Below are 72089 nucleotides of genomic sequence, written 5' to 3'. Positions count from 1 at the left end.
TGGAGGCTGTACGACAGGCCATAACACATGAGGCGGGGATGGAGGCTGTACGACAGGTCATAACACATAAGGGGATGGAGGCTGTACGACAGGCCACAACACATGAGGCGGGGATGGAGGCTGTACAACAGGCCATAACACATCAGGCGGGGATGGAGGCTGTACGACAGGCCATCCCACATGAGGTGAGATGGAGGCTGTACGACAGGCCATAACACATGAGGCGGGGATGGAGGCTGTACGACAGGCCATCCCACATGAGGTGGGGATGGAGGCTGTACGACAGGCCATAATACATGAGGCGAGGATGGAGGCTGTAGGACAGGCCATAACACATGAGGCGGGGATGGAGGCTGTATGACAGGCCATAACACATGAGGTGGGGATGGAGGCTGTACGACAGGCCATAACACATGAGGCGGGGATGGAGGCTGTATGACAGGCCATAACACATGAGGGGAGGATGGAGGCTTTACGACAGGCCATAACACATGAGGCGGGGATGGAGGCTGTACAACAGGCCATAACACATGAGGCGGGGATGGAGGCTGTACGACAGGCCATCCCACATGAGGCGGGGATGGAGGCTGTACGACAGGTCATAACACATAAGGAGATGGAGGCTGTACGACAGGCCACAACACATGAGGCGGGGATGGAGGCTGTACAACAGGCCATAACACATCAGGCGGGGATGGAGGCTGTACGACAGGCCATCCCACATGAGGTGAGATGGAGGCTGTACGACAGGCCATAACACATGAGGCGGGGATGGAGGCTGTACGACAGGCCATAACACATCAGGCGGGGATGGAGGCTGTACGAAAGGCCATAACACATGAGGCGAGGATGGAGGCTGTAGGACAGGCCATAACACATGAGGCGGGGATGGAGGCTGTATGACAGGCCATCCCACATGAGGTGGGGATGGAGGCTGTACGACAGGCCATAGCACATGAGGCGGGGATGGAGGCTGTACGACAAGCCATAACACATGAGGCGGGGATGGAGGCTGTATGACAGGCCATCCCACATAGAGGTGGGGATGGAGGCTGTACGACAGGCCATAGCACATGAGGCGGGGATGGAGGCTGTACGACAAGCCATAACACATGAGGCAGGGATGTAGGCTGTACGACAGGCCATAACACATGAGGCGGGGATAGAGGCTGTATGACAGGCCATAACACATGAGGTGGGGATGGAGGCTGTACGACAGGCCATCCCACATGAGGTGGGGATGGAGGCTGTACGACAGGCCATAGCACATGAGGCGGGGATGGAGGCTGTACGACAAGCCATAACACATGAGGCGGGGATGGAGGCTGTACGACAGGGCATAACACATGAGGCGGGGATGGAGGCTGTATGACAGGCCATAACACATGAGGTGGGGATGGAAGCTGTACGACAGGCATAACACATGAGGCGGGGATAGAGGCTGTACGACAGGCCATCCCACATGAGGCAGGGATGGAGGCTGTACGACAGGCCATAACACATGAGGCGGGGATGGAGGCTGTACGACAGGCCATAACAGATGAGGCGGGGATGGAGGCTGTACGACAGGCCATAACACATGAGGTGGAGATGGAGGCTGTACGACAGGCCATAACACATGAGGCGGGGATGGAGGCTGTACGACAGGCCATAACACATGAGGGGGAGATGGAGGCTGTACGACAGGCCATAACACATGAGGCGGGGATGGAGGCTGTACGACAGGCCACAACACATGAGGCGGGGATGGAGGCTGTACGACAGGCCATAACATATCAGGCGGGGATGGAGGCTGTACGACAGGCCATCCCACATGAGGTGAGATGGAGGCTGTACGACAGGCCATAACACATGAGGTGGGGATGGAGGCTGTACGACAGGCCATCCCACATGAGGTGGGGATGGAGGCTGTACGACAGGCCATAGCACATGAGGCGGGGATGGAGGCTGTTTGACAAGCCATAACACATGAGGCGGGGATGGAGGCTGTATGACAGGCCATCCCACATGAGGTGGGGATGGAGGCTGTATGACAGGCCATAGCACATGAGGCGGGGATGGAGGCTGTACGACAGGCCATAGCACATGAGACGGGGATGGAGGCTGTACGACAGGCCATAACACATGAGGCGGGGGTAGAGGCTGTACGACAGGCCATAGCACATGAGGCGGGGATGGAGGCTGTACGACAGGCCATAACACATGAGGCGGGGATGGAGGCTGTATGACAGGCCATAACACATGAGGTGGGGATGGAGGCTGTACGACAGGCCATCCCACATGAGGTGGGGATGGAGGCTGTACGACAGGCCATAGCACATGAGGCGGGGATGGAGGCTGTACGACAGGCCATAACACATGAGGCGGGGATGGAGGCTGTATGACAGGCCAAAACACATGAGGTGGGGATGGAGGCTGTACGACAGGCCATAACACATGAGGCGGGGATAGAGGCTGTACGACAGGCCATCCCACATGAGGCAGGGATGGAGGCTGTACGACAGGCCATAACACATGAGGCGGGGATGGAGGCTGTACGACAGGCCATAACAGATGAGGCGGGGATGGAGGCTGTACGACAGGCCATCCCACATGAGGCGGGGATGGAGGCTGTACGACAAGCCATAACACATGAGGGGGGGATGGACGCTGTACGACAGGCCATCCCACATGAGGCGGAGATGGAGGCTGTACGACAGGCCATAACACATGAGGTGGGGATGGAGGCTGTACGACAGGCCATCCCACTTGAGGCGGGGATGGAGGCTGTACGATAGGCCATCCCACATGAGGCGGGGATGGAGGCTGTAGGACAGACCATCCCACATGAGGCGGGGATGGAGGCTGTACAACAGGCCATAACACATGAGGCGGGGATGGAGGCTGTACGACAGGCCATAACACATGAGGCGGGGATGGAGGCTGTACGACAGGCCATAACACATGAGGCGGGGATGGAGGCTGTACGACAGGCCATAACACATGAGGCGGGGATGGAGGCTGTACGACAGGCCATAGCACCTGATCATACACCGGAAAAATGCTCATTTATCATGTCTCTGTTGGAAATCGTATTGAAAAACAATTATTTCTTATTTAACAAATTGAATTTACAGTTATTGGGGACCGCCATGGGAACAAACATGTCACCTACCTATGGCAATGTGTTCTTGGCGGCCCTGGAGGAGACGTTCGTCTATCTGTGCCACCACTTCAGCCATGTGCTCGGGTGGTGACACTATATAGACAATGTCTTCCTCATTTGGACGGGTACCTAGACCCAACTATCTGATTTTCTGATATTTTTGAACGACACGAATGATCATATCTCTTTCACTCTCACATCGTCACCTGAATCGGTACAGTTTTTCGATACATTGGTAATGGTTAAAGACAATTGGTTAATTACTGATCTGTTCATTGAGCCCACAGACAGTAATTCAGTACTGAGATACGAGAGTCACCATCCGCAGCCTATGGTGAGATCTCTCCCAACCAGTCAGATGATGCGGGCATGCCGCATCGTCGAACTGGAAGGAAGAATCGAACCGTCTTTAGAAAAAATGTCACGTTATTTTGCAAGAAGAGGTTATCCTCTGAGCCTACTAAAACAAAGCAAAGACAAGGTTTTGGCCATAGATCGCGATACCCTTATCCATCACACAGGCAGAAAAGATATACCACTGCGCATTGCTTTTATATCAACATATAATGAGAAGGCCGACGCGATAGCTGGAGCTGTTCGCAAACATTGGCCGATCTTAACCTCTTAAGGACGTAGGGCGTACCTGTACGCCCTACGCCCGGTCCCGGTGTTTAAAACGGGGTCACACCTTGACCCCGCATCACACCGGGTCGGTCCCGGCTGCTAATCATAGCCGTGACCCTGGGCTAATCGTTGTGCCCTGCGCTGTTAACCCTTCAGACGCGGCGATCAAAGTTGACCGCCGCGTCTGAAAGCAAAAGTAATCGCTTCCCGGCAGCTCAGTTAGGCTGATCGGGACATCGCCATAAAATCGCGATGTTCCGATCAGCTGGGACACAGGCGGAGGTCCCCTTACCTGTCTCCGCGGCGTCCGATCGTCGATTGATTGCTCCAAGCCTGAGCTACAGGCTTGAGCAATCAAGCCCCTATCTGACTGATCTGTGCAAAGCTATTGCTCTGCAGGTATCAGCATAGGAGATCAGTGTGTGCAGTGTTATAGGTCCCTATGGGATAACAATGATCAATATAAGAGATCAGTGTGTGCAGTGCTATAGGTCCCTATGGGATAACAATGATCAGTATAAGAGATCAGTGTGTGCAGTGTTATAGGTCCCTATGGGATAACAATGATCAGTATAAGAGATCAGTGTGTGCAGTGTTATAGGTCCCTATGGGATAACAATGAACAGTATAAGAGATCAGTGTGTGCAGTGTTATAGGTCCCATGTATACAATCTAGACTCCTACATGAGAAGTATACAATGCAGAGTATATAAAATGTATATAATCTAGACTCCTTCATGAGAAGTATACAATGTGGAGTATATAATATGTATACAGTCTAGACTCCTACATGAAAAGTATACAATTCAGTGTATATTTTATATATATATATATATATATATATATATATATATGTATATATATATATATAATGTAGACTCCTATATGAGAAGTATACAGGGCGGAGTATGTAATATGTATATAATCTAGACTCCTACATGAGAAGTATACAATGTGGTGTATATAATATGCATATAATCTAGACTCCTACATGAGAAGTATATATATTTGGTGTCCCAGCACCAAAGGCTGCCCTGTGGCTTCGGACTTCCTCGGGCAGACCTGCGGCACCTGGGCCCACTGAGGGACTGATTATTGTTTCTGTTCTGTTCCAGCACTTTACCAAAAGTATCATGATATGTTATTTCTATACATGTTATTTATATATGTTTTGTACATTTTAAGAGAGGAGCAGTGCAAACACATGTGACCCTGCCTGCCAATGGGAACTCCTAAATTCTTGCCTATATAGTGTAGTGGAGGGAGGAGTTACCCCAGTTTCTACTGAGCACCGGTGTGGTAAAGGTGTGAGGTGTATATGGAGAAGCTCTAAGAGGAGGTCCAGATCAAATCTACTTTACCCGGTAATTCTGCAAGGATCAGCCGCACGGTGGAAGTTCATGCCCTGGCGGAGAAAGCTACAGGACCTTGACAGAACCCTACCTACCTGGATCAATCTACAATCCTCTCTCTAGTCTCCAACCTCGGACTGTGTGTAGGATAACAGTGTCCTGGCGTCACGAAGTGATAAGGTATTTCCTATCACCCCTGTGGCTACCACATACAATGTGTTGTATATAATATGTATACTCCCATTCACACAGATTCCGCACAGATTCTTCATGGAATCCATGTTGATTTTGGATAATAAAAAAAAATGTACACAAGCCGGAAACTCCCCCAAAGGATTGCGGACGTGGAATTGGTGCGGTTGTGCGGAAATTCTGCCGTGTGAATATAAACTAAGACTATGTTCACACATCAGGGATTTCCGTGCGGAATTCCGCATGAGAATCCGGAGCAGTGGAGTCTCATTGCATTCTGGGATTTCCGAATTCGTCTTTCGGATGCGGAAATTCCGCATAAAGAAAGGTCATGTCCTAAATTTGTGCGGAATTCGGATGCGAAATCCTATTGAAGTCAATGAGGTTTTGTTTTTTTCTCCGCAAAATGCGGAATTGCTGCGGATTCCGCACAAGATAAAAAAAAAAAAGCAATAATTTGAAATCCCCTTTTTCCATGCATAGAGAATTCATGCAGAATATATTCATGTATTCATCCGCATGTATATGCAGAAAGATGCGGAATTCCCCGTCCGCATCATTTGGCCGGAATTCTCCATCTTTCTGCGGAAATTCCTGATGTGTGAACATAACCTTACAGTTCAATAATACAAAGAGACTAGAGATGAGCGAACTTACAGTAAATTCGATTCGTCACGAGCTTCTCGGCTCGGCAGTTGATGACTTTTCCTGCATAAATTAGTTCAGCTTTCCGGTGCTCCGGTGGGCTGGAAAAGGTGGATACAGTCCTAGGAGACTCTTTCCTAGGACTGTATCCACCTTTTCCAGCCCACCGGAGCACCGGAAAGCTGAACTAATTCATGCAGGAAAAGCCATCAACTGCCGAGCCGAGAAGTTCGTGACGAATCGAATTTACTGTAAGTTCGCTCATCTCTAAAAGAGACTATAGAGGAGATTTATCAAAATCTGTCCAGAGGAAAAGTTGCCGAGTTGCCCATAGCAACCAATCAGATCGGTTCTTTCATTTCTGAAAAGGCCTATGGAAAATGAAAGCAGCGATCTGATTGGTTGCTATGGGCAACTCAGCAACTTTTCTTCTGGACGGGTTTTGATAACTTTCCCGCTATGCGCGCGCTATACTGATATACTACGGCAGTGGTCTCCAACCTGCAGACCTCCAGATGTTGCAAAACTACAACTCCCAGCATGCCCGGACAGCCGTTGGCTGTCCGGGCATGCTGGGAGTTGTAGTTTTGCAACATCTGGAGGTCCGCAGGTTGGAGACCACTGTATTATGGTATCATTTCATCGCACCTCAGCGCTGTAGGTCATAGGCGCAGTTTGTAGTCGTCTGTTGTGTCTGTGACACGGAGGGGGCGCTGTGGCGCTTTCCTGACTACCATCATGGATGTTCTATGTTTCTGACCGCGCAGATTGTCCGTCATGTTAGTTTAGATCCAGGAGATGGCGCTCTTCGCCCCTCACAGACCGGACATCAGCCCTCTGACAAGTCTTTCGGTTGTCATGGTAACGGTTTTGACAGCGTTCCAGATAATGGGAGAAATTCCTCTCCCCGCTAGGTCGCTTTTTTTTTTGGCAGCTGAATAAAATTTTAACTCTTCGTGAGCTGGAGGAACGTGACGGGACCTGTGAACGTATCGGGTGGTGTAGTCCTGAGGAGGAGCGTTCAGTAACCAACCGGATGACGCCTTATGGGTCTCTTCACGCTGAGGAACCGACAAGGAATCATTTCAGTCAGGAAATTTTTTTCATATCCGCCATCTTCTGCTTGGCGTGAAATTGGGGTGGAAATGGCGCAGAATTTGACACTGAATTTAAAGAGGAAATCAGGAGGAGGAGAACCGATGGAGCTGAACAGCCATTTTAAAGGGGTACTACGCCCCGCCCCTCCCATGGACTTGAATTGAGGGGGCGGGGCATGACGTCACACGGGGGCGGAGTCGTGATGGCACGATACTCCGTCCCCGTGGTCGGGAGGCATAACACTGAGAGCTTCCAGCGCTTCCTGCAGTGCTTACAGGTGGGTGCTGCATGCTAGATTGTGGGGGTCCCCAGCGGCAGGACCCCCCGGGATCAGACATCTTATCCCCCCCCATCCTTTGGATAAGGGATAAGATGTCTTGGGGCCGGAGTACCCCTTTAAGGCCACGTTCACACGGCAGAATTTCTGCACCGAATTATGGGGGAGTTTTATCAAAACCCGTCCGGAGGAAAAGATGCTGAGTTGCCCATAGCAACCAATCATTTTTCAAAGACATTGTTAAAAATGAAAGCAGCGATCTGATTGGTTGCTATGGACAACTCAGCATCTTTTCCTCTGGACGGGTTTTGATAAATCTCCCCCTATATTCAGTACTCAAATTCTACCGGGTTCACACAGCAGAATTTTTGCACTGAATTCTGTATGGATTTAGGGGGAGATTTATCAAAACCTGTTGTAGAGGAAGAGTGGTGCAGTTGCCTATAGCAACCAATCAGATAGCTGCTTTCATTTTTCACAGGTCTCTTTAAAAATGAAAGAAGCGATCTGATTGGTTGCCATGGGCAACTGCACCGCTCTTCCTCTGCACAGTTTTTTTTTTATAAATCTCCCCCTTATAGCCAATTCACTTCAATGGGATTCCTGCTGCAGAAATTCTGCTGTGTGAACGGGACAGCGGGATCCCATTGATGTGTATTGGCTATAAATGTATGCAGAATTTTCATGCAGAATTCAGTGCAGTAATTCTGCAGTGTGGATGTGGCCTAATTTATTTATTTATTTAAATTTTTTTTAATCATTTGCCCAATTGGGGCAAAATGTATGCAGAATTTCCGCACGGATTCTGCACAGATTCCGCAGCTCAGTAAAAGATATTTTATTTAATTAAAATGTCAAATTCAGCAGAAAGTCAGCCCCATTAACTTCAAAAGGAATTCCGCAGCAAAAGTCCGGAAAAGTATAAGACCAGCCTTATATTTTTCCGGACCGCAGAAAACTGAATTTTAGCAGCGGAATTTCGCATGTGGACATTCTGCTGTGTGAATGACAGCGCAGAATTTAATTAAGGTTTATGGGCATTAAATTCATGCGGAATTCTGTGCAGAAAATTCATGCAGATTTCCGTGCGGATTTTCTGCTGTATGAACGCGGCCTTAGAGTTTGATCCGCGCATAAATTCTGCATCACTTCCACATCAATTCCTCTCCAAACTAATTTTGTCAGGAAAAATAAAGTCCCATTGACTTCACTGGGCTTTAATCCGCGGATTCCTCCAGAAGAAAGAACATACTCAATGGGTCGGAAAACCATTCTGCGTCGGAATTTTGTCTGGGGAAATTCCATAGTGTGAACAGAGCGGCGGAAACACCATCAGGGCTCATTCACTACAACCGGCGCTAGGACCGCTCTGACACGTTCATTTTGGAGTCTGGTGTGTGGATTTTCGGCAGTGGAAAGTCTGCCGTGGTATATCCGTTGCATAAATGGCACAGCGGAATCCCCTTAAAAACAATGGGAGGCTGCTGCACTGTATTTCCCAAACGGAATTCCGTTTGGAAAATCCATAGTGTGAATGGGCCCTAAAGTCAGTGGAACTTTAAATCTAGGCGGAATTGGAGCAGAATATCGGCACGGAATTTACGCAAGTAAATGTCTTGTCAGTTCCTCAGTGTGAACATACCCTTATAATAAAATAATCTCTCTGTGGAATCGGTATCAGGGACAGAGTTATCAATGTTATAACACCGCTTCACCAAGAGGCCTAGAAAGGGTTAAAAAAATAAGTTGAGTATTAGGACAACATGGATGCTCTCCTTCTGTAACAGCACCACCCCTGTTTACAGGTTGTATCTGGTATTGCAGTTTAACTCCATTCACTACGATGGAATTAAGCTGCACTACCACATACAACCTGTAGACAGGGGTGGCGCTGTTTTTGGTAGAAAGCATCCATGTTGTCTCATCTTGGGAACCCCCTTTATTTTCATGGACCCCTGTTATGCAGTCACCCCATAAATCACCTCTGGAGCCCTATATTGTGAGCCATTCCAACAATGCTGTTCTCCAGTCACATCCAGAGCTGCATTCACAATTCTGCTGATTCACCTGACACCTACACCAATAGGAGTGAGGACCTCCAAGAACCCCGCACCATCCTCATCCTTCTCATCCTATGGTTCTGGACAAGTCAGATTTCTGGGTGCACAACTGCGATTTGGGGGAAAATTGGCGCAGTTCTCATACTTTTTGGGGAGGATCCTGTTAATAAACAGGACATTTGGGAAGTATGTGCAATGACTTGACTTCCCACAATGCACCACAGCACAGAATGTCCTGGAGGAACCAATGGAGACGCCGGCTCAGCATGGCGCAGGACAGACTCCATTCACAGCCAAGATAAAACGTACGACTCTTAATCCCAAGATGCAACGCGTTTCGCTGCGCTTGCTGTGCAAGTCAATGGGACTTTATTTTTCCTGACAACTAGTTTGGAGAGGAATTGATGTGGAAGCGATGCAGAATTTTGGCGCGGATGAAACTCTAAGGGTACGTTCACACGCGCGGATTTTTTTGTGGGTTTTCCGCTGCGTATTTGAAAGTGGGCGGGCTCTTCTCGGCTGTTTGCAGACGATTTTCCGCGGCGGAATGTACATTGCAGAAAATCCGCCGCAAGCCCCATTGAAGTCAGTAGGGACTGTGGCGGATTTTCCGCAACGTAAATTCCGCCACGAAAAGTCTGCTGCGGACAGCCGAGAAGAGCCCGCCCACTTTCAAATACGCAGCGGAAAACCCGCTAAAAAATCTGCATTCATACAGCAGAAAATCCGCATGAATTTTCAGCACAGAATTCCGCATGAATTTAATGCCCATAAACGCTAATTAAATACCGCACTGTCATTCACACAGCAGAATTTCCGTGAAATTTCGCTGCTAAAATTCAAAAGTTTTGTGGTCCGGAAAAATATAAGACTGGTTTTATACTTTTCCGGACTTTGGCTGCGGAATCCCTTTGAAGTTAATGGGGCCGACTTTCTGCCGAATCTGACATTTTAATTAAATAAAATATATCTTTTACTGAGCTGCGGTATCCGTGCGGAAATTCTGCATACATTCCGCATGAATTTCGCACCAATTCTGCAAATGATAAAAATAAAAAAATTAAAAAACCTGCAGAATTAGGCCACGTTCACACTGCAGAATTACTGCACTGAATTCTGCATGGGATTCTGCATGAAAATTCTGCATGCATTTATAGCCAATGCACATCAGTGAGATCCCGCGGTCCCATTTTCACACAGCAGAATTGCAGAATTTTAATCCCAAAATGCAACTCGTTTCACTGCGCTTGCTGTGCAAGCGCAGTGAAACGCGTTGCATTTTGGGATTAAAATCTTTACGTTTTATCTTGGCTGTGCGTCGAGTCTGTCCCTCGCCATGCTGAGCCGGCGTCTCCACTGAAGTCCACCCTATTTTTATATGGTTCCTCCAGGACATTCAGTGCTGTGGTGCATTGTGGGAAGTCGAGTCATTGCACATACTGCCCAAAATGTTCACACAGTAGAATTTCCGCATGCAAAATTTTGCTGCTAAAATCCTGTTTTCTGCGGTCTGGAAAAAAATAAGACTGGTTTTATACTTTTCTGGACTTTGGCTGCGGAATCCCTTTGAAGTTAATGGGGCTGACTTTCTGCTGAATCTGACATTTTAATTAAATAAAATATATCTTTGACTGAGCTGCGGAATCCGTGCGGAAATTCTGCATACATTCCGCATGAATTTCGCACCGATTCTGCAAATGAAATTTATTTATTTTTATTTTTTTAATTTGTGTAATTAGTAGAGATGAGCGAACTTACAGTAAATTCGATTCGTCACGAACTTCTCAGCTCGGCAGTTGATGCGTTTCCAGCATAAATGAGTTCAGCTTTCCGGTGCTCCAGTGGGCTGGAAAAGGGGGATACAGTCCTAGGAAAGAGTCTCCTAGGACTGTATCCACCTTTTCCAGCCCACCAGAGCACCGGAAAGCTGAACTAATTTATGCAGGATAAGGCATCAACTGCCGAGCCGAGAAGTTCGTGACGAATCGAATTTACTGTAAGTTCGCTCATCTCTAGTAATTAGGCCACGCTCACACGGCAGAATTACTGCACTGAATTCTGCATGAAAATTCTGCATGCATTTATAGCCAATACACATCAGTGAGATCCGGCTGTCCCGTTCACACAGCAGAATTGCAGAATTTTAATCCCGAGATGCAACGTGTTTCACAGCGCTTGCTGTGCAAGCGCTGTGAAACACGTTACATCTTGGGATTAATTAAAAGTTGCGTGTTTTATCTTGACCGTGAACCGAGTCCGTCCTGCGCCATGCTGAGCCGTACCACCTGTCAATACTCTTTGAACTACACTAGGGAGCGCTCTCACCTTTTTTTTTTTTTTCCTAGACTAGACAGGTAAGAACCAGCAGAGACTCTCACGTGACGCCAGCAGAATAGTGAGTGCAGCTCTGGAGTACAGGAGAACGAAAAGGCCACTAAGAAATAAAAAATAATCACCACGTTATTACATAAGAATAAATCTTTAATATTTCTATGGTGAGCAGAAATATCAGAAGGTGGCGCCACCTCCACCCCCCCCCCCAACCCCCCAGTGCCAGCCGCCTGCCCGTCACGTACCGCTTCATCCTCTCGTCTACACGGAGCACAGTCATCTCCGACGAACGCAATGACGTATAAGATACAACTGGAACATGACATTCGGATAAAACGTAGGCGGACACTGCCCACTTCTGGAGGCTCGTTACAGTGTTACAGGGTGACGAGATGTCATGGTGATGATCATGTGACCGGTTCGGCGCCCTCATCATCATCGTCTGCTCTCTCCCGGTGAAGTAGTCATTGACACAAAAGGAACAAGATACAATACAACCTATCACCTTTGTACTCGGTATAAAAAAAAATTAATTCTTCCCCCTTTAAAACCTACTACCCCTCCCCCACCTGGTCATTCTCCATTCACTCTACATCCGTAAAGTTGGGGCCATCAGGGTCCCCCCATAATGGTATAAGAGTCTGGTGAGGGTCCGCGGGGTCAGTTGACGCTGTCCTCGTCGCTGCCGTCCCCCCGGTCATCCTTGGTCTCTGCCACCGAGCTCTCGTCTATGTTCTCCAGGGAGTCGGCGTGCTGGACGGACACCTCCGAGAGGCTGATGGGGGGGAGGACGCTCTGCTCGGGGTACAGCCAGGGTTTATGTTGGGGGTTATGCTTCTTCTTCCAGTCTGGATACTTCACGCAGGCCTTATACATCTTCTTCATGGCCTAAAGACGATGAGAGCAGTGAATAAGGCACCACGACAGTGACACCCCCCAATACCCTATACCAGAGTTTCCCAACCAGGGTGCCTCCAGCTGTTGCAAAACTACAACTCCCAGCATGCCCGGACAGCCTTCGGCTGTCCGGGCATGCTGGGAGTTGTAGTTTTGCAACAGCTGGAGGTACTCTGGTTGGTAAAGGCTGCCCTACTAATCCTCCCAATCACCTTTCTCCTAGCTATGTACAATGTATCAGTCTGGAGTCCGGGATGTTTAGCTCACAGAGCATTGTCTAGACTGGATACAATTGTATCACTTCTCAGCTGAGAGCAGGACGAGCTATGTACAATGTATCAGTCTGGAGTCCAGGATGTTTAGCTCACAGAGTATTGTCTAGACTGGATACAGCTGAGAGCAGGACGAGCTATGTACAATGTATCAGTCTGGAGTCCGGGATGTTTAGCTCACAGAGCATTGTCTAGACTGGATACAATTGTTTCACTTCTCAGCTGAGAGCAGGACTAGCTATGTACAATGTATCAGTCTGGAGTCCAGGATGTTTAGCTCACAGAGCATTGTCTAGACTGGATACAGCTGAGAGCAGGATGAGCTATGTACAATGTATCAGTCTGGAGTCCGGGATGTTTAGCTCACAGAGCATTGTCTAGACTGGATACAATTGTATCACTTCTCAGCTGGGAGCAGGACGATCTATGTACAATGTATCAGTCTGGGGTCCAGGATGTTTAGCTCACAGAGCATTGTGTAGACTGGATACAATTGTATCACTTCTCAGCTGAGAGCAGGACTAGCTATGTACAATGTATTAGTCTGGGGTCCAGGATGTTTAGTTCACAGAGCATTGTCTAGACTGGATACAATTGTATCACTTCTCAGCTGAGAGCAGGACTAGCTATATACAATGTATCAGTCTGGGGTCTAGGATGTTTAGCTCACAGAGCATTGTGTAGACTGGATACAATTGTATCACTTCTCAGCTGAGAGCAGGACTAGCTATATACAATGTATCAGTCTGGGGTCCAGGATGTTTAGCTCACAGAGCATTGTGTAGACTGGATACAATTGTATCACTTCTCAGCTGAGAGCAGGACTAGCTATGTACAATGTATTAGTCTGGGGTCCAGGATGTTTAGCTCACAGAGCATTGTCTAGACTGGATATAATTGTATCACTTCATAGCTGGGAGCAGGACGAGCTATGTACAATGTATCAGTCTGGAGTCCTGGATGTTTAGCTCACAGAGCATTGTCTAGACTGGATACAATTGTATCACTTCTCAGCTGAGATCAGGACTAGCTATATACAATGTATCAGTCTGGGGTCCAGGATGTTTAGCTCACAGAGCATTGTGTAGACTGGATACAATTGTATCACTTCTCAGCTGAGAGCAGGACTAGCTATGTACAATGTATCAGTCTGGGGTCCAGGATGTTTAGCTCACAGAGCATTGTCTAGACTGGATACAATTGTATCACTTCTCAGCTGAGAGCAGGACTAGCTATGTACAATGTATTAGTCTGGGGTCCAGGATGTTTAGCTCACAGAGCATTGTCTAGACTGGATATAATTGTATCACTTCATAGCTGGGAGCAGGACTAGCTACAGTAGGTTACTGAATGTGTACAGGACAAGCACTGATCTTCTACTTCTACAACTAAAAGAGTTGAGAACCTTTCATTATCTACTGATTGAACTTTATTGACATAAAATCAGAAGACCCCTTTATGCCCACTCATTCAGCCTGGTCTTTTACTTACCTTTGGTGCCAGAAATTGTGAAGACTTGTTCACCACCCACTTAGGCAAGGAACCTACAGAATGAGAGAATACAGAGGTAAGGATACAGTCCTGAGGGGACTACAGTCCTGGTCTCCACATCCAGTATCGGGGACACATTTTCCTTGTTTCCAATGAGCGGACTACTACTCCTATCGTCCCCAGCTATACGTGTCACTCACCTCTAGGGTCCACCTGGGCCAGATAGATTAGGGTGCAGTTGGTGGGGCCCCCTCCCTGGATGAGGTAGCCAGTCTGTATGGACACCGCTCTCACCAGGTCCTTTTTGGGGGGAAATTTCTGAAGGGACAGCGATAAAAACAAAATCTTTAGTGTCAATGATTTACTGACAAGTCACTCTCCATCTTTAAACATGATATTACATTTAATAAGCATCGTGTCACGAAGCGGGAGCCATATATTTCCCCTACACTGGATGTAGAACTAGTGCAGTGTTAGTAGGACAAGTAACTCCAGCAACTCCAACACCAGCACTTTAAGAGTTAAAGGGGTATTCCAAGAAAAAACTTTTTTTTATATATCAACTGGCTCCAGAAAGTTAAACAGATTTGTAAATTACTTCTATTAAAAAATCTTAATCCTTCCAATAATTATCAGCTGCAGAAGTTGAGTTGTTCTTTTCTGTCTGACAACAGTGCTCTCTGCTGACACCTCTGCTTGTCTTGGGAACTGCACAGAGTAGAAGAGGTTTGCTATGGGGATTTGCTTCTGCTCTGGACAGTTTCCAAGACACATGTCATCAGAGAGCACTTAGACAGAAAAGAACAACTCAACTTCAGCAGCTCATAAGTACTGAAAGGATTAAGATTTTTTTAATAGAAGTCATTTACTAATCTGTTTAACTCTCTGGAACCAGTTGATATATAAAAAAAAAAAAGTGTTTTCCTGGATAACCCCTTTAAAGGGGTACTCCGGTGGAATTATTATTTTTTTTTATTTTTATTTTTTTAATATCAACTGGTGCTAGAAAGTTAAACAGATTTGTAAACTACTTCTATTCAAAAATCTTAATCCTTCCAGTACTTATTAGCTGCTGAACACTACAGAGGAAATTATTTTCTTTTTGGAACACAAAGCTCTCTGCTGACATCATGACCACAGTGCTCTCTGCTGACATCTCTGTCCATTTTAGGAACTGTCCAGAGCAGCATATGTTTTCTATGGGGGATTTTCTCCTACTCTGGACAGTTCTTAAAATGGACAGAGATGTCAGCAGAGAGCACTGTGCTCGTGATGTCAGCAGAGAGCTCTGTGTTCCAAAAAGAAAAGAATTTCCTCTGTAGTATTCAACAGCTAATAAGTACTGGGAGGATTAAGATTTTTTATTTTTCTTTATTTATTTTTTTAAATACAAGTAATTTACAAATCTGTTTAACTTTTTGACACCAGTTGATTTAGGGTATGTTCCCACCTGGCGTATTTGCTGTGTATTTTATTTTCCCATTGAAGTCAATGGGTAGGAAAATACGCAGCAGAAAATATGCAGAAAATCCACCAGGTGGGAATGCACCCTCAAAAAAATAAAATAAAAATAAAATAAAAGTTTTCCACCGGAGAACCCCTTTAATTTGCTTAAAGTATAATTCTATTGCTGCATTTTGCACTACGCGTACAGAAATGCACAATGTAATCTTTAGTAATGATGTATTGGTATATGATAGAAGTGCTAATATAAAGAGCCAATATAAACTGTGTATTAGAAAACAGTCCCTACTCCAGTGTTTTCCAACCAGGGTGCCTCCAGCTGTTGCAAAACTACAACTCCCAGCATGCCCGGACAGCCTTCGGCTGTCCGGGCATGCTGGGAGTTGTAGTTTTGCAACAGCTGGAGGCACCCTGGTTGGAAAACGCTGCCCTACTCAGCCGCCCAATCACCTTTCTCCTAGGAAAGAGTTTGCTCCACATTAGTGTTTCCCAACCAGGGTGCCTCCTACTATTGCTAAACTACAACTCCCAGCATGCCAGGACAGCTTTTGGCTGCATTCGGTGTCAGACCATAGTTCAGTTTAGTCAGAGTAGTGAATGTGCCGAGGAAACCCTACACCGGGCCTTGGGTCGCATTGGGTCTACGCTCCAGCAGACAGTTCTAGGTGCCCAGGTTACCTGTCCTTGTCCACGGGGTTCCTACAGTCAAGCTCAGCTCTATCTTCATTATATCGGTCAGAAATCATGGCTTATTAATAAGTCCACTAGGGGTCCCCATACCATCCAAAACATAATGCTGTCCGGCTGCAGATTCATCTTTGTCCCAGCTGAAGCTCAGGCCGAGACAAAGTCCAATGAGGGTGGGACTAACAGGGGGGCCGTTTGAAGGAATTTGGGGGCCCAAGCAAAATAGACATGGATCTCCTGTTCCTGTACCGCGCGGTACCCGACCTGACTGACAGCCAGGAGGAAGAGGAGCGCGGCCACGATACAGGGAAGAGGAGGAACTCGGGAGGTGACCAGGAGTGCTGCAGCCTTATAGGAAGTGCAACAAGCATTGATTCTGCTTGGGGCCCCCGGGCCAATAGTGATGAGCGGCATTGCCCATATTTGAATTCGCGATATTTTGTGAATGTATAGACGAATATTCGTCTTATATTCGCGAATTTTGCGTATTCGTTATATTCGCATATTCTAGGAAGAAAACAGTGAGGGGGTGGGCAACTTTACTATTGGTTGCTAGGGATGTTGTTGATGACCTCTGACAAGTGTATTTGCATCATTGTAATTGGCCCACAAGTGAAAAGAAGGAATATGTGAACCTTCATCTATGCGAATATGCGGAAAAAAAGTGAATATTCTTCATTTCGAATATATAGCGAATATATTCGCAAATTTACGATGTTCGCAATAAAAATTTGAAATGCAAATATTCGCGCCCAACTCTACTGGCCAGCTCGGGGCCCCAAGCAATTGCTTGGTTTGCCTGTTCTTTTGGCGACGGGCCTGCCTCTGTGCTCACTCCTGTCCTATCAGACTGTAACATGCAGCATGAAAACAGAGAGGAAGGGGTTACAGAGCAGCCTGTATTGACTGAATGAAGAGAACCAGCTCAGGCATGCTGGGAGTTATAGTTTAGAGACCACTGACTAGGTTTGTCTGGTGATAATAAATAAACTAAATAAAGAACTAAATAAAATAATTAAATAAATAAATAAATAACTAAATAACTAAATTTTTTAATTAATGTATTAATTAATTAAAAGAAATAGTTACAGAAAGATAGAGTATATAGTTAAAGCTAAACTTCTTCTGTCCTACTGTTCCTTACAGACATGGTCATTACATTACATTACTGTTCAATACCAGTCATTAGACAGCAGAAATGTGAGTGCAGCTCTGGATGTGACCGGAGTAGAATACTTTAGGTTCAGTACAAGGTAAGTGAAGGATTTATAGATATATCTGGATGTAGATTACCATATGATGTATAAACATAAAGCTCCATTATAAGAAATAATTCATGTATACAGCCGCACAGAGGAGCAGAACCTGCAGAGCCTTCTCCATGGTCCTGATCTGTGATACTGGATGAAACAGCAGAAGGAACCAAAACATTCAGAGAGGACGTATAGGACCGGACCTAGTGATATACATACACTGCCCAATATTACAGCCCGCTGCCCTCTCAGGATTGGATTTCCCCTGTACAGAGAATAGACCTGGGACCCCAGAGTCCATCATAACATCCATTAATCTAAGGGACTGTAAGTGAGGCCTGGTTATCAGGACTAGATAAGATAATCAGCCCCAGCGCCATTGTGTCTATGAAAAACGGAAGGGCGAGACTCCGGGGGGCAAAGGAGCAAGAACTGTAACACTGAGCAGAAAATAAACATGTCCTGGTCAGATGGATCCAGATCTCTATAGAGAAACATGTCCTGGTCAGATGGATCCAGATCTCTATAGAGAAACATGTCCTGGTCAGATGGATCCAGATCTCTATAGAGAAACATGTCCTGGTCAGATGGATCCAGATCTCTATAGAGAAACATGTCCTGGTCAGATGGATCCAGATCTCTATAGAGAAACATGGCCTGGTCAGATGGATCCAGATCTCTATAGAGAAACATGTCCTGGTCAGATGGATCCAGATCTATATAGAGAAACATGTCCTGGTCAGATGGGTCCAGATCTCTATAGAGAAACCTGGTCTGGTCAGATGAATTCAGATCTCTATAGAGAAACATGGCCTGGTCAGATGGATCCAGATCTCTATAGAGAAACATGGCCTGGTCAGATGGGTCCAGATCTCTATAGAGAAACATGGCCTGGTCAGATGGATCCAGATCTCTATAGAGAAACATGTCCTGGTCAGATGGATCCAGATCTCTATAGAGAAACATGGCCTGGTCAGATGGATCCAGATCTCTATAGAGAAACATGGCCTGGTCAGATGGATCCAGATCTCTATAGAGAAACATGTCCTGGTCAGATGGATCCAGATCTATATAGAGAAATATGGCCTGGTCAGATGGATCCAGATCTATATAGAGAAATATGGCCTGGTCAGATGGATCCAGATCTCTATAGAGAAACATGTCCTGGTCAGATGGATCCAGATCTATATAGAGAAACATGTCCTGGTCAGATGGATCCAGATCTCTATAGAGAAACATGGCCTGGTCAGATGGATCCAGATCTCTATAGAGAAACATGGCCTGGTCAGATGGATCCAGATCTATATAGAGAAACATGTCCTGGTCAGATGGATCCAGATCTCTATAGAGAAACATGGCCTGGTCAGATGGATCCAGATCTCTATAGAGAAACATGTCCTGGTCAGATGGATCCGGATCTCTATAGAGAAACATGTTCTGGTCAGATGGATCCAGATCTATATAGAGAAATATGGCCTGGTCAGATGGATCCAGATCTATATAGAGAAACATGGCCTGGTCAGATGGATCCAGATCTCTATGGAGAAACATGGCCTGGTCAGATGTATCCAGATCTCTATAGAGAAACATGTCCTGGTCAGATGGATCCAGATCTCTATAGAGAAACATGTCCTGGTCAGATGGATCCAGATCTCTATAGAGAAACATGACCTGGTCAGATGGATCCAGATCTCTATAGAGAAACATGTCCTGGTCAGATGGATCCAGATCTCTATAGAGAAACATGTCCTGGTCAGATGGATCCAGATCTCTATAGAGAAACATGGCCTGGTCAGATGGATCCAGATCTATATAGAGAAACATGTCCTGGTCAGATGGATCCAGATCTCTATAGAGAAACATGGCCTGGTCAGATGGATCCAGATCTCTATAGAGAAACATGTCCTGGTCAGATGGATCCGGATCTCTATAGAGAAACATGTCCTGGTCAGATGGATCCAGATCTATATAGAGAAATATGGCCTGGTCAGATGGATCCAGATCTATATAGAGAAACATGTCCTGGTCAGATGGGTCCAGATCTCTATAGAGAAACCTGGTCTGGTCAGATGAATTCAGATCTCTATAGAGAAACATGGCCTGGTCAGATGGATCCAGATCTCTATAGAGAAACATGGCCTGGTCAGATGGGTCCAGATCTCTATAGAGAAACACGGCCTGGTCAGATGATCCAGATCTCTATAGAGAAACATGACCTGGTCAGATGGATCCAGATCTCTATAGAGAAACATGGCCTGGTCAGATGGGTCCAGATCTCTATAGAGAAACATGACCTGGTCAGATGGATCCAGATCTCTATAGAGAAACATGGCCTGGTCAGATGGGTCCAGATCTCTATAGAGAAACATGTCCTGGTCAGATGGATCCAGATCTCTATAGAGAAACATGTCCTGGTCAGATGGATCCAGATCTCTATAGAGAAACATGGCCTGGTCAGATGGATCCAGATCTATGAGGAGAAACATGTCCTGGTCAGATGGATCCAGATCTCTATAGAGAAACATGTCCTGGACAGATGGATCCAGATCTCTATAGAGAAACATGGCCTGGACAGATGGATCCAGATCTCTATGGAGAAACATGACCTGGTCAGATGGATCCAGATCTCTATAGAGAAACATGGCCTGGTCAGATGGATCCAGATCTCTATAGAGAAACATGGCCTGGTCAGATGGATCCAGATCTCTATAGAGAAACATGGCCTGGTCAGATGGATCCAGATCTCTATAGAGAAACATGTCCTTGTCAGATGGATCCAGATCTCTATAGAGAAACATGTCCTGGTCAGATGGATCCAGATCTCTATAGAGAAACATGGCCTGGTCAAATGGATCAAGATCTCTATGGAGAAACATGGCCTGGTCACATGGATCCTGGTCTCTGTGGAGAAACATGGCCTGGTCAGATGTATCCAGATCTCTGAGGAGAAACGAGGTCTGATAAGATGGATCCAGATTTCTATATAGAGAAACATGGGCTGGTCAGATGGATCCAGATCTCTGTGGAGAAACATGGCCTGGTCAGATGGATCCAGATCTCTATAGAGAAACATGGCCTGGTCAGATGGGCCAGATCTCAAAAACATGGCCTGGTCAGATGGATCCAGATCTCTATGGAGAAACATGGCCTGGTCAGATGAATCCTGATCTCAGAAACATGGCCTGGACAGATGGATCAAGAACGCAGAAACATGCCCTGGTCAGATGGCTCAAGATCTCTATAGAAAAGCATGGCCTGGTCAGATGGATCCAGATCTCTGTGGAGAAACATGGCCTGGTCAGATGGATCCAGATCTCAAAAACATGGCCTGGTCAGATGGCTCCAGATCTCTGTGGAGAAACATGGCCTGGTCAGATGGCTCCAGATTTCTATAGAGGAACATGGCCTGGTCAGATGGATCCAGATCTCAAAAACAAGGCCTGGTCAAATGGATCCTGATCTCTGTCTAGAATCGGCCTGGTCAGATGGATCCAGATCCCTGAGGAGAAACGAGGTCTGGTAAGATGGATCCAGAACTTTGTGGAGAAACATGGCCTGGTCAGATGGATCCAGATCTCTGTGGAGAAACATGCCTGGTCAGATGGATCCAGATCTCTATAGAGAAACATGGCCTGGTCAGATGGATCCTGATCTCTGTGGAGAAACGGCCTGGTCAGATGGATCCAGATCTCAGAAACATGGCCTGGTCAGATGGATCCAGATCTCTGTGGAGAAACATGACCTGGTCAGATGGATCCAGATCTCTATAGAGAAACATGTCCTGGTCAGATGGATCCAGATCTCTATAGAGAAACATGGCCTGGTCAGATGGATCCTGATCTCTGTGGAGAAACGGCCTGGTCAGATGGATCCAGATCTCAGAAACATGGCCTGGTCAGATGGATCCAGATCTCTGTGGAGAAACATGCCTGGTCAGATGGATCCAGATCTATGAAGAAACATGCCTGGTGAGATGGATCTAGATCTCTATGGAGAAACATGGCTTGGTCAGATGGATCCAGATCTCAGATACAGTACACTGCCTGGTCAGATGGATCCTGATCTCTGTGGAGAAACATGGCCTGGTCAGATGGCTCCAGATCTCTATAGAGAAACATGTCCTGGTCAGATGGATCCAGATCTCTGTGGAGAAACATGGCCAGGTCACATAGATCCAGATCTCTATAGAGAAACACTGCCTGGTCAGATGGATCCAGATCTCTATAGAGAAACATGGCCTGGTCAGATGGATCCAGATCTCTGTGGATAAACATGGTCTGGTTAGATGGATCCAGATCTCTATAGAGAAACATGGTCTGGTCAGATGGATCCAGATCTCTATAGAGAAACATGGCCTGGTCAGATGGATCCAGATCTCTATAGAGAAACATGGTCTGGTCAGATGGATCCAGATCTCTATAGAGAAACATGGCCTGGTCAGATGGATCCTGATCTCTATAGAGAAACATGGCCTGGTCAGATGGATCCAGATCTCTATAGAGAAACATGACCTGGTCAGATGGATCCAGATCTCTATAGAGAAACATGGCCTGGTCAGATGGATTCAGATCTCTGTGGATAAACATGGCCTGGTTAGATGGATCCAGATCTCTATAGAGAAACCTGGTCTGGTCAGATGGATACAGATCTCTATAGAGAAACATGGCCTGGACAGATGGATCCTGATCTCTATAGAGAAACATGGCCTGGTCAGATTGACCCAGATTTCTATATAGAAAAGTGTCCTGGTCAGATGGATCCAGATCTCTATAGAGAAACATGGCCTGGTCAGATGGATCCTGATCTCTATAGAGAAACATTTCCTGGCCAGATGGATCCAGATCTATAGAGAAACATGGCCCGGTCAGATGGATCCAGATCTCTGTGGAGAAACATGGCCTGGTCAGATGGATCCAGATCTCTATAGAGAAACATGACCTGGTCAGATGGATCCAGATCTCTATAGAGAAACATGGCCTGGTCAGATGTATCCAGATCTCTATGGAGAAACATGGCCTGGTCAGATGGATCCAGATCTCTATAGAGAAACATGGCCTGGTCAGATGGATCCAGATCTCTATAGAGAAACATGACCTGGTCAGATGGATCCAGATCTCTATAGAGAAACATGTCCTGGTCAGATGGATCCAGATCTCTATAGAGAAACACGGCCTGGTCAGATGGATCTTGACCTCTCTGGCGCTGTGCTGAGGGGTGGTCACAATTTAACACAGCATGAATCAATGAGTCCATTCAGGTGTGAACAATTCAGGCTGGTGAAGGAGGTGCCATGTTGGGGGAATATTTTTTTTGGCGCACCCTGATTCCTGTTAATGGACGTTTGGACGGTAGATCTAATCTTAGCATTTTGTCCAACCAGATTCATCTTTTAATGGGAGCTTCATACCCCCCATCAGATGATTGTCAGCAGTACCATGCACCATCCACAAGGGTCATATAATCATGGAACATGACATATCCAAGAGGTGCCATGAAGTCCATTTAGTGCCTATAGTGAACACATTGGGCACCATCCTGTGCCCTTTACCCAAAGACAAATCATGCCAAGATAGAGAGCTATGTCCTATGCAGCCATACAATCGTCCTTCTACCAATTCTCCTTTATTGATCCTTAGGACATTATCCCGGTGCAGTTTCCGCCGCTCAATCGCTCTACTATTCCGGTCACACACAGCACAGGCCCCGGCACAAACTATTCCCGGCTTAAATATATCAATTACTGGATTTTTTTGTGTCAAGCTGAGATTGAAAGTGACCTAGATTTATAGAGAATTCAGAGCCGGAATCATCTCAATACATGGAATAAAGATCAGATGGTGACGGCGCAGAACAGATCAGACGCACGGAAAACAGATCTGCATCTGTGTGTATCCTGTGCGGGCAGAACAAAGCTCATCTTATACCAGCGGTACATGTATATACTATATACAGGAGATACCCAGGTTATACCAGCTGTACATATATATTATATACAGTATATACAGGTTATACCAGCATGGTCCATATCACTATATACAGGAGATATATAACTTATACCAGCTGTACATATATAATTATATACAGTATATACCCAGGTTATACCAGCATGGTCCATATCACTATATACAGGAGATATATAACTTATACCAGCTGTACATATATATTATATACAGTATATACCCAGGTTACCAGCATGGTCTATATCACTATATACAGGAGATATATAACTTATACCAGCTGTACATATATATTATATACAGTATATACCCAGGTTACCAGCATGGTCTATATCACTATATACAGGAGATATATAACTTATACCAGCTGTGCATATATAATTATATACAGTATATACCCAGGTTATACCAGCATGGTCCATATCGCTATATACAGGAGATTATATAACTTATACCAGCTGTACATATATATTATATACAGTATATACCAGGTTATACCAGCATGGTCCATATCACTATATACAGGAGATATATAACTTATACCAGCTGTACATATATATAATATACAGTATATACCAGGTTATACCAGCATGGTCCATATCACTATATACAGGAGATATATATAGCTTATACCAGCTGTACATATATATTATATACAGTATATACCAGGTTATACCAGCATGGTCCATATCACTATATACAGGAGATATATAACTTATACCAGCTGTACATATATATTATATACAGTATATACCAGGTTAAACCAGCATGGTCCATATCACTATATACAGGAGATATATAACTTATACCAGCTGTACATATATATTATATACAGTATATACCAGGTTATACCAGCATGGTCCATATCACTATATACAGGAGATATATAACTTATACCAGCTTTACATATATATTATATACAGTATATACCAGGTTATACCAGCATGATCCATATCACTATATACAGGAGATATATATAACTTATACCAGCTGTACATATATATTATATACAGTATATACCCAGGTTATACCAGCATGGTCCATATCACTATATACAGGAGATATATAACGTATACCAGCTGTACATATAAATTATATACAGTATATACCCAGGTTATACCAGCATGGTCCATATCACTATATACAGGAGATATATAACTTATACCAGCTGTACATATATAATTATATACAGTATATACCCAGGTTATACCAGCATGGTCCATATCACTATATACAGGAGATATATAACTTATACCAGCTGTACATATATATTATATACAGTATATACCCAGGTTATACCAGCATGGTCCATATCACTATATACAGGAGATATATAACTTATACCAGCTGTACATATATATTATATACAGTATATACCCAGGTTACACTATATACAGGAGATATATAACTTATACCAGCTGTACATATATATTATATACAGTATATACCCAGATTATACCAGCATGATCCATATCACTATATACAGGAGATATATAACTTATACCAGCAGTACATATATATTATATACAGTATATACCAGGTTATACCAGCATGGTCCATATCACTATATACAGGAGATATATATAACTTATACCAGCTGTACATATATATTATATACAGTATATACCCAGGTTATACCAGTATGGTCCATATCACTATATACAGGAGATATATAACTTATACCAGCTGTACATATATATTATATACAGTATATACCCAGATTATACCAGCATGATCCATATCACTATATACAGGAGATATATATAACTTATACCAGCTGTACATATATATTATATACAGTATATACCCAGTTTATACCAGCATGGTCCATATCACTATATACAGGAGATATATAACTTATACCAGCTGTACATATATATAATATACAGTATATACCAGGTTATACCAGCATGGTCCACATCACTATATACAGGAGATATATAACTTATACCAGCTGTACATATATATTATATACAGTATATACCCAGGTTATACCAGCATGGTCCATATCACTATATACAGGAGATATATAACTTATACCAGCTGTACATATATATTATATACAGTATATACCAGGTTATACCAGCATGGTCCACATCACTATATACAGGACATATGTAACTTATACCAGCTGTACATATATATTATATACAGTATATACCAGATTATACCAGCATGGTCCATATCACTATATACAGGAGATATATAACTTATACCAGCTGTACATATATATTATATACAGTATATACCAGGTTATACCAGCATGGTCCATATCACTATATACAGGAGATATATAACTTATACCAGCTGTACATATATAGGTTATACCAGTATGGCTGATGTTCTAGCATTCTGTATACGGCAGTATACACACTCACCGCATGCTTCACAGAGTAGTTCATGATGATGTAATCTTTCCCCATTGGCAGCCAGGAGCGCAGGGTGATGACATCACGATTCTTTAGTGGTTTCGGACATTTCCCTGGGGACAGGACATAGTTATTATTTTAACATTGAATCATCTTCACATTCTTCTAGGTAATAGTTAACTTGGCAGCTGCTTCAGAACCTCTTTGAGTAAAAGGCTTTATGCCTTGTATCTCCTCAGGGGAGGGACTACAGACTGAGAGGCGGAGAATACATTTGTGGTGGGGGCAATATGGTGACAATCTGGGGCCACTCCTGTATCATAGGCGCCTTGTGATGTCAGAAAGTGAAGAATATGGAGTTATTTACATACCAGGAACTCGGTGAGATGAATTATAATAATATTATAAACGTACATGCGTAATATCCGATGTCCGCATTGACTGTCAGTTTCCCAATATCAAAGGTCTCGATGACGTTGGTGTCCCACTTCTTACGGTATTCCACGTCATGTAGAACATCATAGAGAACCTCAGCGGAAATATCTTTACATTCCATCCGGCACTGCAGAGAGGAGATAGAGGGAGGTCACTATATACAGTCACAGTATACAGAGGAGATAGAGGGAGGTCACTATATACAGTCACAGTATACAGAGGAGATATAGAGGGAGGTCACTATATACAGTCACAGTATACAGAGGAGATAGAGGGAGGTCACTATATACAGAGGAAATAGAGGGAGGTCACTATATACAGAGGAGATAGAGGGAGGTCACTATATACAGTCACAGTATACAGAGGAGATAGAGGGAGGTCACTATATACAGTCACAGTATACAGAGGAGATAGAGGGAGGTCACTATATACAGAGGAGATAGAGGAAGGTCACTATATACAGTCACAGTATACAGAGGAGATAGAGGGAGGTCACTATATACAGTCACAGTATACAGAGGAGATAGAGGGAGGTCACTATATACAGAGGAGATAGAGGGAGGTCACTATATACAGTCACAGTATACAGAGGAGATAGAAGGAGGTCACTATATACAATCACAGTATACAGAGGAGATAGAGGGAGGTCACTATATACAGTCACAGTATACAGAGGAGATAGAGGGAGGTCACTATATACAGAGGAGATAGAGGGAGGTCACTATATACAGAGGAGATAGAGGGAGGTCACTATATACAGTCACAGTATACAGAGGAGATATAGAGGGAGGTCACTATATACAGTCACAGTATACAGAGGAGATAGAGGGAGGTCACTATATACAGAGGAGATATAGAGGGAGGTCACTATATACAGTCACAGTATACAGAGGAGATAGAGGGAGGTCACTATATACAGTCACAGTATACAGAGGAGATAGAGGGAGGTCACTATATACAGTCACAGCATAGAGGGAGATAGAGGGAGGTCACTATATACAGAGGAGATATAGAGGGAGGTCACTATATACAGTCACAGTATACAGAGGAGATAGAGGGAGGTCACTATATACAGTCACAGTATACAGAGGAGATAGAGGGAGGTCACTATATACAGTCACAGCATACAGAGGAGATAGAGGGAGGTCACTATATACAGAGGAGATAGAGGGAGGTCACTATATACAGAGGAGATAGAGGGAGGTCACTATATACAGAGGAGATATAGAGGGAGGTCACTATATACAGTCACAGTATACAGAGGAGATAGAGGGAGGTCACTATATACAGTCACAGTATACAGAGGAGATAGAGGGAGGTCACTATATACAGTCACAGCATACAGAGGAGATAGAGGGAGGTCACTATATACAGAGGAGATAGAGGGAGGTCACTATATACAGAGGAGATAGAGGGAGGTCACTATATACAGTCACAGTATACAGAGGAAATATAGAGGGAGGTCACTATATACAGTCATAGTATACAGAGGAGATAGAGGGAGGTCACTATATACAGAGGAGATATAGAGGGAGGTCACTATATACAGTCACAGTATACAGAGGAGATATAGAGGGAGGTCACTATATACAGTCACAGTATACAGAGGAGATGTAAAGGGAGGTCACTATATACAGTCACAGTATACAGAGGAGATAGAGGGAGGTCACTATATACAGTCACAGTATACAGAGGTGATAGAGGGAGGTCAGTATGTACAGAGGAGATAGAGGGAGGTCACTATATACAGAGGAGATAGAGGGAGGTCACTATATACAGTCACAGTATACAGAGGAGATATAGAGGGAGGTCACTATATACAGTCATAGTATACAGAGGAGATAGAGGAAGGTCACTATATACAGTCACAGTATACAGAGGAGATAGAGGGAGGTCACTATATACAGTCACAGTATACAGAGGAGATAGAGGGAGGTCACTATATACAGAGGAGATAGAGGGAGGTCACTATATAAAGTCACAGTATACAGAGGAGATAGAGGGAGGTCAGTATATACAGTCACAGTATACAGAGGAGATAGAGGGAGGTCACTATATACAGTCACAGTATACAGAGGAGATAGAGGGAGGTCACTATATACAGTCACAGTATACAGAGGAGATAGAGGGAGGTCACTATATACAGAGGAGATAGAGGGAGGTCACTATATACAGTCACAGTATACAGAGGAGATGTAAAGGGAGGTCACTATATACAGTCACAGTATACAGAGGAGATATAGAGGGAGGTCACTATATACAGTCACAGTATACAGAGGAGATATAGAGGGAGGTCACTATATACAGTCACAGTATACAGATGAGATATATATAATCCTGTCAGCACTGCAGAGATCTATCACACTCATCCTCTGCGTCGTCTCCTGGCCTGAAGAGCTGACACTCTAATCTTCTATTACACCTTTCAGCAGATAATGGCCATACCAGGAATCCAGCTTAACATTTTGCGTAAACTCCAGTCAAGATTACATGTCCCCAAAAGACAGGATTACACAGATTAGCTAAAGAGATCAGCACATGATACTGAGCACTGATCCCAGATTACATGTCCCCTATGTCCAGATCTACAGCTACAGATGTAACTTACCCAGAGGGCCGCTGTATTCTTCATAAGTCGCCCCCTATCACCACATGTCTTATATTGTGACCAGGGCCGGCTCTACCTATAGGCAGAATAGGCAGCCGCCTAGAGCGCCCTCTTGAGGGGGGCGCTGCTCTGCCTGCCCCAAGACATTTAGCCAGCATCCGAACCAACCACCACAGCCAGCAATCCAACGCTACACCCACCTCCGACGCCCCCCAGCGTTTGTCACAGTGTGTCACCCCAGTTGCAAGGAGATTATATGAGCAGAGGGGATAATAAAGGGAGTCACCCCAATAGTAAGGCACAAATTCAAGGCCTCCAGTGCCAGAGGCAGCAAAATAACCCAAAACATCACTGACCTCCCCCATATGTCACTGTAGGTTCTGTGCTCTTTTCTTTGTAGGCCTCATTCCGTTTTCGGTAAACAGTAGAATGATTTGCTTTACCAAAAAGCTCTATCTTGGTCTCATCTGTCCACAAGACGTTTTCCCAGAAGGATTTTGGTTACTCAAGTTCATTTTGGGAAAATGTAGTCTTTCTTTTTTATATGTCTGTGTCACCAGTGGGGTCCTCCTGGGTCTCCTCCATAGTGGGGTCCTCCTGGGTCTCCTCCATAGTGGGGTCCTCCTGGGTCTCCTCCATAGTGGGGTCCTCCTGGGTCTCCTCCATAGTGGGGTCCTCCTGGGTCTCCTCCATAGTGGGGTCCTCCTGGGTCTCCTCCATAGTGGGGTCCTCCTGGGTCTAGTCCATAGTGGGGTCCTCCTGGGTCTCCTCTATAGTGGGGTCCTCCTGGGTCTCCACCATAGTAGGGTCCTCCTGGGTCTCCTCCATAGTGGGGTCCTCCGGGGTCTCCTCCATAGTGGGGGTCCTCCGGGGTTTCCTCCATGGTGGGGGTCCTCCTGAGTCTCCTCCATGGTGGGGTCCTCCTGGGTCTCCTCCATGGTGGGGTCCTCCTGGGTCTCCTCCATAGTGGGGTCCTCCTGGGTCTAGTCCATAGTGGGGTCCTCCTGGGTCTCCTCTATAGTGGGGTCCTCCTGGGTCTCCACCATAGTAGGGTCCTCCTGGGTCTCCTCCATAGTGGGGTCCTCCGGGGTCTCCTCCATAGTGGGGGTCCTCCGGGGTTTCCTCCATGGTGGGGGTCCTCCTGAGTCTCCTCCATGGTGGGGTCCTCCTGGGTCTCCTCCATGGTGGGGTCCTCCTGGGTCTCCTTCATAGTGGGGTCCTCCTGGGTCTAGTCCATAGTGGGGTCCTCCTGGGTCTCCTCTATAGTGGGGTCCTCCTGGGTCTCCACCATAGTAGGGTCCTCCTGGGTCTCCTCCATAGTGGGGTCCTCCGGGGTCTCCTCCATAGTGGGGGTCCTCCTGGGTTTCCTCCATGGTGGGGGTCCTCCTGAGTCTCCTCCATGGTGGGGGTCCTCCTGAGTCTCCTCCATGGTGGGGTCCTCCTGGGTCTCCTCCATGGTGGGGTCTTCCTGGGTCTCCTCCATGGTGGGGTCCTCCTGGGTCTCCTCCATAGTGGGGTCCTCCTGGGTCTCCTCCATAGTGGGGTCCTCCTGGGTCTCCTCCATAGTGGGGTCCTCCTGGGTCTCCTCCATAGTGGGGTCCTCCTGGGTCTCCTCCATAGTGGGGTCCTCCTGGGTCTCCTCCATAGTGGGGTCCTCCTGGGTCTCCTCCATAGTGGGGTCCTCCTGGGTCTCCTCCATAGTGGGGTCCTCCTGGGTCTCCTCCATAGTGGGGTCCTCCTGGGTCTCCTCCATAGCGGGGTCCTCCTGGGTCTCCTCCATAGCAGGGTCCTCCTGGGTCTCCTCCATAGTGGGGTCCTCCTGGGTCTCCTCCATAGTGGGGTCCTCCTGGGTCTAGTCCATAGTGGGGTCCTCCTGGGTCTCCTCTATAGTGGGGTCCTCCTGGGTCTCCAATATCTTTGGAACTTGTTTGGGGCTGCTTATCCACCATCCGGACTATCCTGCGTTGACACCTTTCATCAATTTTTCTCTTCCGTCCACGCCCAGGGAGATTATCTACAGGGCCATGGGGTGTAAACTTCTTGATAATGTTGCGCACTGTGGACAAAGACGAATTTAGATCTAAATGTCTGCAATTTTGGTTCTCAAGTCCTCAGACAGTTCTCTTCTCCTCTTTCTGTTGTCCATGCTTAGTGCGGCACACACAGACACACAATGCAAAGACTAAGTGAACTTCTCTCCTTTTTATCTGCTTTCAGGTGTGATTTTTATATTGCACAATTTTAAAACGGTGTCAATATATCCAATTTGCTTTTTTTCCAATACACACAAAGGGAATAAACATGTGTTACTGCAATCCTTTCCTGTGGGGAACACTTCATTTTATAGAAACATTTCAGGGGGGACAACATTTACGGCCATGACTGTATATACACTGCACAGTACCACTTCTCCTGTCCTGTATATATACACTGCACAGTACCACTTCTCCTGTCCTGTATATATATACTGCACAGTACCACTTCTCCTGTCCTGTATATATATACACACTTCACAGTACCACTTCTCCTGTCCTGTATATATACACACTGCACAGTACCACTTCTCCTGTCCTGTATATATACACTGCACAATACCACTTCTCCTGTCCTGTATATATATATATATACACTGCACAGTACCACTTCTCCTGTCCTGTATATATACACTGCACAGTACCACTTCTCCTGTCCTGTATATATACACACTGCACAGTATTACTTCTCCTGTCCTGTATATATATATATATATATATATATATATATATATATATATACACACTGCACCGTACCACTTCTCCTGTCCTGTATATATACACACTGCACAGTACCACTTCTCCTGTCCTGTATGTATGTATGTATATATATATATATATGTACACTGCACAGTACCACTTCTCCTGTCCTGTATGTATGTATGTATATATATATGTACACTGCACAGTACCAGTTCTCCTGTCCTGTATATATGTACACTGCACAGTATGACTTCTCCTGTCCTGTATATATACACTGCACAGTACCACTTCTCCTGTCCTGTATACTGGCTGTAACCCTCAGGTGGATCGGGTGTGTCTCGTTAGAGTCAGTGCTGCTGCTGCTGGGAGCGATCCAGGTGGTTCCAGGCTCCTGCTCCCTTCTGCCCTGGGAGGGAGCGGGTTTCTGGGATGCAGAGGGAAAGCAAGTCCCAGGCTTCTGGTTCCCGGAGTAGGCCGGCGGGGATGGAGGATGCACAGCGACCGGCCTGTTCGGAGGGGGTAAGAAGACCTGGTGGGGGAAGCAGCAATGTTTCTCCTGCCCCCCCTCTGGACCGCGAGGCTTCAGGAGGATATATGGAGGTGAAGGGCTGGGGCGTGCGGAGGCCCCGGGAGCCTGTCAGCGACTACAGCTCCAGGATTGCCTATTATACACAGGCCTACAAGCAGAAAGGCAAAGAACTGTTCAGGCTGCGTGAGGAGCTGAGATGCGCCCGAGTGCGGGCAAACACCTCGTCCGGGAACAAGCGGGCAGAGGCTAATAAGGACATTACAAAGCTTAAGTCCGAAATAAACATCTTGGAGAGAAAAAGGATGGACATTCAGACACACAGCGGCCCCTTCCTGGAGAAGCTGCTGAACCAGGAGAGGTGTGAGGGGCAGAAGGGGCCAAGCCAGAGTGACCCCCCTGCTGAGGAGGATAGTGACCCCACTAACATCCAGGATCCATCGCAGGGGTCTCAGAGTGGGATCTGTCCTGGACAAGGACCACCGGCCTCAACATCAGGATCCAGGAGGAGCTCGGAGGAGGAGAGCAGTGACCCCGGGGGGAGACTCATGGCCATCATCAGGCAGATGGAGTCTCCAGTACACATGGAGCGCTTCACATTTGGAGAAGACCCTGTACCGGATGAGGAGGAGGAGAAGGAATGACCAGAAGGGGGGTGAGTCGGTGTCATTCTCTTATGTCCCCCTTTCCCCAGCTCCACCTAGTCAGGGCCCTGCGGTGGGTTCTGTGCAAGGGAAGAGCAGTGGGCAGAGTATGGAGGTCCCTACGGGAAAGTCATGTGACACTGTTTCAGCTTGTAGTAGCGGTAAGAGTGTCGGGGCGATTTCGGCTGTGAAGCCGGACATGTCTGGTGAGGTCAGCAGCCCAGCGGGAGGCTGCTTTTCTTCGGCACCGGGACAGGGCAAGGCGGGCAGTGGTAAAGCTTTGTTCCCGGTGCCGGAGATGAGGAGCGAGGGCGGAGATAAGCGGCGCCACCAGGCGCTTGGTGGTAAAGTAGGCTCCGCGGTGGAGTCTGCGGCTGGTGTGTTGTCTGCTGTCGGGGTGTCACCTGCAGAGGCTTCTCGAGGGGGAACCTCATCTGCGGTTGGGGCAGGTGGCACCTCGGCAGGGATAATAAAACCGGCCAAGGCTGGACTGGCAATGGCGGCTTCTAAAGCAGTGGAGAACATTAAAGGGACTGTCCTCAAACCCATGGGGACTGGAGGGTCTATGGACAAAATAGGAACTGTTCCTGCAGCTAGACGGCCTCCTGTCCCAAAGGACTTTCCTGTGACCAGTGAGGCGGAGGGGGTTCCTGAACAGTCAGAGTCTATTATTGGGGCGGGGCAAGACTGGTCAGGAGCACCCGATGAAGCTGAGGTCACATGTGTACATAATGTAAATACTGTAAATAATGTACATATGGGGGGTCTGTCTGTGGGGTCTGGTCCAGGACTGAGTGGAGGTGTGAATGGGGTAGAGGGAGTGAGGGAGGATGGGAATGATGATGAGAGGATGGATGGAGGGGATGTGAGTGCGAGAGGGGGGGGGGGGGGGAGAGTATGGCTTCTGTGGAGAGTGAGGTTGGTCCATCTGAACCCCCGGCAGCGGCGCCCGCTAGGAGTTATGCCAGCGTTGCTGCCGGGGCAAGTGGGCCTCATGGGAATCCTGCACCTTCTGGTCCTGGGCATAGTGACCTTCAGAGGCGCTTTCTAGAGGCCTTGCGGAGGGGGGATAAATCTATCACTGTAGAGGGTAGAGAGGTAGAACTGTCCTTTTGGCTAGAGAGGCACGGCCTCGGGGCCTTCCGAGAACAAAGGAGAGGAGAGGAGTCATGGTCACTCCCCACAGCCGGGTCTGGGGTCCCCAGGAGGAATGTGGTCCGTCTTAGGTGGAGGGGCAGTGATACCTGTCCAAACAGGACAAAAGTAGTTGAGCTCCTCCTCAAGATGGATTTCAGGGCAGGTGACATCTTTGCCCTGATACATCCTCATGGTACCCCATTTTTCGATGTCAGCTTCGTCCGGGCTGAAGGGCTCGAGCTCTTTTGGTCTCGGTACGAGCTGGCAAAGATAGCACCCGAGTGGCGAGACTTTGCTGTCCAGGCAATTTCTCGCCAGAATAACATCAAGAAAGTGACGGTATTAACGTGTAACGAATCTTTCTTGCATAGACATCATGACCTGGATTGGGCGTTATGGAGAGGTGGTCAGTATTCCCCAGAAGAACAGGGATGAATTTGGTATCTGGTCAGGGGCCTGGACCTTCATGGTCAAGTTGAAGGTTTCGGGTAATTCTGTCACCCACATTCCCTCCTCCACTTTTCTGGGGAGGGACAGGATCCTGGTTTTCTACCAGGGACAGCCGAGGGTCTGCCATAAGTGCGGTGACCCGACACACTTAAGCGCACAATGTAAGGTCCAGAAGTGCGCGTTGTGTGGAGGGTTAGGACATCTCGCCACAACCTGTGGGGACATTCGTTGTCACCTGTGTGGGGACCTCGGTCACCCCTTCAGCCGCTGTCCGGTCTCTTTTGCCAATGCGGTGGAATCTCCAGCTGGGGTTAGCAGAGATGCGGACTCCACTGGGGAGGGTATCGGCGGAGGCGGGGAGACTACGGGTCCAAGGAAGAAAAGAATGACACCTTCTAGGCTGAGGCGTTTGGAGGCACGCCAAAGGGAGAGGGAGGGGGCTCCTCAGGTGCCAGCTGAGGTAGCTTTACCTGACCCTGAGATGGTGGATTCTGCTGAGGATCTGAGCGATGGTGGGCAGGAGGAGGAGGCCAGGAGACTGGATAGAGAGGAGGAGGAGGATAAGAGGGCCATCACTGCTACCTCCTCTCCAGGAGAGAGTATGGATGAGGAGAGCAAAGAGTGGCTAAAGAATAAGAGAAAATCGGGTGCCAGGAAAAAGAGGAGGAAGAGGAGCAAGGAGAAGGAGTCCCCTTCTTTGGAGTGGGATCATTCAGCCCCCCTCACCATTGTCCATGTACCAGCAGAAGGATCTACCGCCTCCCCTCTGGTAGATAGCCCTAACCGGTACCAAGTCCTCAGGGATAACATCTCTTCCTCTGATGAGGAGGCCGGGGACGAGGTGCCGGTGTCTGAAGTGAGGCCTTCTGGGAGCATCAAGTCCTCCTCTCTGGTAACGGGGAGGGAGGCTGTCCCAGGACCAGGTGGGGTGCAGGAGGTGACCTCTGGAAAAGAGGGGAACTCTGTAAATTCTGTAAATATGGATATGTCTCTGTGCTTAAAAAGGGGTAAATTGGGTAATTCTGATGATGACACTAAGGAAAAGGGAGGGGGAGGGAAGAAGAGGGCTGTCTAGCTTGATCACACATGATGGCGGCACCCTCCCCGTTGACGCTGGCGAGTATTAATGTCGCCAGCATAAAGTCAGATGCGGCAAGATTTGCGGCCTTTGATTTTCTTGGCCGAATTGAGGCCGACATTTTATTTTTGCAGGAGACCAGGTTGACAGATCTAACCGCTATCCATAAGGCGAAGCGTGAGTGGCTCCATGGGCCCTCTCACTGGTCTCTTGCGGCCCAGCCGTATAGCGGGGTGGCGGTTCTTTTTAAAACCGCTCAGGTAGAATGCAGACGTGTAATCGAGCTAGAAATGGGGAGATGTCTGGTATTAGACGTCCTCATGAAGGGACAAGAATTACGTCTTATAAACATCTACGGTCCACAGACTAGGTGGGACCGGAAAAGTCTCTTTATGAGGATTAAGCCCCTACTTTTTACTAGCCGGCAGGTCATCTTTGGAGGAGACTTTAATACTGTTACAAGGTCTCTTGATAGGGGAGGCTCCAGGGATCGGCTAGATTACGATAGTCGCCTTGAATAGAATAGCTAGTGAGTCTCGCCTGGTGGATGTCCACATCCGGCACACCCCAGGTCACAGCGGGTTCACTTACTTTAGAGGCAGAGAGATCAGGTCTAGGATAGATAGGTTTTTTTTTTGAAGGAGGATTCTGTCTCTTCACCTTTACAGGTTGTTGAGGTGGAGTTCTCCGACCACTGTTTGATTATGTTCTCTTTGAATGTTTCAGAGACCCCCAGGATGGGAAGGGGATTGTGGAAGCTGAATTCGTCCCTCCTGGAAGTCAAGGAGATAAGACGGTCCTTTGAGGAGTTTCTGCAGAGCCAGGTACCATAACTGGACTTATGCAACACTAAGTCAGAGTGGTGGGAGATGTTCAAAAAACGGGCTGCGAGATTCTTCCCCCAGACCGCGAACCTTAGGAGTCTGAATAGGGATCGTCTCTATCAGGAACTAAGGAGGAAACTCGAGGTTCTTGTCTCGACTGGAGGTGACCGAGAGGAAATCTCCAGAGTGAAATCTTTGCTAAAGAAGTGCCAGTATGATAGACACGCATCTTTAGTTTTTGAAAGGGATTTCGGGAAGTACCGCTCGCCCGACCCTTTCCGGAGCTGTAAGATGTCAGTGGATTGTAAGATCGTGACCGGCCTGGTCGATAGTACAGGATCTCTGCACATGTCCAGATCGGGGATCCTGGAGGTCGTCAGAGCCTTTTATTCGCACCTCTTGGGGAAGAGGGATCTAGATCGAGGCAAGATTGCGGCTTTCCTGGCTGATGCCATTCCTCAGTCAGGAGTAGACCCCTCTCTTAGTGTTTTGACAGAGAAGATCAGAGAAGAGGAAGTTAAGCTGGCGATTGAGAGGCTTGCCCTCAAAAAGTCGCCAGGGCCGGATGGCTTAACATCCGAGTTTTATAAGACCTTTAAGGACATCTTGGTTCCCCTCTTGACTGAGGTAATAAATGAGTGTCTATCCTCGGGCACTCTGCCGAGGTCAATGAGGAGGTCGGCTCTGATCATCCTGTCAAAGGGTAAAGACTCGTCCCACATTGAGAATTGGCGTCCCATAGCGCTTCTCAATGTGGACAGAAAGATTCTGGCAAAAGTGCTATTCAACAGGTTGGTGAAATTTGCGCCCCAGCTCCTTTCGGGGTCCCAGCACTGCTCTGTTCCCGGTCGTAGCACTTTTAGTGCGGTCCTGGGTGTCCGCGAGGCCGTGGAGCAGGGTCGGGCTGGTCACTGGAAGGGGTTTCTGCTGTCCCTGGACCAGGCAAAGGCTTTTGATCGAGTTGATCACGAGTATCTCTGGTCCACTCTTTTGAAATACGGTCTGCCAGGGGGGTTTGTGGATTGGCTGAGAACATTGTACGCAGGGGCTGAGACTTTTCCATTGATAAACGGTTGGGTGGGCCGCCCTTTTGGGGTGGAGTCTGGTGTGCGTCAAGGCTGTCCGTTAAGCCCTTTGCTTTATGTGTTCGCGATCGACCCCTTCCTTCGAAGGCTAGATCGCGAACCATTGGCGGGGGTGAGGATGGACCCGGCGGTGCCTGATTCGGCCTTAAGGGTAGTGGCACACGCTGATGACGTCTCCATTTTTGTCTCTTCGCAAGGGGAGGCGGAATGGGTGATGTCGGAGGTGGATTGCTACTCGGAGGCATCCGAGTCTAAGATCAACCGGGAAAAGTGCAAAAGTCTTTGGTTGGGAGGTGGAGACCCTGAGTTCTGTCTCCCGGACACCCTCCCTGTGCCCCAGGAATCTGCAAAAATTCTGGGCATCGAATTTGGTCCCGGGGATTACCCCACACGAAATTGGGAAAGCAGACTGGAAGATGTCTCCAAAAGAGTGGAACAGTGGAAAGGTTGGTCTTTGACCTTTAGGGAAAGGGTCTTCTTGATCAGGTCCTACTTGCTCCCGTTGTTAATCTATTTGGGCAATGTCAGCCTTTTGCCAGAACCCCTCTGGAGCCGGGTCTACAGTCTGTTCTTCCTAATGTTGTGGGGGAATAGACTGAACCTAATTAAGAGGGAGGTGACTTACCGCACGAGGAGACTAGGCGGGTTGGGTATGGTCAACCCTGTGGTATTCCTAGTGAATTCCTTTTTAAAGACCAATATATCAAACCTCTGGACAGAGAGGGCTCCTCCGTGGGTAGTCTCTTGCAGGAGATGGTTTCAGCCTTTCTTCCCGGAATGGGAGAGAGGCGGTCAAGTGAAGGATCTTCGCACGTCACACGGGCATCTCCCGACTTATGTTGCACTGGTTCTGAAGGTCATCAGGAGGTGGGGGCTGGGGATGTGGGAGGTAAGAACTCTGCCGAGGAAAATCCTCGATAACAGGGTCTTGCTGAGCCATTTCCAGAAACCACTGGCCCTCAAGGATTGCCCAGGTCGGGATCAAGGGATTGGGTTGGCTCTTTTAAATTCACCTAGGATCCCCTTGAAGTATTGGGACTTGACCTGGCGAGGCTTCCATGGTAAGCTATATGTAAGGGGCAATCTGAAGTACAGGAACTCCGATGAAAAGGGTTGTCCCCGGGCGGAGTGTGGGGGTGTGCTGGAGGACATGGACCACTTCCTGCTTCAGTGCCCTTTTAATATAGAGGTATATCAAAGGGTGGGAGCTTCCATCGGCTGGCCGCGGCTGGCTGCCCTTTCCTATGCTGAGTGGGTTTATGCGGCCTTCAAAGATCTGGGTGTCCGGGACCGGTGCACTTCATTTATAGTCAGCGCAGTGGTCAGGTATCACACGTGGCAAGCGAGGTGTTTAGTGTCGACGAGACAGAAAATCCTCCCCGTGGACGAGGTTTGTAGGAACACGCTCGGTGACCTGGTGAAGGTTCGTTCTTTGGAGTATGAAAAGTTTGGTGCATTTAGTGCCTCTACCCTGTGGAGGGGGTTCTCCTTTAAGGTGCCCTAACCTAGTAATCTCCTCCCTGGTGATGGGCTGAAGCTGTCACCAGACATTTTTGTTTTGATAAAGACGAAAAGATGTAGGCGGCTACAGACATCGAACCGGAGCCCTGAGGGGTTGGTGTTATGGTGTAGGGATTGTATATTGTATAAAGGTTGTATATATGTGTAGGAGTTGTGTATATATGTATAGGGACTGTATATTGTATAAAGGTTGTATATATGTGTAGGAGTTGTGTATATATGTATAGGGACTGTATATTGTATAAAGGTTGTATATATGTGTAGGAGTTGTGTATATATGTATAGGGACTGTACATATATAATGAATAACGTTATATTATTTGATGTATATTTTTGTGTATAATTTTGTGTAGATTATAGGAAAGGTGGGGGATATTTATAAGTAAATTCTTATATATTGTTTTTTTTGTGTGTGTTTATTATTTAGTGTATGGATATGTGTAGGTGTATATGTGTGAATATATACTTATATATGTATATTATTGATTAGATTTTTGTGTATATATTATATAAAAAAAAAATTTGTATAGGTACGTGTGGTGTATAAAGTTATATAGAATGTGGTGTATATAGTTATATAGGTTGGCGGTGTGTGTGTATATAGGTATGGAGTGTGTGTTGTCCTGGACCAGAAGGGATTTTTGTTTGTGATATTATTTGTTATGCATTAGGTTTATCTTATGTTTGATTATCATTGTTATGGTTGTTATGTTTGGTTTATGTTTTGTATTTCTTTTTATATAAAATAAAAGAGTTCCTCAGTATCTGTTCCTATTCTGTATATATGGACACCGCACAGTATAACTTCTCTTCCTTATCTATGGTCGCCTGTCACCCTCTTAGCATATTGATCTGCGCCAGTTACAGCCGCCACTATCACTAATGATAAATCACTTTTTACAGCCATGTTGCCATGACAACGCGTCTTTGCGCAGTGTTCAGACAGTGGATGCCAGAGGCCATTTTATTTCCCTAGAAATGACATTATTTTCCTGTATATCTCCCAGATGCAGCTCTGGAATGGTTAATAGGAGGACGCAGCCGCTCCGAGCAACAAGGTGACGCCTGAGGGCGCGAAAAACAACCTTATAGACAGTCCCTTTAAGTGGGGCCTATAGCGTTAGGTATCCGATCGTACACATAACCAACGTGGAGGATAAAATGGGAGGAGCCAGGACAACAGCAGAAAGTTTTAGTTTTTCAGTAAAGTTTATTATTGAGCCGGAAGAATATTAAGTGCAATAATGTGATAGAAGACGAGAACCACAAGTGTCAGATATAGAGGATATCCTGCGCTCAACCGAGAGAGATGGGATCTATACAGACACTGATCCCAATGAGATCACAACACACAGAATACTACGTGATCCTGTCTGCTGAACCAGTGTATCTAAGTATAGCATGTGTGATACTGTCTAATAAGATGCGGTATCTAATCCTATGATGTGTGATCCTGTCTGCTGAACCAGTGTATCTAATCATCATGTGTGATACTGTCTAATAAGATGCAGTATCTAATCCTATGATGTGTGATACTGTCTGCTCAGCTGTGTATCTAATCATATCGTGTGATACTGTCTAATAAGATGCTGTATCTAATCCTATGATGTGTGATACTGTCTGCTCAGCTGTGTATCTAATCATCATGTGTGATACTGTCTAATAAGATGCTGTATCTAATCCTATGATGTGTGATACTGTCTGGTCAGCTGTGTATCTAATCATATCATGTGTGATACTGTCTATTGAAGTGCTGTGTCAAATCCTATGCTTGTGTGATAGTCTGGTCAGCTGTGTATCTAATATTATCCTGTGAGATAGTCTATGAATGCTGTATCTAAGCTTATCATGTGTGATACTGTCTGCTTAACTGTGTATCTAATCATATCATGTGTGATACTGTCTAATAAGATGTTGTATCTGATCCTATGATGTGTGATACGGTCTAATAAGATGCGGTATCTAATCCTATGATGTGTGATACGGTCTAATAAGATGCGGTATCTAATCCTATGATGTGTGATACTGTCAAATAAGATGCGGTATCTAATCCTATGATGTGTGATACTGTCTGCTTAGCTGTGTATCTAATCATATCATCTGTGATACTGTCTAATAAGATGCGGTATCTAATCATATCATGGATGTGTGATACTGTCTAATAAGATGCGGTATCTAATCCTGTGATGTGTGATACTGTCTGCTCAGCTGTGTATCTAATATTATCCTGTGTGATACTGTCTATGAATGCTGTATCTAAGCTTATCATGTGTGATACTGTCTGCTGAGCTGTATCTAATCCTATCTTGTATGATACAGTTTTTTTTAAACAATGTACCTAAGTATATCATGTTTGATACTGTCTGTTAAGCTTTTGTATCTAACCCTATCAATGAGATACTGTCCTTTGAACTGTAAATTAGCCTATCCTGTGTGATGCTGTCTGCTGAGCCTCTGTATCTAATTTCATAATGTGTGATACTACTCTAAGATGCTGTATCTAATCTTCTCATGTAGAGCCTGTTGAGCCCCTGTATCTCTTTCTCTCATATGTGATACTGTCCCCTGATCCTCTGTATCTCATTCTGTCATGTGTGATACTGTCCCCTGATCCACTGTATCTCATTCTCTCTTGTGTGATACTGTCCCCTGATCCGCTGTATCTCATTCTCTCATGTGTGATACTGTCCCCTGATCCACTGTATCTCATTCTCTTGTGTGATACTGTCCCCTGATCCTCTGTATCTCATTCTCTTATGTGTGATACTGTCCCCTGATCCGCTGTATCTCATTCTCTTATGTGTGATACTGTCCCTTGATCTGCTGTATCTCATTCTCTCTTGTGTGATACTGTCCCCTGATCCACTGTATCTCATTCTCTCATGTGTGATACTGTCCCCTGATCCGCTGTATCTCATTCTCTTATGTGTGATACTGTCCCCTGATCCGCTGTATCTCATTCTCTTATGTGTGATACTGTCCCCTGATCCGCTGTATCTCATTCTCTCTTGTGCGATACTGTCCCCTGATCTGCTGTATCTCATCTCCTCATATATGATACTGTCCCCTGATCCTCTGTATCTAATTCTCTCATATGTGATACTGTCCCCTGATCCTCTGTATCTCATTCTCTTTTGTGTGACACTGTCCCCTGATCCGCTGTATCTCATCTCTTCATGTGTGATACTGTCGTCTGAATATCATTCTCTCATGTGTGATACTGTCCCCTAATTCGCTGTATCTCATTCTCTCATGTGTGATACTGTCCCCTGATCCGCTGTATCTCATCTTCTCATATGTGATACTGTCCGCTGATCTGCTGTATCTCATCTCATCACATGTGATACTGCCCCTTTAGCCACAACAATGTACAGTAAGGATAAGAGACATGCCCGGAGTGGGTGACGATTCGATGACACTTGCCCCCAGTCAGGGCACCACATCATTCTTATACGCTCTGTACTTCCTATCTCTGCTTCCATCAGCGAAGTTAATCCTGACCTAATACTTTTCACAGCTGAGGGTCTGTTACAGCTGAATCCAGCCTACGTAACCAACAGGATAACCCATGCGCTGTCCGGACCAGATTAGATTGGCACAAACCCTCTGCTGTGAGAAGCATCGGGACAGGATGTAAATAAGGTCATTCATTTACAGCAAGCAGAGGTCTTGAAAATGGTAAGAACGTGAAACACTAAGGGCTTGTTCACATTGAGGAATCCGCGCTGAATTTGACATGTTTTCCGCGTTAATTTCTGTATTAGTTTCGCCTTGAAGGAGTCTGTTCACACAGAGTCATTTTTCCATGTGGAAATTTGCGCGGCGGATCTGCAGATTAACGTGTCTTCCGCCATGAAGTCAATGGGACTTTGTATTTCCATGTCAAATAAGCGCCAATTCTGCTTCATTTTACCACGGAGCAAAAAGAGGATTTCTGTTCCAAAATTTCAGCGAGGGGAAATCCCTTTTGAGTTATGTTCACACTACGAAATCTCCGCTCCGAGTCAGTGCCAAAATTAATTTGCGCTGGGACCACGCGGACCTTTTTCGCTGCTGAAATGCCACACTGTGTATGGGTCGAGCGGAGTTCTGCGCACAAATTCCGTAGTGTGAACATACCCTTAAAGCAGGGTTTTCCAACCTGTGTGCCTCTAGCTGTCACAAAACTACAACTCCCAGCATGCCCGGACAGCCAGAGGCTGTCCGGGCATGCTGGGAGCTGTAGTTTTGCAACAGCTGAAGGCACAGTGGTTGGGAAATACTGCCCTAGAAGGGGATATATAAAATCTGTTGCCCATAGCAACCAATCACAAAACCACTTTCCAGAGCGGAATACAAAAGGAAAACTGCGCTGTCATTTGTTGCTACGGGCAACGGTGACCATTGATCGTTTATACAGTTTCGATAAATCTGCCTCATTGTTTTTGCAGCCCATGACAACCAATCACAGCGCGACTTTCATTTTCCATTCCGCTTGGGGGGAAAAAAGAAAGCAGTGCTGTGATTGGTTGCTATGGGCAACAAGGAGAAGTTGTTTTTGTTTCTCTTTCTTTCTGCAATAGTAAAGCTTTATTTAAACGATACATGACAGAGCCTTCACTATAAGGCAGGCCCCTCCGTCGGCCCTAATAACCACATCGCGTGATGATCCTGGGTTTGAGTGGTGACACCGGTGGCGTAGCAGGCGGTCTCCATGTTGCGGCATGCAGACGCGGTGTCAAGCACGGCTCGCTCTGTCCTTGTGGATGGGATGTTGCCGGGCAGGGAAAGAGATGCTCTTTGTTGCTAGGCAACGGCGATGCTGAGGACACAGAAACCCTTAACCGTGTGTGCGCTGCTGGGGTGGCGAGGCGTCCATCCCGGCGGAGTGGATGTAATGGTTTTATAATGGAGGGGCTAGGGGGAGGTGGAGACCCCTGGGCGGTGTGCATTATGTATTTAGGACACTGATGGCGGATCAGGAATTTGGGGCCGTGGGCGCTGACTGTAACTCTGAGGATTTGAAGGGGTACTCCGGTGGAAATGTATATATTTTTTTATACTAACTGATGCAAGAAAGTTAAAAAGATTTGTAAATTACTTCTATTAAAAATTCTTAATCCTTCCAGAACTTATTAGCGGCTGTATACTACAGAGGAAATTCTTTTCTTTTTGGATTTCTTTTCTGTCACGACGAAGTTTGTGCATCTGATGTCACCGCTGCGTCACATGACCCCCATGACGTGTGCCGCCGGCGCATCCGCTTCCCATTCCACTCACATCCTCCTTCAACCTTCAGCAAACACCAGCGAGCCCTTGAGGATTAACACCTTCTCTGCTGGTCCCTGCGTGTGTCACCCATTAACCCTGCAGTGCCCACAGCGCCCGGTGTCACACAAAAAAAAAGATTACAAGCCTGGCAGACCAGTCTATGGTCAGGTCACTTATCTCTTGATATAGGGTGTGCAGAGGTTGTATTGTAACCTCACTGCCTGCGGGGCCTGATGGGGACAGTAGTGTTATATATGACGTGATGGGGAGAGTAGTGCTATACATGACGTGATGGGGAGAGTAGTGCTATACATGACGTGATGGGGAGAGTAGTGCTATACATGACGTGATGGGGAGAGTAGTGCTATACATGACGTGATGGGGAGAGTAGTGCTATACATGACGTGATGGGGAGAGTAGTGCTATACATGACGTGATGGGGAGAGTAGTGCTATACATGACGTGATGGGGAGAGTAGTGCTATACATGACGTGATGGGGAGAGTAGTGCTATACATGACGTGATGGGGAGAGTAGTGCTATACATGACGTGATGGGGAGAGTAGTGCTATACATGACGTGATGGGGAGAGTAGTGCTATACAAGACGTGATGGGGAGAGTAGTGCTATACATGACGTGATGGGGAGAGTAGTGCTATACATGACGTGATGGGGAGAGTAGTGCTATACATGACGTGATGGGGAGAGTAGTGTTATACATGACGTGATGGGGGCAGTAGTGTTATATATGACGTGATGGGGAGAGTAGTGCTATACATGACGTGATGGGGGCAGTAGTGTTATACATGACGTGATGGGGAGAGTAGTGCTATACATGAGGTGATGGGGAGAGTAGTGCTATATGTGATGTGATGGGGAGAGTAGTGCTATACATGAGGTGATGGGGAGAGTAGTGCTATACATGACGTGATGGGGAGAGTAGTGTTATACATGACGTGATGGGGGCAGTAGTGTTATATATGACGTGATGGGGAGAGTAGTGCTATACATGACGTGATGGGGAGAGTAGTACTATACATGACGTGATGGGGGCAGTAGTGCTATACATGACGTGATGGGGAGAGTAGTGCTATACATGAGGTGATGGGGAGAGTAGTGCTATACATGAGGTGATGGGGAGAGTAGTGTTATACATGAGGTGATGGGGAGAGTAGTGTTATACATAACGTGATGGGGAGAGTAGTGTTATACATGACGTGATGGGGAGAGTAGTGCTATATGTGACGTGATGGGGAGAGTAGTGCTATACATGACGTGATGGGGAGAGTAGTGCTATACATGACGTGATGGGGAGAGTAGTGCTATACATGACGTGATGGGGAGAGTAGTGTTATACATGACGTGATGGGAAGAGTAGTGCTATATATGATGTAACGGGGGCAGTAGTGTTATATATGATGTGACGGGGGTAGTAGTGTAATAAATGACGTGACGGAGGGCAGTAGTGTTATATATGACGTGACGGGGGCAGTAGTGTTATGTGACGTGATGGGGCAGTAGTGTTATATATGACGTGACGGGGCAGTAGTGTTATATGACGTGACAGGGGCAGTAGTGTTATATATGACGTGATGGGGGCAGTAGTGTTATATATGACGTGACGGGGGCAGTAGTGTTATATATGACGTGACGGGGGCAGTAGTGTTATATATGACGTGATTGGGCAGTAGTGTTATATATGACGTGATTGGGCAGTAGTGTTATATGTGATGTGACTGGGCAGTAGTGTTATATGTGATGTGACTGGGCAGTAGTGTTATATGTGATGTGACGGGGCAGTAGTGTTATATGTGATGTGACGGGGCAGTAGTGTTATATGTGATGTGACTGGGCAGTAGTGTTATATATGATGTGACTGGGCAGTAGTGTTATATGTGATGTGACTGGGCAGTAGTGTTATATATGACGTGACTGGGCAGTAGTGTTATATATGACGTGACTGGGCAGTAGTGTTATATGTGATGTGACTGGGCAGTAGTGTTATATGTGATGTGACTGGGCAGTAGTGTTATATGTGATGTGACTGGGCAGTAGTGTTATATGTGATGTGACGGGGCAGTAGTGTTATATGTGATGTGACTGGGCAGTAGTGTTATATATGATGTGACTGGGCAGTAGTGTTATATGTGATGTGACTGGGCAGTAGTGTTATATATGACGTGACTGGGCAGTAGTGTTATATATGACGTGACTGGGCAGTAGTGTTATATGTGATGTGACTGGGCAGTAGTGTTATATGTGATGTGATTGGGCAGTAGTGTTATATGTGATGTGACTGGGCAGTAGTGTTATATGTGATGTGACTGGGCAGTAGTGTTATATGTGATGTGACTGGGCAGTAGTGTTATATGTGATGTGACTGGGCAGTAGTGTTATATGTGATGTGACTGGGCAGTAGTGTTATATGTGATGTGACTGGGCAGTAGTGTTATATGTGATGTGACTGGGCAGTAGTGTTATATGTGATGTGACTGGGCAGTAGTGTTATATGTGATGTGACTGGGCAGTAGTGTTATATGTGATGTGACTGGGCAGTAGTGTTATATGTGATGTGACTGGGCAGTAGTGTTATATGTGATGTGACTGGGCAGTAGTGTTATATGTGATGTGACTGGGCAGTAGTGTTATATGTGATGTGACTGGGCAGTAGTGTTATATGTGATGTGACTGGGCAGTAGTGTTATATGTGATGTGACTGGGCAGTAGTGTTATATGTGATGTGACTGGGCAGTAGTGTTATATGTGATGTGACTGGGCAGTAGTGTTATATATGATGTGACTGGGCAGTAGTGTTATATATGACGTGACTGGGCAGTAGTGTTATATATGATGTGATTGGGCAGTAGTGTTATATGTGATGTGACGGGGCAGTAGTGTTATATGTGATGTGACTGGGCAGTAGTGTTATACATGATGTGACGGGGCAGTAGTGTTATACATGATGTGACTGGGCAGTAGTGTTATATGTGATGTGACTGGGCAGTAGTGTTATATATGACGTGACTGGGCAGTAGTGTTATACATGACGTGACTGGGCAGTAGTGTTATATGTGATGTGACTGGGCAGTAGTGTTATATATGACGTGACTGGGCAGTAGTGTTATACATGACGTGACTGGGCAGTAGTGTTATATGTGATGTGACTGGGCAGTAGTGTTATATGTGATGTGACTGGGCAGTAGTGTTATATGTGATGTGACTGGGCAGTAGTGTTATACATGATGTGACTGGGCAGTAGTGTTATATGTGATGTGACTGGGCAGTAGTGTTATATGTGATGTGACTGGGCAGTAGTGTTATACATGATGTGACGGGGCAGTAGTGTTATATGTGATGTGACTGGGCAGTAGTGTTATATATGACGTGATTGGGCAGTAGTGTTATATATGACGTGATTGGGCAGTAGTGTTATATGTGATGTGACTGGGCAGTAGTGTTATATGTGATGTGACGGGGCAGTAGTGTTATACATGATGTGACTGGGCAGTAGTGTTATATATGACGTGATGGGGAGAGTAGTGTTATACATGATGTGATGGGGCAGTAGTGTTATATTTGACGTGACGGGGCAGTAGATTTAGGTTACACCGCTGTAGCCTCCATTATAGTTAAGCGCAGTCTGGAATATTTTCTGCCACAGGTGATGGCAGATCCAGCTGCACTGTACGCTCTGCACTGCACCCCCCATATTGCATCCCCCCCCACACCCCGCTCCACAGACACCCAATATTGCACTCCCCACACCCCTCTCCACAGACGCCCCATATTGCACCCCCCACAGACGCCCCTTTCTAGCTATCATCCCTAAGCAGTGATTATTCTGCCATCTATAATGCATGCTGCACTTTATAAAGGATGGGGGGGGGGGGGGGGGGGGGGAGAAGTTCCGGGTCCTGAATAATTCATTGCTCCCATCTGATGGAAAAGAGAGGATGGCGTCATCCGTGGTCACCGTGCAGTGATTAAACCGGATCCTCGGCCTTATCACCCAGGAAGCCTGGTGGCACTAGGATTAGGCACCTCCATTGAAATGAATGGCTTCCGCTGCTCTACGCCACAGTATACGTCAGCATCCAGGAGAGGCGAAAACGCAATATGAACTGAGCCTTGGGGCAGGGTTTCCCAACCAGGGCGCCTCCAGCTGTTGCCAAACTACAACTCCCAGCATGCCTGGACAGCCGAAGGCTGTCCGGGCATGCTGGGAGTTGTAGTTTGGCAACAGCTGGAGGCGCCCTGGTTGGGAAACACTGAATTTCGTGGGATAAAAATTTCAAGCCCTTGAGACCTATTTTCTGGGTATCAGAATGGAGAATCAGCGCAGCCAGCGTACAGCGTGTCCTAAGGTATAAAGGGAGCGGCTGTGGGGGTCACATGACGGCGAACCGGTTGGTCCAGTCCGATGGGGCCCAGAGTATGATCTCCTGATCGGCGTGTAGGACTCGTTCTAGTGAATCACGACAAGTCATTCATTAGAACAGGAAGCTAAGCTGCTGTATCTAAGCCAATAGTTTGCCGCTTCGTAATATTTAATCCCCTCATTTGTGATACAGTGTGCTGTATCTAATCCCATCATACGTAATGCAGCCTGCTGTGTCTAATAATTTCATATGAGATACAGTCTGCTGTATCTAATCCTATCAGGTGATACAGGCTGCTGTATCTAATCTTATACGTGATACAGTCTGTTGTATCTAATCATATGTTATACAGCCTGCTGTGTCTAATCATTTCATATGTGATACAGTCTGCTGTATCTAATCCTATCAAGTGTGAGACAGGCTTCTGTATCTAATCGTGTCATACAGTCTGCTGTATCTAATCCTATGATATGTGATACAATCAGCTGTATTTAATGTGATAGTCTGCTGTATCTAATATTTTCATATGTGATACAGGCTGCTGTATCTAATCGTATCATTCGCCATACAGTCTGCTGTATCTAATCCTGTGATATAGTCAGCTGTTTGTAATGTGTGATACAGTCTGTTGTATCTAATCATATGTGATACAGCCTGCTGTATCTAATCCTATCATGTGTGATACAGGCTGCTGTATCTAATCGTATCATACAGTCTGCTGTATCTATTCCTATGATATGTGATACAGTCAGCTGTATTTAAACGTGCGATATTCTGCTGTATCTAATCTTATATCTGATACCGCCTGCCGTATCTAATTCTACAATATGTGATACAGCTTGCTGTATTTAATCCTATAAGTCTTCATACAGTCTGCTGTATCTAATCAAATCATATGTGATACAGCCTGCTGTATCTAATTCATTGATATGTGATACGGTCTGTTGTATCTTATCATATGCGATACAATATGCTGTATCTAATCCTATCATATGTGATACAGTCTGTTTCTAATCATATGTGATACAGTCTGTTTCTAATCATATGTGATACAGTCTGTATCTAATCATATGTGATACAGTCTGCTGTATCTAATCATGTCATATGTGATGCTGTGTGCGGTATCCAATCCTCTTTTGTGTGATACTGCCTGCAGAGCTGCTGTATTCACCTCCTCACCAGTGACTATATTGTTTCAGCATCTCTGACATGCAGTACAGGCAGCCTGGGCTTGCTGCTACTTGTAGTCCCCCCCCAAGCTTCAGCATTGTTATCCTGGTGTGACGCCGCTGCTCTTCACCTGGTGCCGCTTCTCTATAAACGACAGATTATTTTCCAAACATTTCAAGAAAATCCTCCCACACAGGTCTCTCCTGATCCTAAAATCCTCCGCAATCTGCTCCGAGCGTATCCCAGCGCAGCTGCTCCTGCTGGAGGCTGCAGGTCTGAGGCGGGTACAATTCTGCTCGCTGCCATCGCCCGGGACAATGCAACCATAGAAACCACCAGGAGGTCGCCCTGCACGCCCCCCATCACCCCAACCCGTCACGTCTTAAAGGGGACACAGCCCGGCTCTGTAGTTCTAGCAGAACATTCCCCAGTGTATTTCTCCTCCATGCTTTACACTGCAGGAGTCAGTATATAGGACGACCTGCACATGGTCTGGTGCTCCTGGTATGATCTCTCAGCCAATGAGTAACCTGAGCCTCGTGATATCGTGCGAGAATTCCCACCAGTGCGCCAAATAAACAGCCGCTCCCTCCGGGAATTGTGCCACACGACAAGCGAAGGGAACGCTCTGCGGGATCGTGGTGGCGGCTCAGGCAGTAAGAATATCAAACATTTACACATTCACATAGTAAAGCCACGTACACCGCTCTACACGTCACCAGGGCCCACACGCCAGGGATGGAGCTGCCCATCGGATGGGGCCCGGAGGGGTCAGGCTACTGAGTCTTTATAAGGTCAACACTGCCGGGTCAAAGATAGGAGCCCGGGACCGATATGTGGTGTCCCGGTACTGGACTTGGTCCCGTACTTATGTCGTAAGTCCCCACAGTCAGAGTTCCTCCATGCTGGTAGGGCTTTCCTGATGGGTTAACCCCTAGTCGCCTCATAATGCCATTTAGACTTGTATATATTTAATATATTTTATGACAATGTAATTGATGTACAGGACCTTTGGTCACGTGATTTCTAGTGAATTGTGTTATGCTAGGCTTAAGGACCTTTGGGTCATGTGATGTACCATAATGCCTTGGTTTAGGACTGACAGGTTTGGGGACCAATAAGCTTTGATCCTGCCCCTTCTGTATATAAGGGCGCTGTATCCAATAATCGCTCTCTTAGTTCCCGGACCACCAGACTGAGCAGATCTGTTATCAGCTACAAGACGATTAGGCCTGAGGCCTCCACTCCAGCCGCTTAATAAACCGTGAGTTAGTCCGACTCCAATCTCACCAATCCTACGTGACTACTGAACCTAAACATACCCCTAAATTCAGTGGAACAGCGTATAAAAGGAATCAAAGCTTATTTTACTACAAAGTCCCAGCCAACCTGTGAGGAGCCTAAATCCCGGTCCTCTTGTAAGGACTGTTTGTTATCATCATCTGCATAAAATCTGCAGTAAAGTTATTTCTAGTTTACTACAACTTCTGCTGTGGACAATCCTTATCCCACCCTATCGTTCCTGGGACGGGTGGCGGTAGGACATATACATTGAGGAAGCCCTCACCCTGGCGTCACGACAATCAGGGGTTAATGCTATACCCTGCAACACTACTCTGCAACACCCTACATCCCCCAAGCTCACCACAGATACACCATCTATAGGATCCCGGGACCGATACACAGGCCATCTATAGGAGCCCGGGACCGATACACAGACCATCTATAGGAGCCCGGGACCGATACACAGACCATCTATAGGAGCCCGGGACCGATACACAGACCATCTATAGGGGCCCAGGACCGATACACAGGCCATCTATAGGAGCCCAGGACTGATACACAGACCATCTATAGGAGCCCGGGACTGATACACAGACCATCTATAGGAGCCCGGGACCGATACACAGGCCATCTATAGGAGCCCAGGACTAATACACAGACCATCTATAGGAGCCCGGGACCGATACACAGACCATCTATAGGAGCCCGGGACCGATACACAGACCATCTATAGGAGCCCGGGACCGATACACAGACCATCTATAGGAGCCCAGGACCGATACACAGACCATCTATAGGGGCCCAGGACTGATACACAGACCATCTATAGGAGCCCAGGACCGATACACAGACCATCTATAGGAGCCCGGGACCGATACACAGACCATCTATAGGAGCCCGGGACCGATACACAGACCATCTATAGGAGCCCAGGACCGATACACAGACCATCTATAGGAGCCCAGGACTGATACCTGATCATCTATAGAAGCCTAGGACTGATACATAGACCAGTCCTTAGGATAAGATCTAAGAGCTCACCATTGATATATGGACCAGTCTTTGGCCCAAGGTCTAGGAGTCCATCAGTGATACAGAAATACAAGCTGTAGTTGACCACCTCTAATATATGGCCTAGTCCTTAGGGCACGTTCCAGTAGTCCACTATTATTCCATAATCCAGTCTTTAGGCCAAGCTCTAGTAGATCACTTAGTCCAGTACTTAGACCGAGCTCTAGAAGTCCATCACTAACACATGAACCAGCGCCTACACCAAGCTCTAGGATTCCACCACTAATACAAGGTTCAGTATTTAGGTCAAGCTCTAGGATTCCACCACTAATACAAGGTTCAGTATTTAGGTCAAGCTCTAGGATTCCACCACTAATACACAGACCAGTCCTTAGGCCCAGCACTAAGAGGCTACCACCTCCACTCTTAGGCTAGGTTCACACTGCGGAATCTCCTGGCAGAATTTCTGCCGGAGAACGAGCCGCCGGCACTAGGACCACGCGGGCCCCATTGCTGTCCCCATAGACGGCAATGCATTTCTGGGTGGATCTTTTGAGAGAGCTGCTCAGAAATGCATTGCCATCTATGGGGATGACAATGCAGTCCACGCGGTCCTAGTGCCGCAGGCTCGTTCTCCGGCAGAAATTCTGCAGTGTGAACCTAGCCTTAGGGTCTATTCACACAGTAGAATTTCCTCTTGTGGAGTTCCGCCTAAAATTAAAACCCATAGACTTCTATGGGATTCTGCACTCCCATTCACACTTCTGAATTTCCGCTTGTGGAATTCCGCCTTGAATTAAAACCCATAATCTGGGTTCACACTACGGAATCGCTAGGCAGAATTTCTGCCGGAGATCGAGCTGGCGGCACTAAGACCGCACGGACTGCATTTCAGTCCACATAGATGGCAATGCATTTCTGGGTGGATCTTTTGGGGCATCTGCTCAGAAATGCATTGACATCTATGGGGACGGCAATGCAGTCCGTGCGGTCCTAGTGCCGCCGGCTCGATCTCCGGCAGAAAGTCTGCCCAGAGATTCCACAGTGTGAACCCAGCCATAGACTTCTATGGGATTCCGCACTCCCATTCACACTTAGAAGTCTATGGGTTTTAATTTGAGGTAGAATTCCGCAAGCCGAATTTCTGCCGTGTGAACAGACCCTCACACCAGATCTTCCTCCAGCACATTGTAGTCATCAGTCTTAGGGTGGGTGGGGGGGGGGGATACGTTATTAGAAAGTTTCACTTGTCAGAAAGTTCCCGTCATAAGAAGTGACGGAACCGGTTTATCTGGCTTTTATCCGGCTTGGCCAAAGCAAACAGGAAACGTACTTACTGCGCACTTTCTCCAAACACGGCGAGCGATGACTAAGAGCAGAGTCACTGGAAACACGCATAGAAAAATGGAGGTGAACCTGCAGTCCTGCACCTGCCGGCGCCATCTTATAGGGGTCACGTTCTCCTGCTGGCTGAGCCGACTGGACCTTATGACTTCAGACCCATTAGAAGCGATGTGGCCCCGAGCCAGCGGCGTTCATCTATTATGGCCGGGCATGTTTCTCTCTCAGTAAATTGCATCCAGCCGCCACGCGGAATGGTTTTATATAATAGAGAGATCAGCAGAGCTGAACGAGTAATCGGCCCAGAATTCCCAGTGATCCGGAGATAAGAGCTGATCATAAATCCGGGCTGTACAGCCCCCTACAGACACTGTGCACTCACTGCTGTCCCTCTGTAGGGCACATTAACCCCATACACCAGTGTTTTCCAACCAGGGTGCCTCCAGCTGTTGCAAAACTACATCTCCCAGCATGCCCGGACAGCCTTCGGCTGTCCGGGCATGCTGGGAGTTGTAGTTTTGCAACAGCTGGAGGCACCCCGGTTGGGAATCACTGGCATATACATGGGGGGGGGGGCACTCTCTATGGCTGAGCGTCTGTCATCTATAGGATCAGTGCGAGGTGAGTTGGAAGATTCTGACTGTCATCGTACGTCACTCACTTCCACATCATGGAGAATCGCTGTCATCTCGCATAAGAATAGCATGAACAGGCACGACAGCATGGCGGGAGGATGATGGGGGGGAGGGGGGGGGGGGGGGGGGAGTCATAACACCGCCCGGGGGTGTAGTGTATGGTGCATGAAACAGACCGCACACGCCATACACAGGACACATGACAGGAGGCCCTGCCAGGTCATGAGTAACAGGGTATAATAATAGTGATAGGCACAGCTGGTGCCATTAATGGGCCGCATACACTCACCCACACATAGAAGGGAACTACGCTAGATACAAACATCATACTGATACACAACACACATACACAAACTTCATACCGATACATATACACACATCCCACTAATCCTTTCACTTATACAACATTTTACTGATACATACACTTATTCCCACACACACATCAAACTGATACATACACTTATACACACACACACACACCATACGGATACATACACATCATACAGATACACACACATCAAACTGAGACACACACATCATACAGATACACACACATCATACAGATACATACACATCACACAGATACATACACATCACACTAAGACACACACACATCATACAGACACACACACACATCATACAGACACACACACACATCATACAGATACACACACATCATACAGATACACACACATCATACAGATACATACACATCATACAGACACACACACATCATACAGATACACACACATCATACAGATACACACACATCATACAGATACATACACATCACACTAAGACACACACACATCATACAGATACACACACATCATACAGATACATACACATCACACAGATACATACACATCATACAGATACATACACATCACACAGATACATACACATCACACAGATACACACACACATCATACAGATACACACACATCATACAGATACACACACACATCATACAGATACACACACATCATACAGATGCACACACATCATACAGATACACACACATCATACAGATACACACACATCATACAGATACACAAACTTATAAGCTAGGTTGACACCACAATTTGTGCCTTTGAGGCATGGATACATTGGAAAAATTTCAAAACCACACACCTGTGCTCAGACAAACACAGGACCCATTCATTTCACGGCCCCAGCGTAGTCAGCAAGTGACTACATTCAGGTATTTTCCCAACGTATCAGAGTTTTGTCTTGGACTGAAAATTGCTGCAAGCCCTGCTTTCTTAGTCTGAGACAAAACATGTATACGTACTTGTGAATGTAGTCACTAGCTGACACCCCCCCCCCCCCCCCCACACACACACCTGTCCTCATATACACGTGCACACACACACACACCTGTCCTCATATATACACACACATGTCCTCATATACACACACACCCCCACACACACACCTGTCCTCATATATACACACACACACGTCCTCGTATACACCCCCACACCCCCACACACACACACACAACTGTCCTCATATACACACACACACCTGTCCTCATATACACGCGCACACACACACACCTGTCCTCATATACACACACACACACACACCTGTCCTCATATATACACACACATGTCCTCATATACACACACACACCCCCACACACACACACCTGTCCTCATATATACACACACACACCTGTCCTCATATATACACACACATGTCCTCATATACACACCCCCCCCCCACACACACACACACCTGTCCTCATATACACGTGCACACACACACACCTGTCCTCATATACACACACACACACCTGTCCTCATATACACACACCCACACACACACCTGTCCCTCATATACACACACACACACACACACACACACCTGTCCTCATATACACACACACACCTGTCCCTCATATACACACACACACACCTGTCCTCATATACACGCGCACACACACACACACACCTGTCCTCATATATACACACATGTCCTCATATACACACACACCTGTCCTCATATACACACACCCCCCCACACACACACCTGTCCTCATATATACACACACACACACACACGTCCTCATATACACACACCCACACACCCACACACACACACACACACACACACACCTGTCCTTATATACACGTGCACACACACACCTGTCCTCATATACACACACACCTGTCCTCATATACGCACACACACACCTGTCCTCATATACGCAACACACACACCTGTCCTCATATACACACACACACCTGTCCTCATATACACGCGCACACACACACACACCTGTCCTCATATATACACACACATGTCCTCATATACACACACACCCCCACACACACACCTGTCCTCATATATACACACACGTCCTCATATACACACACCCACACAACTGTCCTCATATACACGTGCACACACACACCTGTCCTCATATATACACACACACACGTCCTCATATACACACACACCCCCACACACACACACACAACTGTCCTCATATACACGTGCACACACACACCTGTCCTCATATACACACACACCTGTCCTCATATACATACACACACACCTGTCCTCATATACATCACAAACACACACACCTGTCCTCATATACACACACACACACCTGTCCTCATATACATACACACACCTGTCCTCGATATACATACACACACACACACACACCTGTCCTCATATACATATACACACACACCTGTCCTCATATACACACACACACCCACACACACCTGTCCTCATATACACGTGCACACACACACCTACTGTCCTCATATACACGCGCACACACACACACACCTGTCCTCATATACACGCGCGCACACACACACAAACCTGTCCTCATATACACACACACACACGTCCTCATATACACATACACACACACACACCTGTCCTCATATACATACACACACCTGTCCTCATATATACACACACGTCCTCATATACACCGCGCGCAACACACACACAAACCTGTCCCTCCTATACACACACACAAACCTGTCCTCCTATACACACACACACACAAACCTGTCCCTCATATACACACACACACACCTGTCCTCATATACATACACACACACACACCTGTCCTCATATACACACACACACCTGTCCTCATATACACACACACCTGTCCTCATATACACACACACACACACACACCTGTCCTTATATACATACACATACACACACACACACACACCTGTCCTCATATACACACACACCTGTCCACAATATACATACACACACACACACACATATCACACACACCTGTCCTCATATACACACACACCTGTCCTCATATACACACACACCTGTCCTCATATACATATACACACACACACACCTGTCCTCATATACACACACACACCCACACACACACACACACACACCTGTCCTCATATACACGCGCACACACACACACACCTGTCCTCATATATACACACCCACACACACATGTCCTCATATACACGCTCACACACACGCAAACCTGTCCTCATATATACACACCCACACACACACCTGTCCTCATATACACACACACACCTGTCCTCATATACACACACACACACCTGTCCTCATATACACACACACACACCTGTCCTCATATACACACACACACCTGTCCTCATATACACACACACACACCTGTCCTCATATACACACACACCTGTCCTCATACACACACCTGTCCTCATATACACACACCTGTCCTCATATACACACACACACACCTGTCCTCATATACACACACACACACCTGTCCTCATACACACACACACACCTGTCCTCATATACACACACACACACACACCTGTCCTCATATACACACACACACCTGTCCTCATATACACACACACCTGTCCTCATATACACACACACACACACCTGTCCTCATTTACACACACACACACACACACACGTCCTCATATACACACACACCTGTCCTCATATACATACACACCTGTCCTCATATACATACACACACACCTGTCCTCATATACATACACACCTGTCCTCATATACATAACACACACACCTGTCCTCATATACACACACCTGTCCTCATATACATACACACACACACCTGTCCTCACTATACATATACACACACACCTGTCCTCATATACACACACACACACCCACACACCTGTCCTCATATACACGTGCACACACACACCTGTCCTCATATACACGCGCACACACACACACACCTGTCCTCATATACACGCGCGCACACACACACAAACCTGTCCTCATATACACACACACACACGTCCTCATATACACATACACACACACACACCTGTCCTCATATACATACACACACCTGTCCTCATATATACACACACGTCCTCATATACACGCGCGCACACACACACAAACCTGTCCTCCTATACACACACACACAAACCTGTCCTCCTATACACACACACACACAAACCTGTCCTCATATACACACACACACACACCTGTCCTCATATACATACACACACACACCTGTCCTCATATACATACACACACACACACCTGTCCTCATATACACACACACCTGTCCTCATATACACACACACCTGTCCTCATATACATACACATACACACACACACCTGTCCTCATATACATACACACACACACACACACCTGTCCTCATATACATACACACACACACACACCTGTCCTCATATACACACACACCTGTCCTCATATACACACACACCTGTCCTCATATACATACACACACACACATACACACACACACACACACCTGTCCTCATATACACACACACCTGTCCTCATATACACACACACACCTGTCCTCATATACACACACACCTGTCCTCATATACATATACACACACACACACCTGTCCTCATATACACACACCCACACACACACACACACACACACCTGTCCTCATATACACGCGCACACACACACACACCTGTCCTCATATATACACACCCACACACACACATGTCCTCATATACACGCGCACACACACGCAAACCTGTCCTCATATATACACACCCACACACACACCTGTCCTCATATACACACACACACCTGTCCTCATATACACACACACACCTGTCCTCATATACACACACACACCTGTCCTCATATACACACACACACCTGTCCTCATATACACACACACACACCTGTCCTCATATACACACACACACACCTGTCCTCATATACACACACCTGTCCTCATACACACACCTGTCCTCATATACACACCTGTCCTCATATACACACACACACACCTGTCCTCATATACATACACACCTGTCCTCATATACACACACCCCCACACACACACACCTGTCCTCATATATACACACACACACACCTGTCCTCATATACACACACACACCTGTCCTCATATACACACACCTGTCCTCATACACACACACACCTGTCCTCATATACACACACACACACACACACACCTGTCCTCATATACATACACACACACACACACCTTTCTCATACACACACACACACACCTGTCCTCATATACATACACACACCTGTCCTAATACACACACACACCCACACACACACCTTTTACTGAGGCCTATGCCAAGGATAGAAGGTCTTACATTCTGCTATACACACACGTGCCAAGGTGACATGGAGGATGGATGATCTTATGCTCAGGATTCCTGTCCTATCACCCAGACTGCCCGGGGTCACCCTGGCACAATCCTGCCCTGGCACAAAAGGTAACATGTGGCTACAATACAGGGACAATGTGACCACTATTCTCTGCCCTTAGTATCATATGAAATCTCCTCTTTGGCTACAATGTACGGACCAGGAGAAGATATATAGAAGCAAATGTCCAATACATGATCTGGATGTAACTAAGAAGGGAAATGTATCCCCAGAACGAGACACATAGTAACAATAGGAATCACTATCCAACTGATACATTGTAACAACTGATCTCAGGCCTCTACTGATACATTGTAACAACTGATCTCAGACCTCTACTGATACATTGTAACAACTGATCTCAGACCTCTACTGATACATTGTAACAACTGATCTCAGACCTCTACTGATACATTGTAACAACTGATCTCAGACCTCTACTGATACATTGTAACTAACCTCAGACCTCTACTGATACATTGTAACAACTGATCTCAGACCTCTACTGATACATTGTAACTAACCTCAGACCTCTACTGATACATTGTAACAACTGATCTCAGACCTCTACTGATACATTGTAACAACTGATCTCAGACCTCTACTGATACATTGTAACTAACCTCAGACCTCTACTGATACATTGTAACAACTGATCTCAGCCCTCTACTGATACATTGTAACAACTGATCTCAGGCCTCTACTGATACATTGTAACTACTGATCTCAGGCCTCTACTGATACATTGTACACTGGGAACTAAACCCAATAGATCAGTGTTTCCCAACCAGAGCGCCTCCAGCTGTTGCAAAACAACCCTCAGCATGCCTGGACAGCCGAAGGCTTTCCAGACATGCTGGAAGTTGTAGTTTTGCAACAGCTGGTTAGGAAACACTGCAATAGATGAACAGTAATATTGGGAATGAGAATCTGATTTATATTTGTAAACAAATGTATCAGGTAGAATCAAAGTGATACATTGTATCAAGAAGGACAGGGATTGGCCCCCAGTATATAGTGAGGACAGGCAGAATGGAATAAACTGAATTCAGCAGATATAGTATTTCGGGGGGTCCTCACCTTGATCTTGTGCAGTGCCCGCTCCTCCTCCAGGATCTGCACCCACACTGTGATGCCCGACTTGTTATAGGTCAGAGTCCATCCGGCCTCCGAGTGGCACTCCGTCCTGAAGTTCTGGAAGTCCCGGTCATCTGGGATCTGGACGCTGTCCCTGGACATGGTGGCAGGTGCTGGGTGACGGGCGGCCACTCACAGGTCTGGGGCGCTGACGGGCTGCACGTCCATATGGCGGCAGGGGGAAGCGGTGCTGCTGGAGGATGGCGAGTGATGCTGAGAAATGGGAGACACCAATATAAGCCTTTATTCCTATGTACACACAGCGTGCCCCCTCCCACACAGTGCACACACCCCCAAGTCACAGCTGCCGGCCCCTGGGTCCTACTGCCGCCTGCTATACAGCACAACCTACAGTGCACTGAGCAGCAGAGCTGACACTTCATCTTCTGTATAAGGATTATGATACGTGTTCTGTATAAGGATTATGATACGTGTTCTGTATGAGGATTATGATACGTGTTCTGTATAAGGATTATGATACGTGTTCTGTATAAGGATTATGATACGTGTTCTGTATTAGGATTATGATACGTGTTCTGTATTAGGATTATGATACGTGTTCTGTATTAGGATTATGATACGTGTTCTGTATGAGGATTATGATACGTGTTCTGTATTAGGATTATGATACGTGTTCTGTATAAGGATTATGATACGTGTTCTGTATTAGGATTATTATACGTGTTCTGTATAAGGATTATCATACGTGTTCTGTAATAGGATTATTATACGTGTTCTGTATAAGGATTATTATACGTGTTCTGTATTAGATTGTACATGTTCTGTATAAGGATTATTATACATGTTCTGTAATAGGGTTATTATTCATGTTCTGTATGAGGATTATTATACGTATTCTGTATTAGGATTATTATACGTGTTCTGTAATAGGATTATTATTCATGTTCTGTATTAGGATTATTATACGTGTTCTGTATGAGGATTATTATACATGTTCTGTATGAGGATTATTATACATGTTCTGTATTAGGATTATTATACGTGTTCTGTATTAGGATTATTATACATGTTCTGTATTAGGATTATTATACGTGTTCTGTAATAGGATTATCATACATGTTCTGTATTAGGATTATTATACATGTTTTGGATTAGGCTTATTATACGTGTTCTGTATTAGGATTATTATACATGTTCTGTATTAGGATTATTATACGTGTTCTGTATTAGGATTATTATACGTGTTCTGTATTAGGATTATTATACATGTTCTGTATGAGGATTATTATACATGTTTTGTATTAGGATTATTATACATGTTCTGTATGAGGATTATTATACGTGTTCTGTATGAGGATTATTATACGTGTTCTGTATTAGGATTATTATACATGTTCTGTATGAGGATTATTATACGTGTTCTGTATGAGGATTATTATACGTGTTCTGTATTAGGATTATTATATGTGTTCTGTATTAGGATTATTATACATGTTCTGTATTAGGATTATTATACGTGTTCTGTATTAGGATTATTATACGTGTTCTGTATTAGGATTATTATACATGTTCTGTATTAGGATTATTATACATGTTTTGTATTAGGATTATTATACATGTTCTGTATTAGGATTATTATACATGTTTTGTATTAGGATTATTATACGTGTTCTGTATTAGGATTATACATGTTCTGTATGAGGATTATTATACATGTTTTGTATTAGGATTATTATACATGTTTTGTATTAGGATTATTATACATGTTCTGTATTAGTATTATTGTACATGTTCTGTATTAGTATTATTATACGTGTTCTGTATTAGGATTATTATACATGTTCTGTATTAGTATTATTATACGTGTTCTGTATTAGGATTATTATACATGTTCTGTATTAGTATTATTATACGTGTTCTGTATTAGTATTATTATACGTGTTCTGTATTATGATTATTATACATGTTCTGTATAAGGATTATGATACGTGTTCTGTATTAGGATTATTATACGTGTTCTGTATTACGATTATTATATGTGTTCTGTATTATGACTATTATGTCCAAAAAAGAAAGTTGCAACAGCACTCTTGGTCAAAAAAAATGGAGGCTCTCAGCGCACTTTTTGATCAAAATGTGTCCCCCCCATCCACCACGCGGAGGTGGCCTCATATCGGATGGGACCCTAACATGATAACTCACCTCTGCTGTGCATATAGCCTCTGACTGTGTGACATGTTGGATCAGCCATTGACTAAACCACCTCCAGTCTGAGAGGGGTGGGGTGCACGGCTAAAGAGGGTGCCACACCCCCCAACTTACAAAATAAAAACAAAAGGAAAAATAGCCAGCACAACAACCTAATACACAGGTGCCCGCTGCTGTGGCAAATGCAAAATGTACAAACAAGAAAGTTGCAACAGCACTCTAGGTCAAAAAATGGAGGCTCTCAGCGCACTTTTTGATCAAAATGTGTCCCCCCATCCACCACGCGGAGGTGACCTCATATCGGATGGGACCCTAACATGATAACTCACGTCTGCTGTGCATATAGTCTCAGACTGTGTGACATGTTGGATCAGCCATTGACTAAACCACCTCCAGTCTGGGAGGGGTGGGGTGCACGGCTAAAGAGGGTGCCACACCCCCCAACTTACAAACTAAAAAGCAAGGAAAAATAGCCAGCACAACAACCTAATACACAGGTGCCCGCTGCTGTGGCAAATACAAAATGTACAAAAAAGAAAGTTGCAACAGCACTCTAGGTCAAAAAATGGAGGCTCTCAGCGCACTTTTTGATCAAAATGTGTCCCACCCCTCTCAGACTGGAGGTGGTTTAGTCAATGGCTGATCCAACATGTCACACAGTCAGAGGCTATATGCACAGCAGAGGTGAGTTATCATGTTAGGGTCCCATCCGATATGAGGCCACCTCCGCGTGGTGGATGGGGGGGACACATTTTGATCAAAAAGTGCGCTAAGAGCCTCCATTTTTTTTACTAAGAATTATGATTATTATACATGTTCTGTATGAGGATTATTATACATGTTCTGTATGAGGATTATTATACATGTTCTGTATGAGGATTATTATACATGTTCTGTATTAGGATTATTATATGTGTTCTCTATTAGGATTATTATACATGTTCTGTATTAGGATTATTATATGTGTTCTGTATTAGGATTATTATACATGTTCTGTATTAGGATTATTATACGTGTTCTGTATTAGGATTATTATACGTGTTCTGTATTAGGATTATTATACATGTTCTGTATTATGATTATTATACGTGTTCTGTATAAGGATTATTATACGTGTTCTGTATTAGGATTATTATACATGTTCTGTATTAGGATTATTATACGTGTTCTGTATTAGGATTATTATACATGTTCTGTATGAGGATTATTATACGTGTTCTGTATTAGGATTATTATACGTGTTCTGTATTAGGATTATTATACATGTTCTGTATTAGGATTATTATACGTGTTCTGTATTAGGATTATTATACGTGTTCTGTATTAGGATTATTATACGTGTTCTGTATTAGGATTATTATACCTGTTCTGTATGAGGATTATTATACATGTTCTGTATGAGGATTATTATACCTGTTCTGTATTAGGATTATTATACATGTTCTGTATTAGGATTATTATACGTGTTCTGTATTAGGGTTATCATAAGTGTTCTGTATTAGGATTATCATAAGTGTTCTGTATTAGGATTATCATACGTGTTCTGTATTAGGATTATCATACGTGTTCTGTATTAGGATTATCATACGTGTTCTGTATTAGATTGTACATTTTCTGTATTAGGATAATTATACATGTTCTGTATTAGGATTATTATACGTGTTCTATATTAGGATTATTATACGTGTTCTCTATTAGGATTATTATACATGTTCTGTATTAGGATTATTATACGTGTTCTCTATTAGGATTATTATACATGTTCTGTATGAGGATTATTAAACGTGTTCTGTATTAGGATTATTATACATGTTCTGTATGAGGATTATTAAACGTGTTCTGTATTAGGATTATTATACGTGTTCTGTATGGGGATTATTAAACGTGTTCTGTATTAGGATTATTATACATGTTCTGTATTAGGATTATTATACGTGTTCTGTATTAGGATTATTATACATGTTCTGTATGAGGATTATTATTTGTGTTCTGTATTAGGATTATTATACATGTTCTGTATTAGGATTATTATACATGTTCTGTATGAGGATTATTATACCTGTTCTGTATTAGGATTATTATACATGTTCTGTATTAGGGTTATCATAAGTGTTCTGTATTAGGATTATTATACATGTTCTGTATGAGGATTATTATACGTGTTCTGTATTAGGATTATTATACGTGTTCTGTATTAGGGTTATCATAAGTGTTCTGTATTAGGATTATAATAAGTGTTCTGTATTAGGATTATCATACGTGTTCTGTATTAGATTGTACATGTTCTGTATTAGGATAATTATACATGTTCTGTATTAGGATTATTATACGTGTTCTGTATTAGGATTATTATACGTGTTCTGTATTAGGATTATTATACATGTTCTGTATTAGGATTATTATACGTTTTCTGTATTAGGATTATTATACATGTTCTGTATTAGGATTATTATACATGTTCTGTATTAGGATTATTATGCGTGTTCTGTATTAGGATTATTATACGTGTTCTGTATTAGGATTATTATACGTGTTCTGTATTAGGATTATCATACGTGTTCTGTATTAGGATTATTATACATGTTCTGTATTAGGATTATTATACGTGTTCTGTATTAGGATTATGATACGTGTTCTGTATTAGGATTATAGTATGTGTTCAGTGTAAGGATTATCATACGTGTTCTGTATTAGGATTATTATACGAGTTCTGTATAAGGATTATTATACGTGTTCTGTATTAGGATTATTATACATGTTCTGTATTAGGATTATTATTTGTGTTCTGTATTAGGATTATTATACGTGTTCTGTATTAGGATTATCATACGTGTTCTGTATGAGGATTATTATACGTGTTCTGTATTAGGATTATTATACGTGTTCTCTATTAGGATTATTATACATGTTCTGTATTAAGATTATTATTTGTGTTCTGTATTAGGATTATTATACGTGTTCTGTATTAGGATTATCATACGTGTTCTGTATTAGGATTATTATACATGTTCTGTATGAGGATTATTATACGTGTTCAGTATTAGGATTATTATTTGTGTTCTCTATTAGGATTATTATACATGTTCTGTATGAGGATTATTATTTGTGTTCTCTATAAGGATTATCATACATGTTCTCTATTAGGATTATTATACATGTTCTCTATTAGGATTATTATACGTGTTCTGTATTAGGATTATTATACATGTTCTCTATTAGGATTATTATACGTGTTCTGTATTAGGATTATCATACGTGTTCTGTATGAGGATTATTATACGTGTTCTGTATTAGGATTATTATACGTGTTCTGTATTAGGATTATTATTTGTGTTCTCTATTAGGATTATTATACGTGTTCTGTATGAGGATTATTATACGTGTTCTGTATTAGGATTATTATACGTGTTCAGTATTAGGATTATTATACGTGTTCTGTATTAGGATTATTATATATGTTCTGTATGAGGATTATTATACGTGTTCTGTATTAGGATTATTATACGTGTTCAGTATTAGGATTATTATACGTGTTCTGTATTAGGATTATTATATATGTTCTGTATTAGGATTATTATACGTGTTCTGTATTAGGATTATTATACATGTTCTGTATTAGGATTATTATACGTGTTCTGTATTAGGATTATTATACGTGTTCTGTATTAGGATTATTATATATGTTCTGTATGAGGATTATTATACGTGTTCTGTATAAGGATTATTATACGTGTTCAGTATTAGGATTATTATACGTGTTCTGTATTAGGATTATTATATATGTTCTGTATGAGGATTATTATACGTGTTCTCTATTAGGATTATTATACGTGTTCTGTATGAGGATTATTATACGTGTTCTCTATTAGGATTATTATACATGTTCTGTATTAGGATTATTATACGTGTTCTCTATTAGGATTATTATATATGTTCTCTATTAGGATTAATATATGTGTTCTGTATTAGGATTATTATACGTGTTCTCTATTAGGATTATTATACATGTTCTCTATTAGGATTATTATACGTGTTCTGTATTAGGATTATTATACATGTTCTCTATTAGGATTATTATACGTGTTCTGTATTAGGATTATCATACGTGTTCTGTATGAGGATTATTATACGTGTTCTGTATTAGGATTATTATACGTGTTCTGTATTAGGATTATTATACATGTTCTGTATTAGGATTATTATACATGTTCTGTATTAGGATTATTATATATGTTCTCTATTAGGATTATTATATGTGTTCTGTATTAGGATTATTATACGTGTTCTGTATTAGGATTATTATACGTGTTCTGTATTACGATTATTATACATGTTCTGTATTAGGATTATTATATATGTTCTCTATTAGGATTATTATACGTGTTCTGTATTAGGATTATTATACGTGTTCTCTATTAGGATTATTATACATGTTCTGTATTAGGATTATTATATATGTTCTCTATTAGGATTATTATATGTGTTCTGTATTAGGATTATTATACGTGTTCTGTATTAGGATTATTATACATGTTCTCTATTAGGATTATTATACGTGTTCTCTATTAGGATTATTATACGTGTTCTGTATTAGGATTATTATACGTGTTCTGTATTAGGATTATTATACATGTTCTGTATTAGGATTATTATATATTGTCACGATGCCGGCTGGCAGGTAGTGGACCCTCTGTGCCAGAGAGGGATTGGCGTGGACCGTGCTAGTGGACCGGTTCTAAGCCACTACTGGTTTTCACCAGAGCCCGCCGCAAAGCGGGATGGTCTTGCTGCGGCGGTAGTGACCAGGTCGTATCCACTAGCAACGGCTCACCTCTCTGGCTGCTGAAGATAGGCGCGGTACAAGGGAGTAGGCAGAAGCAAGGTCGGACGTAGCAGAAGGTCGGGGCAGGCAGCAAGGATCGTAGTCAGGGGCAACGGCAGAAGGTCTGGAAACACTGGCAAGGGACACACAAGGAACGCTTTCACTGGCACTAAGGCAACAAGATCCGGCAAGGGAGTGCAAGGGAAGTGAGGTAATATAGGGAGTGCACAGGTGATAACTCTAATTGGAACCACTGCGCCAATCAGCGGCGCAGTGGCCCTTTAAATCGCAGAGACCCGGCGCGCGCGCGCCCTAGGGAGCGGGGCCGCGCGCGCCGGGACAGAACAGACGGGGAGCGAGTCAGGTAGGAGAGCCGGGGTGCGCATCGCGAGCGGGCGCTACCCGCATCGCGAATCGCATCCCGGCTAGCAGCAGGATCGCAGCGCCCCGGGTCAGAGGACGTGACCGGGGCGCTGCAGCGGAGGAGGTGAAGCGAGCGCTCCGGGGAGGAGCGGGGACCCGGAGCGCTCGGCGTAACAGTACCCCCCCCCTTGGGTCTCCCCCTCTTCTTGGAGCCTGAGAACCTGAGGAGCAGACTTTTGTCAAGGATGTTGTCCTCAGGTTCCCAGGATCTCTCTTCAGGACCACAACCCTCCCAGTCTACTAAAAAAAAATTTTTTCCTCTGACCTTTTTGGCAGCCAAAATCTCCTTGACCGAGAAGACGTCCGAGGAGCCGGAAACAGGAGTGGGAGGAACAGATTTGGGAGAAAAACGGTTGAGGATGAGTGGTTTGAGAAGAGAGACGTGAAAGGCATTAGGGATACGAAGAGAAGGAGGAAGAAGAAGTTTATAAGAGACAGGATTAATTTGACACAGAATTTTGAAAGGACCAAGATAGCGTGGTCCCAACTTGTAGCTAGGGACACGGAAGCGGACATATTTAGCGGAGAGCCATACCTTGTCTCCAGGGGAAAAAACGGGGGGAGCTCTTCTTTTCTTATCCGCGAACCTCTTCATGCGTGAAGAAGCCTGTAAGAGAGAATTTTGGGTCTCTCTCCATATAATGGAAAGGTCACGAGAAATTTCATCCACAGCGGGCAGACCAGAGGGCAAGGGGGGTAGGGAGGGGGGGAAGAGGGTGACGGCCGTACACCACGAAAAATGGGGATTTGGAGGAAGATTCAGAGACCCTGAAGTTATACGAGAATTCGGCCCATGGAAGGAGATCTGCCCAGTCATCCTGGCGGGAGGAAACAAAATGTCGCAAATAATCACCCAGGATCTGGTTAATTCTTTCTACTTGTCCATTGGACTGGGGATGATATGCAGAGGAAAAATTTAATTTAATCTTGAGTTGTTTACAGAGAGCTCTCCAGAATTTAGACACGAATTGGACCCCTCTATCCGAGACAATCTGCGTAGGCAACCCGTGAAGACGAAAAATGTGTACAAAAAATTGTTTAGCCAACTGAGGCGCAGAAGGAAGACCAGGAAGAGGAATGAAATGTGCCATTTTGGAGAATCGATCAACGACCACCCAAATAACGGTGTTGCCACGGGAAGGGGGTAAATCAGTAATAAAATCCATACCAATCAGAGACCAAGGCTGTTCGGGGGACAGGCAGAGGATGAAGAAAACCAGCGGGCTTCTGGCGAGGAGTCTTATCCCGGGCACAGATAGTGCAGGCTCGCACAAAGTCCCCAACATCCGTCTCCAGAGTTGGCCACCAATAGAAGCGGGAGATGAGTTGCACAGATTTCTTGATGCCCGCATGACCTGCGAGATGGGAGGAGTGACCCCATTTGAGGATTCCGAGGCGTTGGCGTGGAGAAACAAAGGTCTTTCCTGGAGGAGTCTGTCTGATGGAGGCAGGAGAAGTGGAGATCAGGCAGTCAGGTGGAATGATGTGTTGCGGAGGGAGATCAACTTCTGAGGCATCCGAGGAACGAGAGAGAGCATCGGCTCTAATGTTCTTATCGGCAGGACGAAAGTGAATCTCAAAATTAAATCGGGCAAAGAACAGAGACACCGGGCCTGGCGAGGATTCAGCCGTTGGGCCGACTGGAGGTAGGAGAGGTTCTTGTGGTCGGTGTAGATAATAACAGGAAATCTTGATCCCTCCAGCAGATGCCTCCATTCCTCAAGTGCTAATTTAATGGCTAGAAGTTCTCGATCCCCGATGGAGTAGTTCCTCTCCGCTGGAGAGAAGGTCCTAGAGAAAAAACCACAAGTGACAGCATGCCCGGAAGGATTTTTTTGTAGAAGAACAGCTCCAGCTCCTACTGAGGAGGCATCAACCTCCAATAGGAAGGGTTTGGAAGGGTCAGGTCTGGAGAGCACGGGAGCCGAAGAAAAGGCAGACTTGAGTTGTTTAAAGGAGTCTTCTGCTTGAGGAGGCCAGGACCTGGGATCAGCATTTTTCTTGGTTAAAGCCACGATAGGAGCCACAATGGTAGAAAAATGTGGAATAAATTGCCTGTAATAATTGGCGAACCCCAAAAAGCGTTGGATAGCACGGAGTCCGGAGGGGCGTGGCCAATTTAAGACGGCAGAGAGTTTGTCTGGATCCATCTGTAGTCCCTGGCCAGAGACCAAATATCCTAGAAAAGGAAGAGATTGGCATTCAAACAGACATTTCTCAATTTTGGCATAGAGTTGGTTGTCACGAAGTCTCTGAAGAACCATACGGACATGCCGGCGGTGTTCCTCTAGATTGGCAGAAAAAATTAGGATATCGTCCAGATATACCACAACACAGGAGTATAATAGATCACGAAAAATTTCATTGACAAAGTCTTGGAAGACGGCAGGGGCATTGCACAGTCCAAAGGGCATGACCAGATACTCAAAGTGTCCATCTCTGGTGTTAAATGCCGTTTTCCACTCGTCCCCCTCTCTGATGCGGATGAGGTTATAGGCGCCTCTTAAGTCCAATTTAGTGAAGATGTGGGCACCTTGGAGGCGATCAAAGAGTTCAGAGATGAGGGGTAAGGGGTAGCGGTTCTTAACCGTGATTTTATTAAGACCGCGGTAGTCAATGCAAGGACGTAGGGAGCCATCTTTTTTGGAGACAAAGAAAAATCCGGCTCCGGCAGGAGAGGAGGATTTACGGATAAAGCCCCTTTTTAGATTCTCCTGGACGTATTCGGACATGGCAAGAGTCTCTGGGGCAGAGAGAGGATAAATTCTGCCCCGGGGTGGAGTAGTACCCGGGAGGAGGTCGATAGGGCAATCATAAGGCCTGTGAGGAGGTAGAGTCTCAGCTTGTTTTTTGCAGAAAACATCCGCGAAGTCCATATAGGCCTTGGGGAGACCGGTTACTGGAGGAACCACAGAGTTACGGCAAGGGTTACTGGGAACCGGTTTTAGACAGTTCTTGGAACAAGAGGACCCCCAACTCTTGATCTCCCCAGTGGACCAATCCAGGGTTGGGGAATGAAGTTGAAGCCAGGGAAGTCCAAGGAGAATCTCCGAGGTGCAATTGGGGAGGACCAAAAGTTCAATCCTCTCATGATGAGATCCGATGCTCATAAGAAGGGGCTCCGTGCGGAAACGTATGGTACAGTCCAATCTTTCATTATTTACACAATTGATGTAGAGGGGTCTGGCGAGACTGGTCACTGGGATGTTGAACCTGTTGACGAGAGAGGCCAAAATAAAATTTCCTGCAGAACCAGAGTCCAAGAAGGCCACTGTAGAGAAGGAGAAGGCAGAAGCAGACATCCGCACAGGCACAGTAAGACGTGGAGAAGCGGAGTAGACATCAAGGACTGTCTCACCTTTGTGCGGAGTCAGCGTACGTCTTTCCAGGCGGGGAGGACGGATAGGACAATCCCTCAGGAAGTGTTCGGTACTAGCACAGTACAGGCAGAGGTTCTCCATACGGCGTCGTGTCCTCTCTTGAGGTGTCAGGCGAGACCGGTCGACCTGCATAGCCTCCACGGCGGGAGGCACAGGAACAGATTGCAGGGGACCAGAGGAGAGAGGAGCCGAGGAGACGAAACGCCTCGTGCGAACAGAGTCCATATCTTGGCGGAGTTCCTGACGCCTTT

General features: G+C 45.4%; 1 protein-coding gene across 1 annotated transcript; it reads right to left on the bottom strand.

Moving 5' to 3' along the window:
- Positions 1–11922: 11922 nt before the first annotated feature.
- STARD10 (StAR related lipid transfer domain containing 10) lies at positions 11923–61287 on the bottom strand. The gene is made up of 6 exons (XM_056561061.1): positions 60988–61287; positions 26529–26676; positions 26124–26227; positions 14585–14702; positions 14385–14437; positions 11923–12612 (listed from the first exon to the last, which is right to left on the bottom strand). The coding sequence occupies exons 1-6, from the start codon at positions 61144–61146 to the stop codon at positions 12385–12387; spliced, it is 810 nt and encodes a 269-aa protein (XP_056417036.1). The 5' UTR covers positions 61147–61287; the 3' UTR covers positions 11923–12384.
- Between the last annotated feature and the right edge of the window lie 10802 nt (positions 61288–72089).

The sequence above is a fragment of the Hyla sarda genome, chromosome 2 (genome assembly GCF_029499605.1).
Source record: "Hyla sarda isolate aHylSar1 chromosome 2, aHylSar1.hap1, whole genome shotgun sequence".
NCBI lineage: Eukaryota > Metazoa > Chordata > Amphibia > Anura > Hylidae > Hyla > Hyla sarda.
Note: the sequence above shows the minus strand (reverse complement) of the source record. Positions and strands in the feature narration are given on the sequence as shown.

Bases quoted from the DNA above. Each gene is read 5' to 3' on its own strand.
- STARD10 (XM_056561061.1), bottom strand. From the start codon at position 61,146: ATGTCCAGGGACAGCGTCCAGATCCCAGATGACCGGGACTTCCAGAAC. The intron at 26,677-60,987 runs GTGAGGACCCCC...TCCTCTCTGCAG, and splicing joins GGGCACTGCACAAGATCAAG to TGCCGGATGGAATGTAAAGA. The intron at 14,438-14,584 runs GTGAGTGACACG...CTCATTCTGTAG, and splicing joins GGCCCAGGTGGACCCTAGAG to GTTCCTTGCCTAAGTGGGTG.